Source organism: Oryx dammah, unplaced genomic scaffold (genome assembly GCF_014754425.2).
Source record: "Oryx dammah isolate SB20612 unplaced genomic scaffold, SCBI_Odam_1.1 HiC_scaffold_2, whole genome shotgun sequence".
Lineage (NCBI taxonomy): Eukaryota > Metazoa > Chordata > Mammalia > Artiodactyla > Bovidae > Oryx > Oryx dammah.
Genome location: NW_024070186.1, coordinates 161,503,753 through 161,575,841, shown reverse-complemented (window position 1 = coordinate 161,575,841; position 72,089 = coordinate 161,503,753). Strand labels below are relative to the sequence as shown.

Sequence of the window (72,089 nt, the reverse complement as noted above, 5' to 3'; positions counted from 1 at the left end):
CAAGCCTCAACTCTCTCATCTGTGCAACGGGGTTCATTATAGCACTCCTGCCTCCTTAGATACTCAGAGCTAATGCCTGGAGGGCACATATTTATCCCGGTGCCTCATGAGCCATGCGACCTCAACAAAGGGTTGTTGCTGTTTAGCTGCTCAGTTGTGTCCAGCTCTTTTGCGGCCTCACAGACTGTAGCCACCAGGCTCCTCTGTCCATGGGATGAGGTTTCCCTGGCGTGAATACTAGAGTGGGTTGTCATTTCTTTCTCCAGGGGAAACTTCCCAACCCAGGGATCGAACCCACATCTCCTACACTGGCAGGTAGATTCTTTATCACTGAGCCACCTGGGAAGCCCAGCAAAGGGTAGCTGTTATTATCTTCACACAGATTGCAAGTACAGAACTATGCAAAGGTGTAGATAAATTAGGAAGGAAGATGTAAAAAGCCTCTGGGTGGCCCACGTGCTTCCACATATTTCCAGCTCCGTGTTAGACTGTGTAAGGAGCACAGAGCACACCTGCCCAGATCCTGACTCTCTCCACTCTGTCCCTGTGGATCCTGGGCAAGTTACTTAACCTCTCTAAGCCTCACAGAGTTTAGGGTCTAGTGTGAGAGAAAGGTAGACAAATAATGATGCAAGTAAACGTGTAAGGAGAAAGTGAGATGGGTGCTACTGTGGGAAAGGGAAGGAAGGCAAAATGATTGTGAGTGTGCAAGATAACTGAGCGACCTGGGGGTAGACTGCCTGCCCGAGTGAGGGGCAGCAATGCCGGAGACTTCTCTGAGGAAGCTGGGGTGAGTCAGAGACAGTCAGGTAAAGAGGCTCAAGGGAGCATTTCAGGCAGAGGAAAGTCCCGTGCAAAGGCCCTGTGGTGGGAAGGAAGATGGCCTGGATGCAAGTTCCAAGCTGAAATTGGAGGGGCAGACAGCAGGCAGACCCTGCCGGCTTCAGGAATGAATGTCTGAAAGGGCAGCACTTGATTTAGCTTTTAGCTCTTGATTTAGCCCAGGTGCCTAGAGCCATGCCAGGCACATCCATGGAGCTCAAACAATATTTGCTGAACCTAAATGTCCATCAACAGAGGAATGGATAAAGAAGGTGTGGTACATATATACAATGGAATATTACTGAGCCATAAAAAGGAATGGGACTGGATCATTTGCAGAGACGTGGATGGACGTAGAGACTGTCACACAGAGTGAAACAAGTCAGAAGGAGAAAAACAAATAGTGTACATTAACACATATATGTGGAATCTAGAAAAATGGTACAGATGATCTTACTTTCAAAGCAGAAACAGAGACACAGACACAGGGAACAAACATAGATGCCAATGGGAGAAGGGTGTGGTGGAGGAACTGGGGGATTGGGACTGACATATATATACTACTGATGCGTGCCTGCAGGCATCCAGCTCTTTGAGACCCTACGGACTGTAGCCCACCAGGCTCCTCTGTCCATGGGGTTCTCCAGGCAAGAACTCTGGAGTGGGTTGCTGTGCCCTCCTCCAAGGGATCTTCCCAACTCAGGGAACGAACCAGCATCTGCGTCTCCTCCTTTGGCAGGTGGGTTCTTTACTACTAGTGTCACCTGGGAAGCCCATACGATTGATGCCATGTATGAAATAGGTAACAGTGAGAACCCACTGCATAGCTCAGTGCTCTGCGGTGACCTAAATGGGAAGGAAATCCAAAAAGGAAGGGACGTATGTATACATACAGCTGATTCACTTTGCTGTGCCGGAGAAACTAACACAGCACTGTAAAGCAACTGTACTCCATTAAAATTTAATTTAAAATAAACAAAAAATTAAAATGAAACATCAAAATTGTATTTGCTGGACTTACAAAGTATGAGCTCATATAGTTTATTTTTAGCAAGTCAGCCACCTAGGGGTGGATGCACCTTGCATCCCTTTGACCCGTGGTGGGTGGGCAATGCCAGAGGGGGGTCAGGGCATCTAGACTTTCACCAGTCATGAGGAGCCACTGCCCAGGGGCTTTAATCCAGCCTCCTGCTGGGCCAGAGGCACAGCAAACACAGGTATGCCATGGCAGGCCTTGGAAAATGAGAAGCTTTCTTTGTGAGGTGATTTAAGGAAATTCTACACTTAACAGCCACATAAGAGAGATGTTTCTTTCCCAGCTGTTCATTATATTTCAATGAATAGCCTCATTTTGTGGTAAAATGTCCCCAAAACGTCTAACTTGGGTTTTTTGCCTCTGGAACACAACATGGCATTTCCCTTCTTAGACTCGGTTAAGAGTGTGGGATCGGGGAATGACTTTGTAGTAGGTGGCCCTGAGACCTTAAATTGGGTCTGCTGGTGGTGGAGACACAGTGTCTGTATCTAATATAATATCCCGCAGAGCTGAAGAAATGGAGGTGTCCTTCTCAGAATCTCAGAAGACTAGGCTGTTCCTTCTGACAACCTGAACACCTCCTAACTTAGGAACCTGAGGTCAAAGGGCAGCTGCAGTCCACAGTTTAGGAACTGAATTCCGTCACACATCACTTCCCATGGCTGCCATGGGAAGACCTCATAAGACCCCATAAGACCTCACCACCAGCCTCAACTCACTGCACAAAGGCTGAGACCTGACCCAAAGGGAACAAGTCCATTGGATGGCAGGCAACCAAGCAGAGTCACTCTGTGCAGAATGAGCGGGAAGAGGCCATAGTCTGAGTGGACGGCCGATGAACTGAAAAGCCGCCGCAGCAAAGGGTGGTGGCTGCCACTTTGGCCCTGTGCGTCCATGCACTGGACACAAGAGAGTCAACAGTGAGCAAGGCCAGATGGCCACTGGCTGCAGAGAAGGGTTCAGGGGCAGGGGGATAGATACATTCTGAGAGAAACCGACGGCAGACTGCACAACCCAGAGAGAGAAAGGGGCACAGAGAGGGCAAGTCACAGACCTAAGGCCACACAGCTGTGCCTCAGCCAGGATTTAAGCCCAGGCCTAACCCCAGTCTACTGAGTTCTTGCAAATGCACACACTGTTCTCTGCAGGAGGATGGCAGGATAAAACTGCTATTTTCGTTGTTCTGTCACTAAGTCATGTCTGACTCTTTGCACCCCGTGGACTGCAGCATGCCAGGCTTTCCTGTCCTTCACTATCTTCTGGAGTTTGATCAAAATTGTGTTCATCAGGTCAGAGATCAGCCAAGAGGTATCTGCTGTACTTGCAGCATCATCCTTGTCGCTAATGACGGTATGTTTTCTTTGGGATTTCGCCTTGACTGACTGCACAGATGTGCCAGGAAATGTACCAAAGGCTCGCCCCCCTTATCCCAGTGATCCCCCCATTAGAAGTCTATGTGGGAGTCATTATTAAGCTACATTACAGATGATACAGCCACTCCCTCGTGGAGCCAGGGTGTGTGCCCAGGGCTGTATGCTGCCCAAGACCACACAGCTGCCTGGGAGACGTGACTTTCCCACTGGACTGAGCCCAGCAAGAGGTCAGCAAGGCTGCAGGAAGGGAGAGAAGGGACCCCCAAGGACGTTTCAGGAGATGAAGTGTCAGCTCAGCCAGGGGACTATTTGGGGAGACGACCAGGGATGCTCAACAGGCTAATGAGGTGGAACCTTCCAAAATTCTTAGAGACAGGTGAGGACAAAAAAAGGAAGTAACACGTCTAGTTTCTGCTTCTGAGTCTTGAGAACTCCTGGAGTTTTCTATAACTGCTAACACCCTCCATCCTTCTGGCCACATCCCTGTTTGGATTTTCTGAGTGTTTCAAGGCCACCACACTCTCTGATGCTTTGCCAACGGAAGCCAGAAACCAGATCATCGTCCCTTTTACCTGACAAATGTCTCCACTTGAGTGTCAGGTACTCAACTTCTATTGTCCCCTTGATGTAAATCATCAGTTGCAATTGTTACATTTGTGGCAAAATTTGTCTTCCTTCATTCACCATTAATGTCTTATAAGGGCACAGTACAAGCCTAGACCAAGTGGGTCCTGCCCAGGGTAAAAATTCATGTTCAGAACCCTTTACATCCATCAGCAAAAATCAATGTGATTGTCAATGGGTCTTTCACTTGTTTGGGCAATAAAGATTCGCTAAATGTTTTTACTCCTCACATTTTCATTAAAAAAAAAAACTGTAGGAAAGATATTTTATTCTGCAGATGACAGAACTTCCCTTGTTTAAAAGCAATTTAGCATATAGTAATGGTCAGAGTGTTCCTCATTAAATAGTCCAGAAACATTTCATGGAAATGATCCAAACTAGCTGAGTTAAATGGATAAAGACATAGCACCCTGTAAACATGAGTGTTGAATAATCGGTTGGTGAGTTCAAGAGACCCACCAGGGTTACTGAGACAATACTGCAGAAATTGAAGGATGAGTGCAGGGTGGGTCATGAATATTTTTCTCCTCTTTTGACTGTCTCCATGTCAGGAAATTCAAAATTTTGTGAAACATATTCACTGATGAAGGGAGGATTCAAGACATTTGTAACTGAATGCTTGTTCTGAAATCTTGCATCTATCCAACGAATTTTGACTGCCTCCTAAGTAGTAGACACTATGATGGTTCTAGAATGCCTGCGCGCTAAGTCGCTTCAGTCGTGTCCGATGCTTTGCGACCCCATGGACTGCAGCCCGCCAGGTTCCTCTGTCCATGGGATTCTCCAGGCAAGAATACTGCAGTGGGTTGCCATGCCCTCCTCCAAGGATCTTCCGGGCCCAGGGATCAAACACTTGTCTCTTATGTCTCTTGCACTGGCAGCCAAGTTCATTATCACTAGCACCACCTGGGTAGCCCATATGATGGTCCTAGGGATACCGTTAAAGGAGAGACATGACTCCCACCCTTAGAGAGCTCGCAGCTATTGGAGGCACGTATAGCAAAGAGAAAATGGCAAATTTTATGAGCATGCATCACACAGAGACACAGGAGAGAGGGAAGGAGAAGTCGAGGATGAAGTCCTTCCATCAAACACCATGTCCTGTCAATTCTCACTTCTAAATATTTCCCAAGTGAGTCCTCTTCTTGACACCTCCCCTGATGTCACTCTAGTCTCAGCCACCGAGTCACTCTACTCGGACTACCATAACAACTTCTTAAAGAGTTTTCAGGCTTCCCTGGCGGCTCAGTAGGTAAAGAACCTGTCTGCTCATATGGGAGAAACAAAAGATGTGGGTTCGATCCTTGGGTCAGGAAGATCCCCCTGCAGAAGGAAATGGCAATTCACTCCAGTATTCTTGCCAGGAAAACTTTATGAGTTGCCAAGAGTCAGACATGACTGAGCGTGCATGCACAAAGAGCTTTCTGGAATCCATTCTGGTTCGCCACATACACCCCCACAGTGCTACCAGCATAACCCAGAAAGGCCTTCAAAGTGTACATCTGATCATCCACCACCATCAACCTCTGCCAATAAAAAGGAGAGGAGGGCAAAAGAGGAGAAAGAGGAGCCGGAGAGGGGAGGAGGTAGGGTGCTTTCCCAGAGGCAGCCCTGAATTGCTGGGAACTTTCTAGCATGTGATTCTAGCCAAGTGCCTTCAGCCCTCCTTTCCTTAGCTACAAACTAAGGCTAAACATACCAGAGGTTGGGCTAAACAAAAATCGCCAATATTCAGCTCTTCCTGACATACAACAGTGACATTTTCACTCTGGATGCCTCCATCACAGAGCTGCTGTGAGATGAAAGGAGATGAGCACGGCACCTGGCACACAGGGATGCCCCTCAAACACTGGCTGTCATTCACTTCCTGATTCCTCCCTCTGCTCAGTCCTACCTTCTTGCTTTGCAAAACCCCCTCTGGCCATTTTGTGAAGCCAGGCTGCCAGCTCCATGGGCATCTGGGTTGGAGGGGCGCCCGGTGGCCTCCTTCTCCTCTTGTTACAGCCCATCAGTGGAGCGATCTTTATTTCTAGCCGCTTCTGCAGAGCTGACATCTGCCTAGCACAGAGGAAAATTGTTTCTGCCACATCCTCCAATAAGAATGATTTTCTTCATGCTCCGTTTGTCTACAACTGTCTTTCCGATCATTCTCACTGTTAGCACATGGTCTACATGCTTGAAATTCAGCCAGAGGAACTGGGTGAAATTTATGATCTACTGACTACTGAAGCTCCAGGCCATCAGATTTGAATATAAATGTTGGAATGAGGTCATCAGAAGCAACAGGTAGCAAGACAGCCAATCTGCAGATTTGCATGGCGCAAATCCATACTTTAATCCGCTGCCAATTAAAAATATCGATCTGACAACTATGTTAATTAATAGAACACAGAAATTGTCCCAGCCTTTTATTTTGAGATTATAATTTTTGATGGAGTTTCAAATGCCTCGATGTCACTATTAACGTCAGCATTTCCCCAATAATGCTCTGCTCAAACAGAACAATTCATTAGTGCTAAAACCAATTTACTGGAATGGGCTGAGAATCGCCTTGGTTTTCTCTATTAATGTAGTACAAGATGATATATTTCAAGAACCGCTGGTTGACATGCTTGACACTTCCTCTCATACCGCTTAGCTCACTCAAGGTGGAAAGTCTCCATTCGGAAAATGAGATGCAAGGGACAAAAAAAAAAAAAAGAAAAAGAAACAGGACTTTAAAAATGGTGTACTGCCCTTCAAAATTGAGACAGTACCCATCGATATTTTCTAATGAACTTATCTCTTGCAAGGTAATCCTCAAGATACGTGAAATCTTTGAAGCAAAAGGCTTAAGATGGTGCCTGACTCGGAGTCATTGTTAAATAAATATTAGCTATTAATTGGGGGAGGCAGGAAGATTAGAGAGGTTGAGATCATAGACCACAAGTCACATGATGAAGTCAAAACTCATCTCTGCCATGTCTTAGGAGATTTAGAGAAAACTCTCCATGCGTGAGGTTTTCTCCTAACTCTGAAACGGGCATTATTCTATCCTATTATTTTATTAGTTTCCCGAGGCTGCCATAACAGGTAATCACAGACTCGGTGGCTTACAACAATAGAAGTTTACTCTTGCACAGTTCTTTCTGGAGGCCAGAGGGTCCTCTGAAAGCTCTAGGGGAGAATCCTCCCTGGCCGCTTCCAGCTTTTGGGGCTCCTTGTGTCCTTGGCTGGGGGCCACATCACTCCAGTCTCTGCCTCTGTCTATCTCCTCAGAAGGACACTGGATTTAGGGTCCACTCTAAATCCAGGATGATTTCATCTCTAAATTATTAAATAATTATATCTACAAAGAGTTTTATTTCCAAATAAGGTCATACCCCAAGGTTCCAGGTAGATTTGAATAGGGGAGGGAAGGGGGACACTATTCAACCCACTACAGAAGGAATGATATAATATGCTTTGTGGAATGGCAAGGAGGATTAAATTAGAAAATTGTACATAAGGTGCTTGGCCAGGAGTTCACATACAATGTGTATGTGTTAGTCACTCAGTCATGTCCAACTCCTTATGACCCTATGGACTGTAGCCCACCAAGCTCCTCTGTCCATGAGATTTCCCAGGCAAGAATACTGGAGTGGGTAGCCATTCCTTCTCCAGGGCTCGAACCCAGGTCTCCCACATTACAGGTAGATTCCATACTGTCTGAGCCACCAGGGAACCAGGGTGCAGTAAAAAGAGCTAGACTTGGGACTTCCCTGGTGGTCCAGTGGCTAAGACTCCATGCTCCCAACACAGGGAGCCCAGGTTCAATAACTGGTCAGGGAACGAAACCTCACACGCCACAGCTAAGACCTGGCACAGCCAAATAAATTTTTTTAAGAAAAAGAAGAAGCTAGTAATAGAAACAACTATTCTAATGTACACTTCCCAAGCCCACTTGGCTTTAAAGAGTTGCACACCCTCTAGGAAGCACAGCCATCCTCGCTTCCCTTGGTTATCTGGTTTTTCTCTCCCTACTTTCATGCCCAGTTTGGGTCATTATCATCACATCAGTAGTTTACCTTTGCCATCTCTCCTCTAAATGCCCTGCAATGCTTCCCAGAGACACCAGAGGGGGCTGTCCTACAGGCAGGTAAGTTTGAGTGCTCATGGGCCCTTCCTGTGGTAATGTCCATCCCTTCTCGGCTTCCCAGAGCCCCCAGGACAGAGCCTAAGCTCTCTTGACCTCATGATCCGACCCTGCCTCCCCCACCAGCTCTGGCTCCACCTCCAGTCTCCTTCTTGAATGTGTCCCCACTAAGTCATGCTCTACTTTGCACTCTCAGATAAGGTGTCACCTCCTTCAGGAAGCCTTCCTGGTTTGAGCCTCCAGGTCTGAGCTGAGTGCCTTGTTGTGTATTCCCTGTCTACTTCTATCAAAAACCTCTGTGTGTGTGTGTGTGTGTGTGTGTGTGTGTGTGTGTGTGTAGTGTAGTGTAATTGCTTGATTACATGCCTAGCTCCTTGGCCACAGGAAGAGTTTGTTACGGTCAAGAATGGTGTCTTACCATTGTGTATTCCCAACACCAAAACTAGAGCCAGGCTCAGTGTGGAAAACTCAGTGAACAAAAGAATCAACAAAAGAGTTCTCACAGCTCTACCTACAAGAATCTGACAAATATGAGATTGAAATTGTGGGTGTCATTTAATTAGGGACCCACTACCTGGTTTTCTTGTGGCTCAGGGCATAGCCAGAAGAGTCCAAACAACATGATCAGAATGATGGCCCAAATCAAGGCATCAGGATCCTGGAAAAGACTTGAATTTTCACATTCAATTTGTTCATGGAAAGCTATATCTATACTTGCATATACACATACACAAGGAGCAAAGAGGAGTTTGCTGCTTGGGAGGAGTATGACAAAGTGAGTTGGGAAAATGTGGTCTTAACCAGGACTGAGGCTGAAGCTGAAGCTCCAATGCTTTAGTCACCTGATGTGAAGAGCCAACTCATTGGAAAAGATCCTGATGCTGGGAAAGATTGAGGGCAAGAGGTGAAGGGGGCAACAGAAGATGAGATGGTTGGATGGCATCATTGACTCGATGGACATGAGTTTGAGCAAACTCTGTGCAAAGCATACAGGGAAGGACAGGGAAGCCTGGCGTGCTACAGTCCTTGGGGTCACAAAGAATCAGACATGACTGAGCAACTGAACAATAACAACAACAAACCAGCCTTGTGACCTCTGAAAAATCACTGAACCTCTCTAGGCTTCCGAAGCCTCAACTATTAAACAGGTGGGTCAGTCTAGAAGACTGACTCAGAAGCATCTCATTCTGTGCCTTTGAAATTCATGTAAGTGCCTTTGAATTCATCCCCACCACCCACACCAACAACTAAATTTTTTAAAAAACATATGCTCAGCTTCCTGAAAAAGAGATCCATTTGTCATGTGGTCCCTGGCCAGGTAGAGCATGGCCCCCAGCCAATCCTGCTGCTAAACCATAACCTCCAGAACTTCGCAGGGATAAAATATTGACTGTTTACCCAGAGCCATGGAGAGTTCCAATTTGGCCTCAGCCAAAAATCTCCTGGAGAAAAATGAACATTGCACATTCACTGAACTCCCCTGCAAGTCAGAAAAAAAACACCCAGAGACCCTGGTTCTTTTAGATTAAGGCTAAAATAACTCAACTGAAATTTTTTTCAACTGAACACACGTCATCTTTGTCTCTGAAGCCTTATCTGTGTTCTCCAATATTCTGATACTTGGTAAGAATTCTTTCTAAAGCATTGGGCTACATTGACAGGCAGGTGCCCTCTAAGGAACCTGAAGGGGAGTATCTGATGGGGAGGGATTTTGTGCCTGAGATCAAAGCTCAGGCCAGAGAACCAAAGGTCCCAGGATTACAGGGTTGTAGGAGGACCAAACACGACGGTGGTGTGAACAGATACTGCGTCTGCCAAGCGTTGCACAGTTTCCAAGTGGTCTTATTACACATTTTTTCCAGTGATATAGTCAAACTTATATCTAACATGACATTCACTCGAGGAGGATAAATCATTCTGAATTTTTTATCATTTCCCCATATTATTGAACCAATTTAAATACTATCAAATGGTGGTAATGGCCAAACTAATATCTTCAGCTCTGGCATTTATCCTGAGCTACATAATACGATTCCCAGCTGCCAGCTTGACATTGCTGCTTGCATACCTGCTCAGATAGTGCAAAGCCTAAACCAAACTCCCCATTTCCATCTCAGCCCCCACCTCAAATGCATGCTCTTCCCGGCTTTCTCATTTGAGCGAATGGCACCACTCTCCCCCCAGCCGCCCAAGCCGAAAACCTCGAGGACATCCTTTTCTGTGTCTCCTCATCCCTGGTGTCCAGTTCATCAGCAAGTCTCACTGGTTCTGCCTCTAAGACATATAAGTTGGGTATGTTCTCCTGATTCAAACCACTATGGTCCGTGGTACACAGAAATAATGGAATATTACTCAGCCATAGAAAAGAACAAAATAATGCCATTTGTAGCAACATGGATGGATTCATACTGAATGAAGTACGTTAGACAGAGAAAGACAAATACCATATGATCCCACTTATATGTGGAACCTAATAGAAGGTTACAAATGAGCTTCTTTATAAAGTTTATAGAGTTTATTGACTTATTTATAAAGTTCAAAGAAATGGAGTCACAGATGTAGAAAATAAACTTGTGCATACCAAGGGACGGCAGGGGGTGCAAACTGGGAGATTGGGATTGACATATACACACACTATACAAATATACAATAGATAACTAAGAAAGACCTACTATATAGCATAGGGAATTCTACTCAATACTCTGTAATGGTCTGTATGGGGAAAGAATCTTTAAAAAGAGTGGATATATATGTATATGTGTAACTGATTCACTTTGCTGTGTGGCAGACACTAACACAACATTGTAAGAAGCTATACTCCAATAAAAACTTTAAAAAAGAACTGCTGCAGGAGCCTCCTAACTCAACTATTTCCCCCTTCCCTTCTCCATCATCCATCTTCTACCCTAGAACCAAAATAATCTTTTATAAATATGAACCATGTCATGTTATGTGCCTTCCTGGCTTAAAGGTCTTCAGCACAGGATTCCCCATTACATGTAAAATCCAGTCCAGCCTCTGCACTGTGGCCTCTAAAGCAAGATGGGTTTGGTCCCTGACTACCTGTCCAGGATCCTGCTGGCTCCTCCTCCTGACTCTGAGGGCCTGGCCACACTGGTCCAGCCCTAGCTCACCCAGCTCACTGCTGCCCAGCCTTCCCCAAGGCTGGCTCCTTCCCAACCTGCCAGTTGGGCTCAATGTTATCTTCTCAAAAAGCCTCCCCTCATCACCTACCCACAGCAGAATTACGTGTCCTCATTGCTCTTGATCACATCATTCTGTTTCCTCCACAATATTTAATATCATTGGAACTTAGCATAATTATTTGTCGGACTTCCCTGGTGGCTCAGCAGTAAAGAATCCACCTGTAATGCAGGAGACTCGGGTTCAATCCCTGGGTCGGGAAGATCCCCTGGAGGAGGAAATGGCAACCCACTCCAGTGTTCTTGCCTGGAGAATCCCATGGACAGAGGAGCCTGGCGGGCCACAGTCCACGGAGTCAGACCCGACTGAAGCAACTGATCATGCACACACACATGCTTATTTATTACTTCCTTCCCACCTTCCCACCCGCACTCCTACTAAATCACTAGCTCTAAAACAACCCGTCCTGATATTCTGATCACCTCCCATTGCTGAGGGAGGGACCCTCATCCTCAATGATACGGGACACCTGGCCCTGGGCAGGGGAGAGCCACACACGTGCTCACCGCTGGAGGAGGAAACCTGTGTAGTAACAGAGGGTGGGGTGCCCCCTGGTTCCTGCAGAGGATGTGATGGGCTGGTTGGAATAATTTTACAGGCTGGCAGGGAACTGAAGACTCTCAGGTGGAGGATGGGTGGTCTGGCTGGTGGGGTGGGGGGCATTCCCTGCTGGTCAGGGGCATATCCGACAAGAGCAGGGGAATCCAGGGGGAGCCTGGGTGGCTCGGAGATGTCCAGGAAGCACTTGAAACTTTAAGCTTTACCGTACACCTGTCCACTGGTTTATGTCCATTGCCTGCAACACTGCCTTTATAAACACTGGACTGATGAAGGAACGAACCCCAAGCGATAGGCCCTCCCTCTCCCCCACCTCTGGCTTGACTGCGTGGACACTTCACGACTCAGAAGGTGGCTGAGGTGGCTGGGTGGGGACTACGACTCTGCTTCCCTGGGCTGCCCCTCCTGTGAACGGTCTTCCTTCAGTTTTATCACCTAACCAGCTTTGTTTCTTTTGGATTCCCTGTGGATCGGAAGCGTAAAATCCATAAAAGAAAAGATCAATGCAATCTTTTATTTAAACTACAAATGTACGAGTGTTATGGCTGAAGCATGAGTCTTCTATCCAAGAACCTGTTCAACGTTTCCATTTATTTTTCATCTGAACCATTTCATTCCCGGTACTTTTACAACATGGAGACTTGGTCAGACTTTCTGTCTGAATATTCACCCATTAGCACTAGAAGGAGGAAAAATGTACACGCGAATATAATGTTCAAAAGCCAATGAACAATGCCCTGTCTTCATTAGTGCTTCTAATGTATATTTCAGTGGTTCTTCTAATACTTATTTTTAATATGAAAGACGGGCATGCTCGTTAGAGAAGACTTGAAAAACACAGAGCATAAGAAAGAACAGAATAATTGCTCGCAGCCCCACCATCCAAATTCAGCCATTGGGGGATATAGTTTCCTCTGATTTTTTTTCTAGGCATAATTATCTTTAACAGAGCTAGATTTTTACAACATTGTGTCTTACTTTTAACTGATATCAGAGTACCACTATTTTATATTAGACTCCTTAACATCAGCATTTTTAACGACAGTAAGAGTGCATACACTAGATGGACCTGACTTCCTAGCGATCCACCTGCGGTTGCATGTTTGTGTTGTTTGCAATTCAGGTTGTTGGCAATGTGAAACCAGCACTGAGCACATTTTTATTTGTAAAGCTTTTATATTTAGAATGATTTTCTTCTGAGAAATTCTCAGACTCTCTGGACTAATGATACAGATATCTTTAAGGCGTTTGATCTGTATTATCAAGTTGTTTCCCAAAGGAGATGTGGAAAATTACCCTTAAAAAAAAAAAAAAGAACAAAAGGGGTTTGCTTTTAAGCAGAGTGACATTGACTTTGGTTCTCTCTTCTGTTCCTAAGGATTTTTTGACATAATTCAAAAGAATCTTTCGATGCCTTACCTCCCATTTCTTTCCTATGAAATTCTCACCCATGAATTTCCATTTATCACCACAGAATCCTGAGTCAATGCATTTTCCTGCTACAGTGTGTAAAAGTTCACAATCCAGCCCTGCAATGTAGGCAATAGCTCAGACCACAATCCCAGATGCCAGGTTTAACCAATCAGAATGCCTGTCTCTTGCAGTCTTCTAAGCATGACACTACAGCCGTTCCTGCCAGCAACAGGGGTACATACATATCCAGGGCAGAAAACTCAACATGGAAGAAATGACTCTTGAGATTGACTTGGCCTGCAATGAAATTAAAAATTCAGTTCAAAGAGTTTAAGTGATCCAAAAGAACTATTTTATTCTGGTATTTCAAATATAGCTCTGTCTTAGATGCAAAAAAAAAAAAAAAAAGATGAGTTCTGAGGATTCCTTTATCTTTTCAAAAAAAGCACTTCTTAATAATGGAGGCTGAAAGCAAAGAGCTTAGAGGAGAGAAGCCCAGGCTTTTGTACAAGTCTGAATCACTCAGCTAGGCAAAGTGATGGGAATTTCTGACCCTGAGTCTTCTGCAGCCCGGGACCCATCCACCAAAACCAGTGCCTACACCTTGAAACCAGGGGTACTGAACTACCAAATGGCCTCATTTTTCCTGACATTGTTGAAGAAAAGCAACACAGGGCAGCCTAAGTCACAAGCCACTGTTTGAGTGATCCCGGGTGGAGATCAGAGCACAAGCCCCTTCCCAGACAAAGGAGGGAGGAAAGTATTGGGCCCTCTCACACTGCATTCCCCCCACTTGCCCTCTTTCCCACCCTCCCAAACCCAACCTCCACCCTCTTCAACCCCCCTCCCCCCACCAAGACTGATCCTGCAAAGGAGATTTTTTAGTTTGTTCTCTACTTAGATCAGTTCAGTTCAGTTCAGTCACTCAGTTGTGTCCGACTCTTTGCGACCCCATGAATTGCAGCACGCCAGGCCTCCCTGTCCATCACCAACTCCCAGAGTTCACTCAAATTCACGTCCATCAAGTCGGTGATGCCATCCAGCCATCTCATCCTCTGTATGAACCTTTAAAACATTCCCTGTGAAGGGCAGTCTAGAACCATGTGCCAAAAGCCTTCAAAGAGCTTCAAACTTCTAAGGAAATAACCTAAGGTATGTACCCAGGTTGAGGCACCAGGGTTAGCCACTGCAATTCTTGCAATTTTTGTCAATTCCCAGTTGACAAAAACAGAAACAACCAGAAATAGATAGCTGGCTGAATAAATTGTGTACCTGTGTCCATAAAGTGGAGTGCTAAGTTATCTCTAAAAATTAAGTGACAAAACACTTAGTGGTTAAAAAAAAGAAAAGAAAAAAGAGGCCCTGGGTGTTGCCTGTTGGGGGGCACCCAGAAAAGGAGCCTGAGGGGCCCAATTTCTGACCCCAGTGGTGGCGGGGGCTTTGTCAGCCTGCCTAAGAGAAAGTCGCTCAATCGTGTCTGACTCTTTGTGACCCCATGGATTGCAGCCCGCCAGGTTCCTCTGTCCACAGGATTCTCCAAGCACTGGGGTGGGTAGCCTTTCCCTCCTCCAGGGGATCTTCCCGACCCAGGGACCAAACCCTGGTCACCCAACATTGCAGGCGGATTCTTTATCAGCTGAATCACCATGGAAGCATATCAGCCTGCTTACTCTGGCCAAAAAACAGCTGTACCTCTGAAGACTGCTAGAGTTGGCAGGGGTGAAAAAGGGCCAGCTTTCCACAGGCTCGGGCACAGGGAGCACCTCTTGAGCCCAAGTGACCCTTCCAGCCTCACACTGGCAGGGAGAAGTGACCTGCTCCTTGGTGGATAGGAGTTCCAGCCCCGCCTTCCCAGCTATGAGTCCCACTTGTCCCAGACGTCCTAATCTGGAATTTCCTTAATTGGAATCAGTGTAAAGTTACTTTAACAGAATACTGCTACTTTGGAAAATGTTTTAAAGCCCAACGCACACTGTATCTGCCTTACTTAGTCACCTGGTAATTGCTGCAGTAGGAAGATTTACTGATTGGGAATTGTCAAATGGTGTTTGCTACTAGTGGTCAAGAATCTGCCTCCCAATGCTGGAGACACAAGGTTTGGTCCCTGAGTCAGAAAGATCCCCTGGAGTAGGAAATGGCAACCCTCTGCAGTATTCTTGTCTGGAAAAATCCCATGGACAGAAGAACCTGGAGGACTACAGTCCAAGGGTTCACAAAGAGTCAGACACGATTTTGCAACTGAGCACAGCTATCTAAGAGCCCTCAGTTCACTGTGCAGCCACCTGCCACACGAGACAAGTTCATTTAATAAAGATTAAATATTATTGTTTTTAAAAGCAGGAAAAAAGAAATTATGTAATTGCTTTGGCCTTAGGAAAAGACTGGCTATTTCAATACGGTAGCTTGAAGACACATGTTTACCTTCTCTTACTTCCAAATCTCATGAAAACAAGAACAAATGAGAAGTCTATGATGGTGCTGGGCCTCCCTGGTGGCTCAGATGGTAAAGAATCCACTTGCAATACAGGAGACCTGGGTTCGATTCCTGGGTTGGGAAGATCCCCTGGAAAAGGCCATGGAAACCCACTCCAGTATTCTTGCCTGGAGAATCCCCATGGACAGAGGAGACTGGTGGGTTACAGTCCATGGGTTCACAAAGAGTCAGACACAACTGAGCGACTAAGCACATGATTGTGCTAAGGACTGGAAAGAGGAAGGTGGCTTTGCTGGATCCTACCTGTGTCCCAACTGGTAGTGATGGAGTTTACTGAATACTACTGGAATGACATTTGATTAAAGAAATTGAGCCCTCTCCATAAGGGAGATCCAGTCTTCCTTTCCCTCATGGGAGCCCTGTTCATGCTGGCATTGGGGAAAGGTTGACCAGACTGCCTCCAGTTCCACTCTTACACATCCTAAATCAAAGCCTGTCAGACACACACACACACACACACCACGATCAGCTCTCAAACCATGGATGAGGTCTAATGGGGAAACAGACTCACACTCAACATAGGAAACCCACCTTGGTGTCTGTAGAGAGACAATCCCTTCTCTCGAGGCCAGTTGGATCATTTGTTCTACAGTAAGTATCCTTAACTGTTTTTAAGTTTCCTTAAATCAATCTACAGGCAAAGTTTGGATGACAAGGCCAGTTACAGGAGGAACAAAATGTTGTAAACTCTGACAATGTAAAATTAATGAAAAAAAGTATTAGGGCCCTAACCATTTGTTCATTTTACTTAGTGGGTGATCAAGAGTTACAGTGCAACAGAGATTTAAAAAAAAAAAAAAAACAGAGGCTGAGGATTGTTATTCAAAGGTATGTGTGTGTCTTAGTCATTCAGTTGTGTCCAACTCTTTGCGACCCCGTGGACTGTAGCCCGCCAGGCTCTTCTGCCCATGGAATTCTCCAGGCAAGAATACTGGAGTGGGTTGCCATGCCCTCCTCCAGGGGATCTTCCTGACCCAGGAAGCGAATCCACGTCTCTGCAGCTTCTGCATTGCAGGCAGATTTCTGACCATCTGAGCCATCAAGGGAAGCCCCATTTAAAGGCACAGAGGTAACCAATAGGATGTCTGATATTAATGACAGAAGGACCAAAAATGAGGCTAAGGAGACAAGAAGGGGATGTGCAAGGTATTACAAATGAGCTGAAGTCCTCATTTGTCAATAGACAGATATTTGTCTGGTAGAGTCAATATTGATAGAGTCAATGGATATGGCATTTTAAATTGGGAAGGAGAAATAAGGGTATTGGTGCACAATTCAGAGGAACAGAGGTGGCCATCAGAACTTAATACAGAGTGCTCCAAACCGTTACCTCCAGTGTGTGGGTCAAGGGTGGGGGTGCGTAGGAAAGTTTTTCTTCTAAAGCAATACACTCGTGCACTTCTTGACTTGCATAGCACAGACATGTTATATAAAGTGAAAAGTGAAAGTGTTAATCGCTCAGTCACGTCAGACTCTTTGTGACCCCGTGGACTGTAGCCTGCCAGGCTCCTCTGTCCATGGGATTCTCAGGCAAGAGTACTGGAGTGGGTTGCCATGCCCTCCTCCAGGGGATCTTCCCAACCCAGGGATGGAGTCCAGGTCTCCCTCACTGCAGACAGATTCTTAACCATCTGAGCCACATCCAGTGTGGGGTCGAGGGTGGGGGCTCATAGGGAAGTTTTGCTTCTAAAGCAACATACTAGTGCACTCCTTGACTTCCATAGCACAGACAAGTTATATAACAACAACACAATTTTAAAATGAAGCTTTGACACACAGGACATACATCAGATTTTCTGCCTGTCTGCAGATGGGAGTCAGCTGGGGCCAAACTCTGATGCCTGAGCACCACACGCCCCCCAGCTCAGATTTCAGATCGGATGGGTCTGGGGTGGGCCCAGGAATGGCTCAATTTGAAAGCTCTCCTGGGGGACTCCAATGTGCTGCCAGAGCTGAGAACCACTGCCTGCTAAGAGCAGTATTATCTTCCTCCTAATGTCTTCCATCTCCTAAATATCCCATCCATTCATGCAACAGCTATCTATTGAGTACCTCCTGTCCAGACACTGGGGGTCAGGTGGTGGACAAGAGCTTTACCAAGGGACTCATTGTGCAGAGTCATTCAGCAAATGACTCACTCATTCATTCATTTTTTAAATTTAAATTTATTTATTTTAATTGGAGGCTAATTACTTTACAATATTGTATTGGTCCTGCCACACATCAACATGAATCCGCCACAGGCGTACACATGTTCCCCATCCTGAACCCCCCTCCCACCTCCCTCCCCATACCATCTCTCCGGGTCATCCCAGTGCAGCAGCCCCAAGCATCCTGTATCAAACCTGGACTGGCGATTAGTTTCTTATATGATATTATACATGTTTCATTCATTCATTTTAATCATGGCAAATGCTACACAAAGAAGAAAAGGTATGAGAAAACAATGCGTTATTTTTGTACATCTGGAGGAAATGGATGATATTTTTAAATCCATCTTTTTTTTTTTAATCCCTTAATGACTCTGCCCCTCCCTTTCCCAGAGACTGGAGGTCAACAGCTCCGTCCTTCCTGAAGACGCCATCAGGAGCTATAATTCCATCTCCAAGCAAGGGCTGGAATCCTGCCCCTTAAGCCATCATGAGCTACAGCCATAAAATCCGTGTCCTGCCACCCTGGCAACTGGCCAGAGTGACTGCATGCTGCATGCATGTGGCTTAAATTCTCACCCTGGCAAGGAGTGGAAAGAGCGGACAGCAAGCGTGAACGAGGACCTCTCTCCCCCCAAAAAACATGCCTGCCTCTAGTGAGGTTCTGATATGACACCCGCTTGCAGTCAGGGTTTCTTTTTGAAATTTCCACGGATTCCTCCCCGGCCATAACAACCATCCTAGAGAGCCAAGGAAGCAATGAAAAATATGGATCTCATTAATCCAGCAATAGCTAAAGGGGGCCGTCCATAAAATCGGGGCTCTGGACATCCACAGTCACCACCCCCTGACCCGCCGTGTTCTCACTTTGAAAAAAGCAAAGTGATTCTTTTTGTTTTGCCAGTTTATTTTTGCTGGAGGAGGGGAAAAAAACAGTGAAAACTAAGAAAAATCTCCCTGGTTGTAAAGTACAAGTATAAAATGGGAAATCAGAGAAAATCAGCACCCTTAACTTAATCCAGAACCAATAAAGAGCAATAGAGAAGGCTAATGACCAACAGTAAACAAAGGCACGTCCTACAGTTGACTCGCAGGGGCCGGACAGAGACCGAGGCGGCCGGGAGCTTGCCGCCAGGGCTATTACAGGCTAATTTGGTTAGCAGCAACGACAGGCTCCTTGTAGCGAGCACCTGCCTCTTCCCATTTCATCTCATTTTTATCGTAACCATATTTTTATTTTCACAGGCCAATTCTTTTCTGCCCCACGCTTGCAGAATTGAGTTTTTCAGATTTATGACACGAAAGCTTTCAAGTGGTCGTGATGTCCAGGCTTCCTCATGCAGATCCCCACAGCCCTTCTCTAGATCTGAGACCGCACGGTCCTACAAGGGGCTCCCTTTCCCGGAACCCCAAGGTCTCAGAGCCACAGAGGCTCCAAAAGAAACATCTCTATTCCCTTCATGAGAAAACCATCTGTGGTCATAACTTCCCTCCTTTTCTCCCCCCTCTCCCCATGCCAATCGGCTGTATCTGTAGACACTTCCTGTCCCCAAACTCCCTTTATTATTATAATTCATCCAGGACTTGAGTCCTAAGAGAATTGTGGCCCTGGGTGGGAGAAGGTGCTGCCCCCTAGAGGGAGCTCTGGGAATTTGTGGTGTTGATTTTGGTCGTCAAGGTGATTCTGGGGACCCATCTGACCTTTAGGGAGCAGAGAAGCTAGGGACAGACCCACACACATTGTCCCGTACAACTCTGGATCGGCCACCAGACAGCCTCAGTGGAAAATGAGAATAATAAAGAAGGCTGTTTAAAACTATCTTCACTTATAGGACTTCCCTGGAGGCCCAGTGGCTAAAAGTCCACGCTCCCAAAGCAGGGGGCCTGGGTCCAATCTTCAGTCAGGGAACTAGATCCCACATGTGGCAACTAAGAGTTCCCCACATGCCACAACTAAGACCCAAATAAATAGTAAATACATAAATTTTTTAAAAATGATCTTCACCTAGAACCTAACTCTATTTCACGCATAGATGCAAAGTATGTTTGCACGGTTGAAATACACACTGTTCAGACACGACAATAAAATATTGTACTTTATGCCATTTAGAACTTGACCAACGGCTGTTCAGCATTTTGGGGAGTCAAGTCACCAAGAAAAATATAACCCATGTTTCCAAGTTACAGGACAACAGGTCAGCATTGGTAGATGTCACAGTCAGAGTAGCTCAGAGTACCTATGCTTTCTTATATGCTTACAGCATTCTGATGTGGCGCCCGTCCCAAAACATCATTTAAAGAAAGGGCATAACTACTACTCATTTGGACGTTGTCATCTTAAATCCCAATATCCATTAGAAGTAGATTTGAGAGCAGTTATTCATCATGTCTCCACCATAATTGATCATTTACATATTGAAGTACCTCCTTATTATAAATCACTTTCTTTCATTTCTCCTTTATATTAGGGCAAGATTTCTTTCGATGCTGTGTGTAAAGCTGAGTTTACACACCTTACACACCTTTATATTCTTCAAGATAGGAAAGGGTTGAGGCAGTATTTGTTCTAAAACAAGGGCCTCACAAACAGCATGCATTGCTTGCATGCAGACACTTTGGCCAGGTAAGGCTGGCCCTGGGCTCTGACCACAAGGTGCCTGGAGTCACCCTACCTGAAAGTCCAGATTTCACAACCAAAGCTGGGCTTGCCCTTTGAGCCCAGGACAGGGTCTTGAAATCCCTTTCCACTCTTGCATGCGCTGCCTCCCCTGGCCTACGCCCAGCCCACCCGTCCATCCTCACCTTGCCTCCCCGGCTCACCACACCCTAGGCACCTCTCCCTCTGACTGTTTCTCAAACACTATGCTCCTTCCGACTCAGAACCTCTCCATAAGTAATTTCCCCCTCCTGGACTGTTCCTAGATGAGTGAGTGAGTTAAAGTCGCTCGGTCATGTCTGACTCTTTGCAATCCCATGGACTATAACCTGCCAGTCTCCTTTGTCCATTGAATTCCCCAGGCAAGAATACTGGAGTAGGTAGCTGTTCCCTTCTCCGGGGAATCTTCTCAACCCAGGGATAGAACCCAGGTTTCCTGCATGACAAGTGGCTTCTTTACCACCTGAGCCACCAGGGAAGCCCATTCCTGGCTAGCTCCCATTTTCCCTCAGCTATCACCCTCTTTGACAGGCTTCCCCTGACTCTCAAACCCAGTTCAGGTCCTACCACCTGCCTGCATTTCTTGCAGAGCAGTGACCACGACTGTAATATGATTATCTGCATGACATCTGCCTTCCTCCACAGCTCGGTGCCCCATGAAAGGGACTTCCTCCTACTTTCTTTCTCACTGTGTGTGGAAAGTGTTGAAAGTCACTCAGTTGTGTCCGACTCTCTGCAGCCCCATGGACTGCAGCCTGCCAGGCTCCTCTGTCCTGGATTCTCCAGGCAAGAATACTGGAGTGGGTGGCCTTTCCCTTCTCCAGGGGATCTTCCTGGGAGATCCCTGGGAGGGGATCCCTGGGAGACCCAGGGATCAAACCCGGGTCTCCAGCATTACAGGCGGATTCTTTACCATCTGACCCACCAGGGAAGCCCCTCCTTCCTCAGTGCATCTCCCTAAATGGATGGTGACCAATCTATAGTTGATGCTCAATAAATACTTCCTCATGTGTGAAACCCAAACTCACTATGCAAAGTTCCTAAGATAATAACAGCCTTCTACCTCCCTGTGTGGTCGGTGCAATGGAAAGCTGCCCCAGATGCCCACTGGATGGGGAAATCTTCACAGGGACATTGGCCTCCTGAGCAGGGACCTGGGTCTGCTCCCGTCACTGATGTAACCCCGGCAGCTGACACAGTGTGTGGCCCAAGAGAAACCCAATAGATACTCATCCAACCAACTGATCACCCAGGCTAGATGCTGGCACTGGTTTCTTATCGATAGCACCAAAATTACAGTGCAGTGGGGCATTTGAGATGGTTTCCACTGCCCATCCCAGGCAGGGCTGAAACTTCCAGGCCTTTGTGGCTGCCCATACCTCGTTGCCATGGGCTCCATGCAGGACCACGGACTGCCGACATGATCACCCCACCCTCGTCAGAGATAACACCTGCTGAAGTCCCCAAGAACCCCCATGCCCCCCCAAATTCTCCTGAAACCCCCAGATGACTGAGTCTAAGGATCCTTGCCACTTTGGAGTTATCCTTCAATAAATGCCCAGAGCCTGAGCATCTGACCAGGACAGGAATTCACGGGGCAGACTGACCCCAGTGCAAGCAAATCCTAACACAAAGGACCAGGAGCCACAGAGAGCTCGATACACACCCCACCTCCTGCCTACTTCCCAGAGCCACTGCCTTAAGCAAAGAGATTACTGTGGGTAAATCATTATGAAAAGGCTCCTGCTGGAGACGATGAAAGGAGAACAGAGAGAAAGCAGTGCTTCGGCGATCAGACAGGGGCAGGAGGCTGATTTTCCTGGCCCCTTCCCACCCAGAGAGCCAGAAGTGCCTAACTCCTTCATTGCTAAGCAGATCCTCCTCAAGGCTTCCCATTAAAAAAAAAAAAAAAAAAAAAAACCTCACACTGACAGTGGTCCTGAAGCAGAGGACACCTCCTGCTTCTCTCTCATAGGGACAAGCCAAAAAACAACCTTGTCAAACAAACAAAACACTGAGGGTCCAGAAGAGATGCTTCCGTGTAACTGTGTCTGGGCATATGCTTCTCAACTTGGCTACCCTCCCAAAAAGTCATACATCACTACAAATTGTTATATGCACGTGTGCTAAGTCATTTCAGTTGTGTCTGACTCTGCGACCCTATGGACTGTGGACTCCCCTGTCCATGGGATTCTCCAGGCAAGAATACTGGAGTGGGTTGCCATGCCCTCCTCCAGGGGATCTTCCCAACCCAGGGATCAAACCCAAGTCTCTCACATCTCACTGCATTGGCAAGAGGGTTCTGTATCACTAGGGCCACCTGGGAAGCCCACAAATTGTTATACATTGAATTCTATTCAATAGAATAGCAGAGACATCACTTTGCCAACAAAGGTCCGTATAGTCAAAGCTATGGTTTTTCCGGTAGTCATGTACAGATGTGAGAGATGGACCATAAACAAGGCTGAGCACTGAAGAATTGATGCTTTCAAATTGTGGTGCTGGATAAGACACTGGAGAGTCCCTTGGACAGCAAGGAGAACAAACCAGTCAACCCTAATGGAAATCAACCCCGAATATTCACTGGAAGGACTGATACTGAAGCTGAAGCTCAAATACTTTGGCCACCTTTGAAGAGCTAACTCATTGGAAAAGACTTTGATGCTGGGAAAGATTGAAGGCAAAAGGATGAGACGGTTAGACAGCATCACCAGCTCAATGGATGTGCATTTGAGCACACTCTAGATAGTGAAGGACAGGAAAGCCTGGTGTGCTGCAGTCCACGGGGTCGCAGAGAGTCAGACATGACTTAGTGACTGAACAAAAGCAACAGAATTCAACTTCTCTTGATCCCACCAAGCTCTCGGCTTCCTCTCCACCTGGTGCCCCATCTCCCTAGAGAAATCTTCCCAGCTCCTCGTCTCCCATCAAGTTTCAGCTTAAATATCACCTCCTCCCAGAAGCCCTCCCAGACCTCCCTCTCCTGGTCCCTCTATCTCAGCAGGCTGTCTGCTTCCTTCATGGCTCTCAGGATAATCTGAAAGCTTTTAATTGAACTGCTTGACAACTGTCTTGCCGCAACTTCCCTATTAGAATGCAGCCAGCAGGGGGGCAGGGACCGTGTCTCTCAGTCACCCTGGAATGCTGCTGGCTCGGCTCAGTGTCTGGCACTTCACAGGCACCCACTCAGCTGTGAATGAGTAGAGGACTGAAGCTCTGTTGGGGACACTTGCTACTTAATCCAGCCACGTAGTCATCCACGTATTCACCCTTAGAGGGGTAACCACGCTGCGCAGGGGCGGTGCTGGGTGCTCGAGCCACATTGTGAGTCATTCCCTGAAGCCAGAAGAGACAAGTCCACATCTGTTTGGCTCAGGAAGTGTGCCCAAGGTTGTTTCTGAAATAGGGACAGTGCAGGTAAGGCGTCCCACCATGTACACACACACACACACACACACTCAGGAAGCCTATTGCAGCCCCCAGGGCTCCCCTGCTTCTACTCCCCAGGAGACAGCACCCTCAGGCAAAACTGCCTCTGCAGCCTCACAACATTGCAAAGCCCTGAGTCCCACAGTGTCTGTGTGGAGGGCAGCAGCTTCTAGTCAATGGTTTCCACTCCGGGTTGACTCTACTTGCGCTTGTTAATTTTAAGTGTTAACTTGGCTGGACCATGCTGTCTAGATATGTGGTCAGATGTTATTCTGGATGTTTCTTCTATGAGGATGTTTTGTAGATGGGATCAATGTTTACATCAATGAACTTTGAGTAAAGCAGACTGCCCTCCATAACGTGGGTGGGCCTTGTGCAATCAGCTGAAGATCTAAGTAGAACAAAAGAATGGCCTTCCCAGAGCAAGCATTCTGCGGCAGATGGCTCTTGAACTCAGACCGCACCATCAGCCCTTCCGGGGCTGCAGCCTGACAGTCCACCCTGCACACTGGGGGCTTCTCATCCTCCGTCAGCATGTGGGCCGCGTCCTTAAGACAAGTCTGTTTACACACACATATATAGGGAGAGAAAGACGGGCACACCCTGCTGGTTCTCTGGAAACCCTAATACCTCTCAAGGGCTCCAACCTTCCCTCCAGGTCACAACTGGCCCCGGACACATCAGGAAGATCAGGAATGCAGAGAGGGGACGGCTGGCCCCGGGCCTGCACATGACACGCTCCCGGGGAGAGACAAGAAAATAGGGAAGCGCCCATGAGCGGAGGCAGGGTGCTGAGGGGCCCTGGGACTGGCCCCAGCTGGATACCTACGTGGATTTGAATACAGGCATTAACCACTCACTCAGGCGTTAGCTTGGGCCAGTTTCCTCATCTGTAAAAAGGGATTATTTCAGCTTCTGGGCCCTTGAGTTGCTTGTTGCCCACCTGTCCTGGCCCCTATCCCCAGAACTGTCTGATGGTAATGGGGTCTGAGAGGGCACCTCCTCGCAAATGCAGAGCCCTTGGCTGGTGAGTAGCCGCTCCCCTGGGGTCAATCAGGAGAAGTTTCTCTGCCCTCCTCCCTGGAGCAAGAACAGAAAAGGCTGCTGGGTAGCTCTCTGCTCTCCAGAGAGCCCACATTAGTAGCAAACAACCCGGTAAAAAGCCATCTCAGGACTCAACGCCGAGCAGGTAACAGCCGCTTCCTCCAGCAAAGAATGAAAAGAGAGAAGCGTGTTTCTGTATCATCTGCAGCCCGGAGCGCCTTGCTGACCCAAGGAGCTCCTCCCACAGACCTTCCGTTACTCACAGCTGCCCTGGCAGCTGCTGCAAACACTGGGTCCAATTTGAGTCTTTTAGGTTCAGTGTAATTGCTTCTTTTATCTGATGGTTTTAAATTAGTTATTCCTTTCCAAAGAAACATGCAGCAATTCTCTTCTTTACAGACGTCCTAATCAGATCAGGAATTCGGGGATACTCCACACACCCCTATGAAGGTGTGGGTCCCTATAAGTTCCCTCAGACACACAGCAAACCAATTCCTCGGGTGGGACCACAAAGTAAGTTCTCCTGTGTGTGTGCGTGCTAAGTCACTTCAGTCATGGCCCTCTGGACTGTAGCCTCCCAGGCTCCTCTGTCCATAGGATTCTCCAGGCAAGAATACTGGAGTGGGTTGTCATGCCCTCCTCCAGGGGATCTTCCCGACCCAGGGATCGAACCAGCATTTCTTTACATCTCCTGCACTGGCAGGCAGGTTCTTTACCACTAGCGCCTCCTGGGAAGCCCCTAAGCCACAAGGGAAGCGCCAAGTCAGTCTACATGTGTCCTAAATGGAAGTGGGTGGGTTTGGAGTCATTATAACTTCATCTGTTAAGAAGGGACTCACTTCAGGGAAAAAGAATCTTTGAATTTCACTTGAACATTAAATCAGTTTTAAAGAAGTGAGGAGGCACAAAGGATTTCACTTTGGCGCTTTAAGCCTCACTGCCTTCTGCCAGCACCACTCCAGTCCTCACACCCACCCTCTGCCCTCTTCTCCCACAGGTGAAATGAATTCAGTTTGCATTAAGGCCCAGGAAGGCATGCACTGCTGCACCCAGGGGAGATTTGGGTTTGGGATTCCTCAAGGAGCAAAAAGCATATCATTAAGAGCTGGAGTGAGCTGACTCAAGTCTTACCAAACCCTCTTCCAGGAATGAGGCAAGGAGTTTCAAGACCAGCTGCCAGGGGTGGATAGCGGAAACACGAGTATGTGGTTTCACTCCACGTAGGCACAAATGTTCCACGGAAGCCCTTTCGTGTCTCTCTGCTACTCCTGCGCAGACCCCTGCTCTCCACAAACACTGCTCTGCTTAACCAAATACATTTGCCATATTCAAAAAGAAGAGACATAGTCTCTGCTTCTTGCATGTGGGGACCACGATGAAGCAGGGGAATCCCACGGCTGACTTTGCACCAGGGTCCGCTTTGATAAGGAGCACCACCGCATCCTCTTTTCCTGGGAGCGTCGTCAATGCAACAAGCGATTTGGCAGCTGCAGCAGGGAAGGGACCCCACCATGCAGCAGGTCAGCGGCCCAGACAACACTGACTGTAGACCCTGGACCCACTTTCCTCTCCAAACCCAGATTCTGGCATGGCATGCATCTTCCCACTTGGTGCAATTATGGTCCTTGAGAGTATCAACTCTGCCCCAGTAAAGCTAACTGAAAGTGCTCCATAGTAAGAGTGTGCCTGCGTGCTAAGTCACTGCAGTCGTGTCTGACTCTTTGCGACCTCATGGACTGTAGCCCACTAGGCTACAGCCCTGGGATTCTCCAGGCAAGAATATTGGAGTGGGTTGCCATGCTCTCCTCCGGGGGATCTTCTCGACCCAGGAAATGAACCCCATCTTCCACATCTCCTGCACTGGCAAGCGAGTTCCTTACCACTAGCTCCACCCAGGAAGCCCAACAGTAAGAGCACGGCGAGAGAACACTTTACACAAAATTCCAAGGGACAACTCTATAAAATTCAACCATCTCCTCTTCTCAAAGACTCAGACAGCCCTTTACACACACACACACACACACACACACACACACACACACACACACACACACACACCCCAGTGACTGCAGGAGAAAGCATTCAAAATAGAAAACTAGTTTCACTTGGCTAGCAAAGAGGTGTTTAGTTTCTTTACCCATCTGACCGTAATTTGCAGAGTGTCCACTGTGGGCAAGCCATTGTGTGAGAAATCCAGATGGATCAGAACCTGATCCTCATGGAAACGATGCTCCATCAGCAGGGGGGAAAGGGGGGGGGGCATGAGCAAAGAATTTCAAGCCATCATCCAGTAGGAGATGAGGTTGCTAAGATGGAGATAGAGATGTTTACTGCCAGCATCTCCTGGGAGAAAAAGGCAAAACCAGACCTGAGGAACGTCCGTCAGAATTCTAACCTGCCTGATGCAAGCACCAGCAGCCCCAAAAGGCATTCTGAACCTCCATGAAATGGGATTTTGCACAGTCGGTATTTTTAGAAATTTCTCATTCCTTTTTGCAGTCCTGATTTGGCACAGAGAGATGCACACCTTTTACTCTCCAGATGAAAGAAACACAGGGCTTCCCAGGTGGCACTATTGGTAAAGAATCCACCTGCAATGCAGGACACACAGAAGATGTGGGTTCAGTCCCTGGGTCGGGAAGATCCCCTGGAGGAGGGCATGGCAACCCACTCCAGTATTCTTGCCTGGACAATCCCATGGACAGAAGAGCCTGGCGGGCTACACTCTATGAGGTCAAAAAGAACTGGGCACGACTGAAGTGACTTAGCACAGCACAAAGAAACGCAAGTGGATCTTCAAGTTATACGGTAGAAAACCCAGAAGGAAAAGTCGCGAGCACATGACTTCAGGTGACCCTGTTCCTTAAGTGCAGAATGGACACATAGCAGGGGAAGAGAAAGGTGATCTGGTGTGGCCATTCCCTCACTCCCCAAAGAGCCAGCCAGGGGGTCCTGAGCATATACCTGGGGATAAGGCTGGCCCATGCTGAGTCCAGGCTGCTGCTGGACAAAGGCATATTGTCACTGCAGGTCAGTTTTTGAGGGCTTTCTCCATCATTTTTCAGCTCTGTTCCTAGGGAGCTGGTATTAGCAAGAGTTATCACCCCTACTTTATAGACGTGGGAACAAACATACCCTTATTTCCTACATGGAAGGCAGCACAGTGCACTGATTGGGACAGTGGACTCTGGCCCAAGACTGCCTGGGTTCAATAACCAGCTCCACTGCTTCCTAGCTCTGGAGTCTTGGAAAGAGGCTTAACCTCTCTGTGCCCCTGTCCCCCCCATCCGGACCCACAGAATTGCCAAAAATGTCAAGCACTGAAATTATCATCTGGCAATGTAAAACCTCTCCATAAATGGGAGCTATTGCATGCAAGCTAATTCATTTCAGTCGTGTCCCGCTCTTTGAGACTCTATGGACTGTAGCCCGGCAGCTTCCTCCGTCCCTGGGATTCCCCAGGCAAGAATACAGGAGAGGGTTGACATTTCTTCCTCCAGGGGATCTTCCCAACCCAGGGACCAAACATGCGCCTCTTATGTCTATTGCATTTTTTAAGCAGGTTCTTTATCACTAGTGCCACCTGCGAAGCCCAAATGTGATCTATTATTTTACCCACCTCCAAATAGGTTATGCTGCTTTCCAAAATCACATTAGGTAGCGGCGGACTTAGAAAACAGTCCAAGTTTCATATTGCCCAACTCACTGGATTTTTTAAACTGAATTCTGCTGCTTCCTTTCAGTCCTCCTTTAAAGGAAAATGTGAACCCCCTCTCCCATGCACAGGCTCAGCCACGCTTGTACAACATAGAGGCACTTTCCGACCACAGATGTTTGGTCACCCGACTAAAACTGAGCCAATCTGATTCCCTAGGAATTTGGAGTTGAAACAAGAGTCCGGTCTTTCTGGCTGCTGTCTTGAACGGGGGCCACGAGAACTTGAGAGCTGTTGATGGCAGCTGTTTCCTGTCATATAGACAGGAAAATGATAAGTCAGCCTTCGCCAAGAGCGGAAAATGTGCTCAGTGCACAGAGAGCGGCAGTGATGCAGGATGGAGGGAAAGAGGGGCAACCTGGGTCCCCAGGAGCTCTGGTGCTGGCTCCTCAGACCCAGCTGGCGCCCTGACTTCAGGGTTCCCAACACAATCCCTGTAGTGACAACAATGCCTGTTCTTTCCTTAGGCTACCACAGTCTGGTTTCCATAGTTGCAACCAGAGTCCTAGGGCATACCGGAGACGCCCAATTACCTACTATGTGTGCACAGCTCAAGAGTCGCAAGGATCAGGAGATGACAGTCTGAGCACTGAACAGGAACAGATGCCTGGGGACCTCTCTGGACATCAGTCTCTTTTTCCCCTGCCTGTGGCATCATTAGAAACAGCCTAAAAGTCCTGGAAAGAACATTAATGTGGTGAAAGAGTGTGAAACTAAAGTCTTGGAGTCCCTGAGGAGGCAGTTTGACCTCGAAGAAAGGGTATAAGCACTAAAATAAAAATATCCACTGTGTGACCTCAAGAAAGTTACTTAGTCTCTCTGGGCTTCAGTTCAGTTCAGTTGCTCAGTCATGCCCAACTCCAGAGAAGGCAATGGCAACCCACTCCGGTACTCTTGCCTGGAAAATCCCATGGGCAGAGGAGCCTGGAAGGCTGCAGTCCATGGGGTCACTAAAAGTCGGACACGACTGAGCAACTTCACTTTCCCTTTTCACTTTCATGCATTGGAGAAGGAAATGGCAACCCACTCCAGTGTTCTTGCCTGGAGAATCCCAGGGATGGCAGAGCCTGGTGGGCTGCCATCTGTGGGGTCGCACAGAGTTGAAACAACTGAAGCAACTTAGCAGCAGCAGCATGTCCAGCTCTTTGCAACCCCATGGACTGCAGCATGCCAGGCCTCCCTGTCCATCACCAACTCCCAGAGATGACTCAAACTCAAGTCCATCAAGTCAGTGAGGCCATTCAACCATCTCATCCTCTTTCATCCCCTTCTCCTCCCACCTTCAATCTTTCCCAGCATCAGGGTTTTTTCCAATGAGTCAATTCTTTGCATTAGGTGGCCAAAGTATTGGAGTTTCAGCTTCAGCATCAGCCCTTCCAATAAATATTTAGGAATGATTTCCTTTAGGACGGACTGGTTGGATCTCCTTGCAGTCCAAGGGACTCTCAAGAGCTTTCTCCAACACCACAGTTCAAAAACATCAATTCTTCAGTGCTCAGCTTTCTTTATAGTCCAACTCACATCCACACATGACTACTGGGAAAATGATAGCTTTGACTAGACCAACCTTTGCTGGCAAAGTAACGTCTCTGCTTTTGAATATACTGTCTAGGTTAGTCATAGCTTTTCTTCCAAGGAGCAAGCATCCTTTAATTTCATGGCTGCAGTCACCATCTGCAGTGATTTTGGAGCCCCCAAAAATAAAGTCTCTCACTGTTTCCACTGTTTCCCCATCTATTTGCCATGAAGTGATGGGACCAGATGCCATGATCTTAGTTTTCTGAATGTTGAGTTTTAAGCCACATTTTTCACTCTCCTCTTTCACTTTCATCAAGAGGCTCTTTAGTTCTTCGCTTTTTTGCCATAAGGGTGGTATCATCTGCATACCTGAGGTTTCTGATATTTCTCCCGGCAATCTTGATTCCAGTTTGTGCTTCATCCAGCCTGCCATTCCGTATGATGTACTCTGCATAGAAGTTAAATAAGCAGGGTGACAATATACAGCCTTGAGGTACTCCTTCCCCAATTTGGAGCCAGTCTGTTGTTCCATGTCCAGTTCTAACTGTTGCTTCTTGACCTGCATACAGATTTCTCAGGAGGCAGGGAAGTTGGTCTGGTATTCCCATATCTTTAAGAATTTTCCACAGTCTGTTGTGATAAACACAGTCAAAGGCTTTGGCATAGTCAATAAAGCAGGAGTAAATGTTTTTCTGGAACTCTCTTGCTTTTTCAGTGATCCTGCAGATGTTGGCAATTTGATCTCTGGTTCCTCTGCCTTTTCTAAAACCAGTTTGAACATCTGGAAGTTCATGGTTCATGTACTGTTGAAGCCTGGCTTGGAGAATATTTAGCATTATTTTGCTAGCATGTGAGATGAGTGCAATTGTGCAGTAGTCTGAACAATCTTTGGCATTGCCTTTCTTTGGGATCGGAATGAAAACTGAACTTTTCCAGTCCTGTGGCCACTGCTGAGTTTTCCAAATTTGCTGGCATATTGAGTGCACCACTTCAATAGCATCATCGTTTGGGATTTGAAATAACTCAACTGGAATTCCATCACAACCACTAGTTTTGTTTGTAGTGAGGCTTCCTAAGGCCCAAGCCCACTTGACTTCACTTTCCAGGATGTCTTGTTCTAGGTGAGCGATCACACCATTGTGGGTATCTGGGTCATTAAGATCTTTTTTGTACAGTTCTTCTGTGTATTGTTGCCACCTCTTCCTTATATCTTCTGTTTCTGGGCCTCAGCTTCTCAGTAAATGAGGATATGGTGTCTATGAAGTCATATGGGGGTTAAGGAATGTAAACTGCCTACATATACTAGGCATGCTTTAAGTACTAATTATTGTTATTATAGGCTATAACCATTTATTATGTTAATATAAATAAAATTGACATACCCAAATGTTATTTTATTACATATAAACATGTCCATACATAATAAATCATTGGTCTTAATATGGTGTGGAACACCCAACTAACAGGAAAAGCAAAAACATTGCTCAGGGAATATTTTGACCAAATCTGTTTTTTTAAAAAAAGTCCAGCAGCAGGGCACCAACAGCCTCAGCAGATACCACATGCTGTTAGGCCTCCCTGAATGCCATTCAAAGATGCCTGGATCCTTGGACAGAGAGGAGGGGAGGGAATAGATGGGGAAGCATGGAACTCTCGCCACCAGCAGCTTTCTCTCATGCTGGCTTGTGCATGACTGTGGACAGCAGCCCGCCAGGCTCCTCTGTCCATGGAATTTTCCCTGCGAGAATGCTAGAGTGGGTAACCATTCCCTGCTCCAGGGGATCTACCAAACCCAGGGATCAAACCTGGGTCTCCTGCATTGCGGGCAGATTCTTTATCATCTGAGCCACCAAGGAAGTCTGATAAACCACACAGCCCTTCATCAAATTCTGGGTAATTGGGGCTTGCATGGACAGGTTATAACATGTGTAATTTGGCCACAATTAGGTGGTGTTAACTTTCAGTGCAATTCAGCAGATATTCACTGAGCACTTAGCACTGTGCTGAGTCACTCCCGAACTCCTTAGTTCCTCAGCGATTAGTGAATATTGAACACCTTCTAAGTTAGAGGCACACAGTGGGCAAGTGAGACTAGAGGACAAGCAAATGCATGTAGCTGAAGGTGGCTGGTGGGCCAGAGCAGGACCAGAAGGACAAAGAGAGGCACAGGGCGCCCCCAGACAGTCAGGATTAGCTGAATTGCCTAAGAAATGGGAATTGTAGAGCCCCTGAGCTTTGGGTAAGAGCACCCAGAAGACTTCTCAGGGTTGTCAAAAAAATTCATTTTCTTTCATAAACTACTGTGATATGCTTGAAAAAAAAAGAGGACGCCCAGTCCGAGTGAGTCAGGGCACTGTAGATCCACAGGATAACAAGAGCCCTTCCTGCCCAAACCAGGCCGGATACAGGAACCTGAGACAGAACGACTGGCAAGACTGATGAATGACCAGGCCCAGTTTCAGAAGATGAGTCCAGGAGCTGCTCAGAACCACAGCCATCAAGGGAAGTGGGACAGAACAACATCACAACAGATTTGCAAGGCCAGGATGAGCTGACCCTGGGCATGGGGAGGGGTGGGGAGGGACTCGGAGCAACAGCAGGCCTGGCGTCTGCAGAACCCTTACCAGGACACAGCGGGGAGCTGAGGTTTCTGCTCCCATGATGCTTCTTATGGGACGATAATGGGAGGGTCCTTTATAGGAATGGGCCAGTCTGTATCAGAATGGTGGTGGTTACACAGATCTACACACGGGAGGAAACGGCATGGAACTACAAACACACACACGAGTGCGTGTAAAACTGGAGACAACTGAAGAGGGTCTGTAGGGCAGTTCACAGATTGCATCAGTGTCAGTTTCCTGGTTGTGACACTGCTACAAGCTGTCACTCCTGGGGTACGCTGGGGGAAGGGGCCCCTGAACTCCACTTACTGTTGTTGCCTTCCTGAGTGTCTACAGCTGCTTCAAAATAAAAAGCTTTTTAAAATATGCTCCTCATTGCCCTCACCTCTTCCTCTCCTTCTCCTCCTCTTTCCCCTCCCCCTCCTACCCTCTCCCTCCTCATCTTCTTCCTCTTTCTCTCCCCCCCTCCGTGTGCTCAGTCCCTCAGTCGTGTCCGACTCTTTGCGACCCCATGGACTGTAGCCCACTAGCCTCCTCTGTCCATGGGATTTCCCAGGCAAGAATACTGGAGTGGGTTGCCATTTCCTACTCCAGGCACTCTTCCCAATCCAGGGATCAAACCTACATCTCTTATGTCTCCTGCCCTGGCAAGTGGATTCTTTGCCACCTGGAAAGCCCGCTCACTACTGAGGATGTCTGACAATGCCACCAGGATAAAAAGGCCTCAGTAGATAGAACAATTACCCTGTTCAGTGGGCTTCCCCAGTGGCTCAGACGGTAAAGCGTCTGCCTGCAATGCAGGAGACCCAGGTTCGATCCCTGGGTTGGGAAGATCCCCTGGAGAAGGAAATGGCAACTCACTCCTCTAGTACTCTTGACTGGAAAATTCCATGGGCAGAGGAGCCTGATGGGCTACAGTCCATGGGATCGCAAAGAGTCGGATACAACTGAGCAACTTTCACTTCTTCTTCACCCTGTTCAGCACTGGGCTGTGCCCACCTACATTGTGTTACAGGTATGAATGGTTATTACGCTGGGCTGCACTTTATAAGTGGAATTCGCTCCGTCATGTCTGACTCTTGGCAACCCCATGGACTGTCCATGGAATTCCCCAAGCCAGAATACTGCAGTGGGTGAGTTGTTCCCTTCTCCAAGGGATCTTCCCAACCCAGGGATTGAACCCAGGTCTCCTGCATTGCAGGCGTATTCTTTACCAGCTGAGCCACCAGGAAAACAACAAGGGAAGCACTTTATAAGAATTTAATATATATTCCTTCACGCTTTAATCGCTTCCATATTATTTGCAGGACTCGTCAGAACCTTGTTGCATTGCCAGATGGATTTCCGTTGTAACTTTCTTTATACAACATCAACACAAATTTACCTACGGGGTTAAATGTAATCACATCACATGTACCAAGTTTATCTTTTACATGCCATCTTTTCTTTTGCCTTTTTATGGGTGAATTCCCCCTCCAGGTGGTCTGCGAACCCCCTAGTAGTACATGTGACAACCTAGAATGCCTTGTTTCAAATTTTGCTCTATTCGCAAATAAGCATGCATAACAAGTCATAGGCGTACATACATGGTTGCTTTTATGTGCATTAGAGAAAGGATGTTATAAGGTGGCGCTAGTGATAAAGAATCTGCCTGCCAAGGCAGGAGCCACAAGAAACACATATTCAATCCCTGGGTCGGGAAGATTCCCTGGGGAAGAAAATGGCAACCCACTCCAGTATTCTTGCCTAGAAAATTCCACAGACAGAGGAGCCTGGCGGGCTACAGTCCATGGGGTCACAAAGAGTCGGATAGGGCTGACACGCACACATCGGCGGGATGACTTATTCCTTTGTGGTAATATGTGTCTGAGCTTCATGTAATAACATTCCTGCACCTTTCGGCATTCTTTACTCACTCAACAGTACTTCAGAAATATCCCATCAACATAACTGGAATTTTCTTGATACATTCTTTTCAGTGACAGAAAAGGTTCCCTAATTCATTCATTAATTTAACCGTTTCTCCAAAGTGATCTTTCACGGTCTTTCCCTCCCTTTCTGCCTCTGCAAACAATGCCATATTAAACATCCTTGGACATATATTCTTGGTTATGTTTATGCCTTCAGTTACGTGGGCTGGATTTCCAGGAGTAAGAGAGCTCAGTGGAAAGGTTCGAGCATTTTCATTTTAACTAAAAGCTACAGCCTGCTTTTCAAGGAAACCCTTCACCTCCTGGCAGCAAGGTATGGACATCCTTTCCCCGAATTTCCACCTGCAGCAGGCAGTCGCTTTATATTTTGGACTTTCCGAAGGACATAAACTGATGCTGGGTTTTGGTTCCTGCATCACTAACTGAGTGTGCTTCTGAGTTGTCTGTTGGCCATTTGAATTTGCTCATCTGTCAGCTGCCTCCTCCTGCCCATTTTTCTAGTCAGCTTCTTAAGCTTGTCTGGATGACTTCTAAGATTCCCTTGCATATCCTTGGCATAATATTTTCCAAGTCTATGATTCATCTGTTGACTTTATTTATGATATGTTTTGCCATTCAAATGTCTTTTTGAAGCATTAAGAACTGAATCTGCCTGACTCTTCTGTATGTCTGTGTGTTCCCAGGTTCTGACAGACGGGGCAGCGTGTATCTTTCTTAGGCTCACTGGGGCAAGAAGCTGATCTCCACTCCCCCTCCGGAGCTTCACTTCTCTCCTTGGGACCGTGATCTACCCAGGGCCGATGGCATACTGAGCTTGCGTTGTTCTCCCTGCTGGGACTCCGAAAGCCAAAGACCACGCCTGCATCCAGCCACCCGCAGGGCCCTGCAGCCATGTGACTCAGGATGGATTAGTGTTGATAGCACAGGAGAAAGAAGTCAAATTGGACCTCCATCTGTACAGCACCCCATCTTTTAAATTTAAGGAAAAGGCAGATGCAAAGTCTATATGAGGGTTGCGTATGTGTGTGTGTGATAAATTCAGCAGAAATTCACCAACACATCTTCCCTGAGTTTTTAAATGGCTTCCAATAGAATGGAAGTGTGTATATTGAAGGGTTTCTATTTTCCTTACTATTCCCTGTTTACCTAAGGCAACCAAGCCATGTTAACCAGAGGTAAAACATAAACTTTGGTGGCACAGTGGTAAAGAATCTGCCTGCCAATGCAGGAGATGTGGGTTTGATCTCTGTGTCGGGAAGATCCCCTGAAAGAGGAAATGGTGACCTGCTCCAGTATTCTTGCCTAGGAAATTCCATAGACAGAGGAACCTGGCAGGCTGTAGTCCATGGGCTCAGAGTCAGACACGACTGAGCGCCTGAGCACAAACATGCACAAAACATAAACTTACCTCGTTTATTTAAATCTACCTCAGTGCCTCGATCTACATGTGCATTATGCAAATTTAGGTATGAATCTGGCCAAATCAGTCCCAGTATGTTAGTCTGCTGTGGCTGCATAGCAAATTCTGGTAACTTTGGCATTTTAAAACCATACCCAGTGATCACCTCACAGGTGGGGAGTCCAGTGGCCTCCACTAAGCCCTCTGCTCAGGGTCCCCCAGGTCTAAGTCACAGTATTGGCTGCCCTGAGCTTGTATCTGTGGAGAACTGGGGATGATTCTGCCACCCAGCTCACGCAGGCTGACGTTCCTATGGCCATAGGACTGAGGTCCCTCTCTGCTCCGAGATGCCGCCCGCACTCTTTCTGGCCCTGCGGCATCTCCAGCCTGACTCTGACTTCAGCCAGCTGTGCTCCTGGCTGCCTGGGGCTAATCCTTCCCACATTGTTTGCTTGCAACACTGTACAACTGGCACTTTGTGCAGGTCTTCCATAGCATGCAAAGTCGCCTCAGTCGTGTCCAACTCTGTGCAATCCTACAGACTGTAGCCCACCAGGCTCCTCTGTCCATGGGGTTCTCCAGTCAAGAATACTGCAATGGGATGCCATGCCCTCCTCCAGGGGATCTTCCTGACCAGAGAGCAAACCCACATCTTTTATGTCTCCTTCACTGGCAGGCGGGTTCTTTACCACTAGCGCCACCTCTTCCATAGACGGGGTTCTATTTTGCTAAGAGACACAGCACTACTGTAAGTTCTCCATAAATAGTGAGGGAGAAAGGAATAAAAGGAGAGGGAATCATAGGAGAAGAGGTGGAAAGAAGGGCAAAAGGGAGGGGAGTAAGGAGGTATAGGAGGTCGAGCAGGACCTTCTCCTTGGCTTGTAGAACCTAACTGGTTCACCTTCCCTCATGCAGGCAAAGCCCAAGCATTCTCTGATGGCCTCTCTTTCTCTCTCTGTACATTTTGTTTTTTTTTAACTTACTTTTATTTATGTATTTTTGGCCACAATGGGTCTTCGTTGCTGCACTGAAGCTTTCTCTACTTGCCGCGAGCTGGGGCTACTCTTCACTGTGGTGTGTGGGCTTCTCATTACGCTGGCCTCTCATGCAGAGCACGGGCTCTGGGGCACACGAGCTTTGGTAGTCACAGCTCCTGGGCTCTAAAGCACAGGCTCGGTAGTTGTGAAAAGGCTTAGTTGTTTCACCATATATGGAGGCTTCCCCTGTATAGTGTACAGAGGGATCCAACTTTTGTCCCCTACATTGGCAAGTGGATTCTTATCCACTGTATGCCACCAGGGAAGTCCTCTCTGTACATTTTAACACCTGCAGAAATCTCTCCAGAATTCATCTCCTGGCCTCTGGGCTTTGGTCTTACCCAGCCTCACCTAGTCATTAACTGTGGCTTGATCACGTCGGACCTGATGCCTCACACTGTGCCCCGGCTCCACCAGCTTCTCCTGGGAAGCCTCCTGAGCTCCCTCCCTTGCACCCAACTGATACCTGTGGGCCCACCCCACCTCACTCCCTGACACTACCCAGGGCCAGACCCCAGCCCACCCACACCCTCCCACCCCCTGCCTTGCCACAGTTTCCCAACAGCGGCATCATAAACAGATAATATCTGCTGCGTTTGCCACTAAGCTACTGACCATTTACTATTCCTGCATTTTTAACTGGGCCTAGAAGGCTTCGGTACAGTGACATCATGTGGGATATTCGAGGACATTTCTGCATATTTTATTGATCTTAGTGGGGAACACCTGGCGCTCTCTGAAGACACATTCACATCTATGCACCTGTCCATTATTTATTAAGTGCCTGCTTCATTCCAACCAGGCAGGCCTCCTGCAAATGGCAGTCCTCACCAGATACGACCTGAAAACACCTTGCAAATAAGATCCCTCCTGTCCAATCCATGCTTGCCCACCTGCACTCTGTTAGGGTTCCTTCTTCATCTCAAGCCAAGAGGGCAAACTCCATGATTGATGAGACTTGTCCAGAAGCCACACACAAGGTAGGGAATGGGCACTTCATTAACCCTGTTCTTGATTCTCACCATGCTCCTTCACCACCAAAATCTTAATTCATTGTCAGAAATGTGCTTTCTATCCCTTGGTGGAAGAAATAATGTCTTTGTCAATCACTCCTCTTTTTGCTGGACTTAACTGAATTACCTAAAATGTCAAGATAATGTCTCCCCAGCCTGTTTTCACTATGGTACCAGTTTCTTCTCATTAAATTATGTTCAGATACATTGATTTCCTTCAACAGGGAGTAATGGAACCCTGCCAGAAATTAACACTAATCTTCTAATTCAGTAAGAATAAAATATGTGACTGATTTAATCTTAATTAACAGTTCACAAAAGGCTGCTTAATGTCAGGTGGCATATGCATCTTAATTATACAGCAGTGCTATCGCTGTTTGCAAGATAAGGTAGGGGTCTTTCAGGATTCTGTACGGTTGGTTGTGTGTGCTTTTTCTCTTTTGTTCCACAGAATCTTCCTCCTCACTACCCCTCCATCATTGTGGTTGTTAGTGGGTTAGGTTTACATGCAAAAACTTCTATTACTGGGCTTTCTCCCACAAGTCATTCCTTTGTTTCATCTGAAGCAAAGTGATAGAGTCTATTAGACAGGGTAGGCTAGGTTGTGCTACAATAACAAACATCCCTCAAATCTTAATAGCCACAAAATTTATTTACTGCATGCTACATGCTCATGATGAGTCAGCTGGAGTCATTGGTCCACCCTGTCCTCACAACAGAACCTGGATCTACAGAGTATCTTAAATGTTGTTGCCACTTTCCATGGGCAGTGGGAGAGAGAATATGGGGAAGTCTGTAATATCTCTTGAGCCTTTTGTTCATGTTCCACTGGCCAAAGCAAAGTTTCTTGGTCCTGCCTAGACTCACATGCCAGGAAGGAAGTTCAGTCCAACCATGACCCCCAAAAGAGGAGTTCAAGACAAAATCCTGAAGACAACCAAAGAAAAAAGACACATCCAGGGAACCAAAGATAAATATTTTTTAATTTATTTATTTGGCTGTGCTGGGTAGTTGTGGTATGTGGAATGTAGTTCCCTGACCAGGGATAGAACCCAGACCCCTTGCACTGGGGACTTGAAGTCTTAGCCACTGGACCACCAGGGAAGTCCCAAAGATAAGTATTATTAGAGACCTCTAATTAGAAAGCACACAATCCAGAGGAACATGTAGAGATAATTTAAGGTGCTCAAAGAAAACAAACAAAAGAAAGGAACTGTCAACTCAGAATTCTATACCCCATGAAAATATCTTTCAAAAATGAAGGCTTCCAGTCCAGCATGGAAGGAGCTTGAAAGTCATCACTCTCATCCAGACAACAAGGGGAGAAAAAAGAAGAGAAAATCCACAATTCTTCTTAGATGCATCAGAGAACTGAGGTCAAAAGAAGAGAAAGAGAATATGTATAAGCAGCTCCAAGGATTAACTATAATGTAGATGCTAACAGCGAAGAAGGCAATGGCACCCCACTCCAGCACTCTTGCCTGGAGAATCCCATGGATGGAGGAGCCTGGTGGGCTGCAGTCCATGGGGTTGCTAAGAGTCAGACACGACTGAGTGACTTCACTTTCACTTTTCACTTTCATGCATTGGAGAAGGAAATGGCAACCCACTCCAGTGTTCTTGCCTGGAGAATCTCAGGGACGGGGGAGCCTGGTGGGCTGCTGTCTATGGGGTCACACAGAGTTGGACATGACTGAAGCGACTTAGTAGATGCTAAGAGCAGGGTCTCTGGGGTCATGCTTCCTGCATGTACACCCTGCTCCACTGCACATAAATGCGTGGCTTAGTCAGATAACATCCTTCCAGAGCTTCAGTGTCCTCATCTGTAAAGTGGGAACCACCATGTCCAGGGGGATGTTATCAGGATTCAATGAGATGCTGAATACCAGTGGCTGGAACAGAGCAAAGACCACATGTCAACTCTTATTTAAGGAGATGTACAGGTGTTTTCCAGGGAGAGTTAAAATTTGGTCCTGCCCTGCATGGCCACAATTGAGCCTCCAGTTTCTAAGACTTTCTAGAGAAATCCCCCATCTGCAACATCAATGCATTCCAACTCTCAATTTCGCCACAGTGGTCCCTAAGCACACACACACGCACAAATACACACATGGGAGGGCTCAGCATTTCACCTTCTGAATGCCCGGAAGCCCCTCCTATGATGCCCTGAAAGTGAAAGTGTTAGTCATTCAGTCATGTCTGCCTTTTTGTGATCTCATGGACTATAGCTTGCCAGGCTCCTCTGTCCACAGGATTCTCCAGGCAAGAATACTGGAGTAGGTATCTATTCCATTCTCCAGGGGGTTGTCCCAAACCAGGGACTGAACCCATGTCTCCCACATTACAGGCAGATTCTTTACTGTCTGAGCCACCAGGAAAGCCCTTTGCCCTAGGAACCAACAAATAAATGGCCCTGTGCCTCAGCCTTCCCGGGAGGTGTGGGCATTCTCATGCCACCGTCACTCTCTTTGCCACATCCACACCACATTTAAATGACTCTCTTCATATTTTTATTTAAGTAGAACCACTTTTTAAACATAGAATACCTTGACTTTTAGAGGAAACTTTTATCACTACTGTAAATTGGAAAGCCAGTATCATTTCAAGTGAAAACAAAAGCAATGAAAACAAACAGTGATATTGACTTCTGGCAGGGCACTATTTGCCTGCCAAGCCTCATCTCCTAAGTGTTTTCTGTTAAAGGCATACCCACCCCACTGAGGAGAATCGGTTCTGGATCTGGGCTCCAACACGGCAATCTTCGTCTACGGCTCAATCACCCTGTGACTAGACATTATCTCAAACGTCTGACCTTCAGCTTGCTCGCTTGTAACATGGGCAAGATGAATGGGGCCAAATGTACAGCATTGTTACAACGACTGAAACATACAACCTGGAGGATGAGACATATGGCCTAACACATGGTAAACAAACACCAAATAAAAGCTATGAGACAGAGAGAATGAAAGTCTCCACCAAGGGTAAAGAACAGGCACGAATTATTTCCCCAGATCCCATACTCCTTACATAAATCATAATCACAGCCTCCACTGGCTCCATAATTCCCTCCAGGAATGCCACCCAGGACTTTGATTGCAACAAGATACCCCAACCTTTTTTGCCACATTGTATCCTGTCAGTTGCCCAACTTCATCCATGATTTTCAAGCAGTAATTCTCTGCTCTGACTGATGATGAATAAACAGCCAGAGGTCATTTCAAATTTCAGTGTTCTAAGTCGGAAGACATGATATCATTGACTCCATTGTGGATATTGGAGGAAGCTATGGGGTCTACCTGTCACCACCAGCTAAGTTCTTTGTAATTCAATACTAGCTGGAAGCAATGATTTAAGACAGAATGCCCCGAGTGGCCCCCAACCATTGACCAACCCTCATCCAGGACCCTACCACCCTAGGCAGAAGCAGACAGATGTCCACTGCAACCCTTCATTCTGTTGGTGGGAGGTAATAAGTCTCCTCTCATCAGTGACAAGTCGCTTTGTTGCTTTAGGCAAGTCCTTCATGGTTTTAGGTACTATGTCATGCTTCATTGTTTTGTGACCCTCATGGACTGTAGCCCACCAGACTCCTCTGTCTGTGAGGTTTCCCAGGCAAGAAAACTTGAGTGGGTTGCCATTTCCTCCTCCAGGAGATCTTCCAGACCCAGGAATGAAACCCGAGTCTCCTGAATTGGCAAAAGTGTTCTTTACCACTGAGCCACCTGAGAAGCCCAAGCAAATCCTTTATAAAGAGGAAAATGTCAATCCATGGTGTTGGGGGGTGGAAGAAGGTCCACTGTAATATAAAGCTAGACTCTAATTCCTTAGCAATTAAGTGGTAACTGGGAAAGCCTGTGCTTTAGAGCAGAGACCACACCCACCGCGTGACAACATTCTTTCTTCCCCTCCAGGGAAAGACCCGACACCCTGCCTTCACCAGCCTCTCAAGAGGTGATACACAAGCCCGCAGAGAGGAGAGCTCACCATTCCAGGGACAAACCTGTTCATTCCCTGAAACCTGAGCAAGCACATCTGGACCAAACAGTGGGGAAGTCAAGAGCTTGGGGACACGGGTCAGCACTCACCTTGTGCTTGCTCTCCCCAACCATAGCTATGACCGCCACTCACCATCGCTCTGCATTTCCGCACCCTTGCTGGCTTCCTCGGGGCTCTTTTCGTATTCTGCAATGACTTTTCTGTTGATTGTCTCACTCACCATGGAGGTCACTCCATAAGGGAAGAGATTTGCTTTTCCTTTTTTTTTTTCTTTTTGTTTGGCCATGCCGCATGGCATGTGGGATGGCAGTTCCCTGACCAGGGATCAAACCCAGACCCCCTGCATAAAAAGTTCAGAGTCTTAATCACTGGACCACCATGAAAGTCCCGAGATTTGCTTTTCTTGTTTGACCATTTACTTCCCAAAACCTGGAACAGGGTCTGCCACAGAGCAGGTATTCAGTTAAGTAAGGGCTGAATGAGCCAATGAATGAATGCCCCAGACCAGCACTGTCCAATAGAACTTTCTTCAGTGATGGAAATACTCTATGTCTGTGGGGTCCAGTGTGGCAGCCACAGCTGTTGGTCACATGGCTAGCCCAGTGGTAAATGATCATTGAGGATATGGCTCCTGCAACTGAGAAGCTGAGTTTCTCTTTTAGTTTAACCAATTTAAATTTCAAAAGCCACAAGGACATTTCAGATACTGTACTGAATGCTGCAGTGGCAGACCAAGGTGAAGACAGAGTCCCTTCAATAGCAAGAAAGAGGGAAGAAAGAACAAAGGAAAAAGAAAGAGAGAGAAAGCTGCATGGTGCTCTCTGGGGAGTGCTGTGGACACCATGTCAATGTTATAAGAAGCTCTAACAGTTGGGGCTCTTGGTAGAAAACGCCAGTATTTTCTTCTTCTTAGTTAAGAGGCACCCCACTTTCTGGAGCATGAAGCAATTTGGCGGCTGCACTAAGGACTCCTGAGGCTCAGGGACCAGAAATAAAGAAACTGTAAGCGTCGTGATGGGAAACATCAATAGCACAGCCTTTCTTCCACACACCCTCCTGGGGCAGCCTCGCTTCAAAACACATACCCCGGTGGCGCTATCCAGAGCTGTCGCCAGGAAGGCTCTGCCAGCTCCACGCCTCCTCCTTCCACGGGGAGCACGGGGGCTGCGCTGTTTCAAGGGGAAAGCGGTGGTCCTGAGTGGGCTGCATCTCTTCCCGGGGGCATTCCAGCAACTGTGCTGCTGGGCACTCCTGGACCCTCCCCCAGGAATGTGAAGTCCTGGAGGCAGCAAGGCCGGTAGGCTCTGAGTGCATTCAGGTGCGAGACCTGAGGCGAGCTGCTTGACCTCCTTGACCTCTGGGGATGATAATTCCCACTCTGCAGAGGGCTGTTAGGGACCATGAGTCAGCAAATGCATGCAAAGCCCTTAGCACTGGGGAGAGTGAGGGCTTGGTGTTACTCATTGTATCAGACAGCCTCACTGCCCTGCCCAAAACTCTCTTGAGGGACCGCCTTGCCCATCCCTCTGTACTCCACTCCTCTCTATATATGTGTGGAAAGTGCTAGTGGCTCAGTCATGCCTGACTCTTGGTGTGACCCCATGGACTGCAGTCTGCCAGGCTCCTCTGTCCATACATAGGATTTCTCAGGCAAGAATAGTGGAGTGGGTTGCCATTCCCTTCTCCAAGGGATCTTCCCAGCCCCTTCCCAGTCTCCTGCACTGCATGCAGATTCTTTACTGCTGGAAGCACCAGGGAAGCCCCTACATATGTGTAACAAATCGTCCATGTGTGTGCTGTGTGGAGCATCAAGCAATAATATTTGGGATTTCTTAGGACGACAGCATCTACAATCTTTGAAAACACAAATTACCCTAAAATAGTCACAAGCCTGTGATCACATCAGATAAAAAAATAACAATTAAGGATAATAATAACAACCACTAATAGGTACTGAGTACTTGCTATGGAGAAGGAAGTGACAATCCCCTCCAGTGTTCTCACCTGGAGAATCCCGGTGACGGGGGAGCCTGGTGGGCTGCCATCTGTGGGGTCATACTGAAGCGACTCAGCAGCAGCAGCTACGCACCAGGCATGGCACTGAGAGCTGCATACAGTGTTTCCTAGACTCTCTAAAACCACCCTGAAGTAGTGTTGTTCCTAATTTACAGATGATGCGAAACTGGAGGCGGGTAGTCACTTCCCCAAGTCCTCACAGCAATTTAGGGGCCTCCCAGGATTCAAACCCAGGTCTGTGTGGGTTCAGGGCTCAGGCCTTTGACCTCTGGACTCTGTCAGGCACTGTCAGGCTGTGTCACCTCTACAACGCAGACTTCCTCAGATGTAAGCAAGGCAAGAAATTCCTGTGCATCTAAGTGGAAAGTGCCCCACAGCTTTCACGCTAACTAGAAATACTGACTAGATAGTAATAACCTCCGTGCAATCTTCCTGGTTTACCAAAGAGCAGGAATCTCTGAAGAGGGTTGAGTATTAGTTATCTATTGCTGCAGTAACAAATTATCACAAACTTGCTCTCTTAACACAAGTTTGTTATCTTTTGTTGTTGTTGTTCAGGCGCTAAGTCCCGTCTGACTCTTTGTGACCCCATGGACTACAGCACACCCGACCTCCCTGTCCCTCACTCTCTCCTGGAGTTTGTCCAAGTTCACGTCTGTTGAGTCAATGATGCTATTCAAGCGTCAGCCTCTGCCACCCTCTTCTACAGTCCTGTAAATCAGAAGTCTGCAATGAGTTTCACCAGGCAAAAATCAAGGTATCAGCCAGGCTGCGTGCCTCTGGAGGCCCCAGGGGAGAAACTGTTTCTTTGATTTTCCCAGCTTCTAGAAGATGCCTGCTTTCCTTGGCTCATGATCGTTCCTCCATCTGAAGCCAGCAGAGCCTCATCTTCCAACCAGTCCCTGACTTCAACCTTCCTGCCTCCCTCTTATGAAGACTCAGTAACTTCATTAAACCCACCCAGATAATCCAGGATATCTCCCCATCTGAAGATCATTAACCACATCTGCAAAGTCCCTTTTGCCAGGTAAGACAATGTATTTACATTTTCTAGAGATTAAGAAGCTGATGTCTTTGTGGGCCTTTTTTTTTTTTTTTTTTTTTTCCTACCACAAGCTACCCTTGGGCCCCAGAAGCCTCATATACATCAACATGCAAAATACTTTCACCCCATCCCAACATCCCCAAAGTGTCAGCTCATTACAGGGGGAAGTGACCACGGCTCACTCTTAATGACCGCTTGCTATGTGTTACCCCATTAACCTTCATACCAACCCAGTACACAGATAAGAAATCAAAGGCTCAAAGTGGCCAAGTGATTGGACCAAACTGAGGCAGGCTTTGAAATCAGGTATAATTGATTCACTCTGAACTGAGTTCAAATACTGTCAGTACTTAAACAGTTGGAGTTGGGTTTTTGTTTGTTTTCATTTAGCATCTTCAGGTCTTTGTTGAGGTATGCGGGATCTAGTTCCCTGACCAGGGATCAAATCTGGGCTCCCTGCATTGGGAGAACTGAGTCTTAGCCCCTGGATCACCAGAGAAGTCCCTGAAGTTGGGTTTCAAAAGTAGACTGAATTCATAAAGTCAGAAAGGAGAGGAGAGGGCACTCCAAACAGGAGGAAGAGCTGGCTAGAGCAAAGGCTTGGAGGCAGGAAAGCACACTCCAGGTGCAGGCGTCCACATATCGGCTTGGTTTGACAGGGACAGGGAGCTTGTGAAGGGAAGGAGCAGGGACAAGACTTAAACATGCACGTGGAAGGCACAGTGAGGACCTTGAGTGATGAGTGGGAGGGACGGAGCTTCTCCTGCATGAACGTACAAGAACCAAATCTCAGACTGTGCCACTCTGGTTGCTTTTCAAGAGCTGCTTCATGAGGATGAGACAAGACAAAATTTTGAACTAGTCATTCTGTGCCTTTCTGTTTTACATCTCCCACTGGTCAAGGAGTCACATACTTTTTACCTCTCCAGATTGGAATATGAGTTTCGTGAGGGCATGGACGTCTGTTTTATTCTCTGCTATACTCCCAGCACTCCGAACATCTTGCACATAATAAGTTCTTGATAAATACTTGCTGGGCGAGTACAGAGAAGAAAAAAAAATGTTCCTTTTTTTTTAAAAAAAAAAACTTTAAAGAGGGCTCTTGATGCTACCTGAAAATCCATCATTTGGAAGTTCTAAACTTTTGATTTGCAACACGATAGCTTGTGGGAAAAGAAAGAGCCTCTTAGGACTTAGAAGTCCATAAAAGCAAATTTGGAAGAGAGTAGAGAAGGGGAGGAGATGCTACCTAAGGGGCTTAGTGGGGTCTCTGAGGGGACCAGACCTGGGGGTAGGGGGGTACCTGGGGAGGAGTCAGTGTGGCGAGGCGGCTGAACTCTGTCCACCGGCTCCAAGGATACACAGGGAGGCCAGCCGATGCATCCTGTCCATCCCTGGCCATTTTTGAAAATTAATTATTTTAATAGGAGGCTAATTACTTTACAATATTGTGATAGTTTTTGCTGTACATCAACATGAATCAGCCACGTGTGTGTCCCCATCCTGAACCCCTCTCCCATCTCCCTCCCCACCCTATCCCTCTGGGTTGTCCCACACTGAAACATCTATCCTACCACATGTAATGTAGATGACCAGTGCAAGTTCGACGCATGAAGCAGGGCATCCCTGGCCATTTAAACAGACTTGTCACATGTCCCCTGCCCTGAAGACCTTGTGACGATGGCCTGCGCCATCTGTTGAAGGCATCCTTCCTGCTTCCTCCTTCCTTCTGCCATGAATGGTCCAGAAGTCACATCCACTCCACCGAGACCCTTTGCACAACCCCATCCAAATGCCAACAGTGCGGGATATCCACAGGTCTTAGCTACCCACCCAAAGCTAGGAGGACTTTCCCTGATATGTGGAGGACTGTCCATGAGGAAGAGATATTCCTGGGAAACCAGGCTTGAGTGAGACAGGAGAGGAGCAAAACCCACTCCCACCACAGAGCACAGGCTGCAGCTTAAGGCCCTGAACAGTTCAGATGCCCTCCACACCCCAGGGGCCTCCCGTTCTGCCCACAGCCTGCCTTGCTTTTTTAGAACATGCATTTGAACACCGGGAGCGGCAGAAAATACACCACCATTCTCCGCAAACAGAAGCCGTAGCGGAAAATAAAGGAGAGAAACAGAAATCTGCCAAATCAAAGATAATTCGCTGCATCAAAATAAGCAACTGCATTAAACACATTAGCACAAGAGTTCCCATCGGGGCCACATGGGGAGGCAGAAAGGGGCCCACAGCCCTGCCGCGATTTCAGAACAGTCATTGTACCGCAGGATCATGCTACAGCTTTTCAACCTACATGGTGGTTCTGTGCGGTGATCTTCCAGAAATGTGTGTCTGATCCCATCAGACCACTGCTTCAGTGACTACCAGGGGTCTTGGGACAAAGTCCAGAGTGCTTGGTATGACACCCACGGCTCCATGTGGGCCAGCCCTTCCTGGCTTCCCTCCTCTGTCTGCACATGATGGTTAAATTTTACGTGTAAACTTGACTGGTCTAAGTCATGCTTAGTAAAACACTTCTGGGTGTGTCTATGAAGATATTGCTGGAAGAACTGGCATCTGAGTCCACAGACTGAGCAAAGAAGATCACCCTCACCCACCAGTGAGGGCAGATGGGCACCAACCAATCCATCTAGGCAGGAAGAGAGCAAACGGCACTGAAATGGTGAATTTGCTTTCTTGCTTCAGCTGGGACATCCTCCTACCCTCGGACTTCAGTTAGCCTGGTTCTTGGGCCTTCAGTCTCAGACTGGGACTTACACCACTGGCCCCCCTGGTAATCTGCTACACAGCCATAAAAAACTAGCATATCATTTGTTGTGCTTTTCCTTTGTTTAAGCAACACATACATGCATACATGCAGACTCCCTGATCCTACAAGAGAAGCCTGCACCCCTGTCCAGCCTCATCTCACCTTGGTTCCATCTCCAGCCCCCATGTCCTTCCCCCTACCCCCCAAGACTCGGGCAAGACAAGCTTGCCTCCATCTGCTCTTTCCTCTATGTGGACCTTTCTTCCCACCCACCCCATGCACTGCCCTAATCTATACACAGTTGGGTGTTCTTGTCATTAGACGTCCTTCCTCAGAGGCATCTTCCCAGTGCACCTGACTAGAGTCATGACCAGGTTACTCTCTTTCATGCTGCTCCTTGGCACAGTACATTACACTGACTCGCCCGTCCTGCAACTGCACATGAGGACCCAGGAACCAGGCATGGAATCATTTGAGTGAAAGCAACCGATAGGGTTTTCTCTTTTCTCTCTCTCTCTTTCTTTTTTTTTTTTTTGTTAATTTTTATTAAAGTATAGTTGCTTTACAATGTTGTGTTCATTTCTGTTGTACAGTGAAATGAATCAGCTCTGTGTATACATATATCTCCTTTAGGACTTACGTCTCTTTCAGGTCACCACAGTGTGTTAAGGAAAGTTCCCTGTGATAGAGTATTTTCTCATTAGTTACCTATTTTATATATAGTATCAATAGTGTATATGTGTCAATTCCAATCTCCCAATTTCTCCCACCCACCACCTTCCCACTTGGTATCCATATATTTGTTCTCTATGTCTGTGTCTCTATTTCTGCTTTGCAAATAAGATCATGTATACCATTTTTATAAATATAGTGAATTAGAATAGAAAATATCAGAGCACTTTTCATGCACTGCTGTCCACATAATGAAAATTTAATAAAACTTTTGTTTCCATGTGTCTGTGTATGTGGAGACACAATATCAAATTCATTTCTTAGCGTGGGATGAGTTCACAAAGTTTGAGAAATACTGCTCTGATATTTTTGTTGTTCTTTTTTGCTTGTTTGCTAACGGCCTCTCTTGTTTGCCACTGAATTGCCCAGTGCTTGAGGGTGGTTGGCACTTAATATATGTATATTTGATTGACGGTTGAGGGGAGGGAGGGGAAGAAAGAAGGACAGAAGGAAGAGGAGAGACTAAGCCATAGCTTGCTCATGATGCTCAGAGCTGAAATTAAGTCTCTTAAAAGGGCCTGTTTAAAACCATATATGACTTTATGGCAGCTCAGCTCCTACACTAGAAACAGGAAGTAAAATACACAACCATTGGAAGCAGGAAGACAAAACCATTACTTGTAGCTCATATAACTACACAGTGGGAATACCCAAGGGAACCAACTAGAAAATTCTTAGAATTGGCAAGAGAGCAAGAATTTAGAAAAACATTTGGGTAGTAGAATGAAGATAGAAACATCAATTGCTCCTGGACACATACGGATGGTATAGATGGTGGAGGAAGAACACGGGCTGGGGGAAGGTTGCTAGGTGGCTATCTTTCATCTGTCTCCATGTCTCCTCTCCTCTCCTCTCCATCCGTTCCGAAAGCTGGTCCATGTGGACTGCATCGACGGGCCCCTGGATCTCTAGCTTCCAGTCGGGTTTAGCCAAAGGAGAACATCAGCAGAATGTCAAAGGGAGGGAAGCCAGCTTGCAGTATTCACTCCCCAAGTCCCTTCTCTCCCAGTGATAGGCCAGGTACTGTGCTGTGTGCTTAGTCGCTCAGGCGTGCCCGACTCTTTACGAGGACTGTAGTCCACCAGGCTGCTCTGCCCATGGGATTCTCCAGGCAAGAATACTGGAGTGGATTGCCATGCCCTCCTGCAGGGCATCTTCCCAACCCAGGGATCGAACCCAGGTCTCCTGCATTGAAGGTGGATTCTTTAGCATCTGAGTCACTAGGGAAGCCCAGATAGGCTAGGTATCCCAACATAAGGTTCCAGTTCCTGTGAAGGGGGCCCTCTCCACAGGACTCGCCCTTCCATGTTCTCATCTTTGCTGCCTCTTCTTGCCTCTTCAAGTTGGGGTGCAAACTGCCCCCTATTAAAGGATTATCGAATGCCTTATGATTTTCCTATAGTCTCCCTACTCCAAATCTTGGTAAATAGTCCATGTATAAACTCCCTTTGAGTTACCCACCTTGAGTGTCTTTTGTCTCCAGCCAGAACATTAACCTATATTGGGTGTGAGGGTTCCATTCCCAATAGCAATAAAAATCGATGAAACAGAAAGAGAGAGTGAGAGAGAAGCGAAATAATAGTCAAAAATGAATTGGACCTGCACAAGCTTACCTGGGTGGGAAGACTAAAGATGTAAAGAAAAATATCAATTCTTCCCAAATTAATGTAAACGCTTAAAACAGTCCCAATCAAAATTTCAATTGCTCTTATGGGAAGACTGACAAAACTACTCTGAAATAAAGAATCATGCCAACAATGCTTAAGAAATAAGCAAGAATGGTTAAGAACCACAATACAAAGGAGGACAAATGCAAAGGAGATATTTTCTATCATAAGCCTTGACATAAATACACTAAAATATGTGTAAAATAGATAGCTAGTGAGAACCTGCTACATATCACAGGGAGCTCAAGCCGGTGTTGTGTGATGACCTGAATGGGTAGGATGGTGGGGTGAGGTCTAAGACAGAGCTGATTCGCTTCACTGTAAGCAGAAATGAGTGCGACATTGTAAAGCAACAATAAAAGTTAAAATAAACAAACAAAAATAAACTAAAATATTATTTTAAGTAAAATAATAAAAGTAAAAAAAAATAAGGCTCCAGCCATGGGATCATGTGAGAGGTGGAAGAGTTGATGGGATAAAGTATAGACATGCCTGAACCACACCACAGCACAAACAGAAACATCTATCAGATGTTAAAGGAGGCCTCATAAGCCAGTGGGATAAGGAAAACTACTCACAAATCAGTCTCTAGAAAATTGGTTGTTTGTGGGAATATAACCCAGTTAGATCCTCAAACATACATCAAAACAAACCCTAAATGTATATAGGATTTAAAATGTAAAAACTGACCCGTAAACACTTAAAGAAAATCTAGATAAATTTTTAGCTGATGTTAAGAATGGAAAGGCTTTTCAAAGCATAAAATCAATGGGTAAAAAAAATCACCAATAAACTGATTACCTAAAAATAAAAAAATGTCTCTATTTCAAAACCATAATAAACTCAATTGAAAAGCAAATGACAAGCCTGGAAAAAATCCAAAACAACTATGACAGATTAGGAGTATCTTCTTTAATATACAAAGACTTCTTCCAAATCAATAAGAACATTAATGCCCCAAAAGAAAAAATGAGCTATGGACATGAATGGAGAATTCACAGGAAAAAATATATATAAACAGCCAATAACACATGAAAATATGTGTTTTTTAAAAATAAGTTTAATAGCACTTTTCCTGTATCAAGTTGGCAACATTTTTAAAAAGACTTGTTGGGAGTGAGGGACACAGTGGGAGGCAGAGAGTGATATTTTTTGCAACCTTCCTTAAAAGCAATTCAGCAAAATACACTGAGAATCCTTCAGAAGTTTATATGGCATTATTTGCAATGGAAAAGAAATCAATTGGGAGTTTAGGATTAGCAGATGCAAAATATTATATATAGGATGAATAAACAACAAGGCCTTACTGCACAGCCCAGGGAGCTATATTCAATATCCTGTGATAAACCATAATGGAAAGGAATATGAGAAAGAATATATATGTATAACTGAATCAGTTTGCTGTACAGCAGAAATTAACACAACATTATAAATCAACTATACTTCAATAATTTTTTTAAATAAAAATGTTTAAAAAGGGGGAAAAATCAATCAAAAATGCCCAAGTAGAAGGGGAAATTACAAATAAATGATGGTCCAGGCCACAATATGGAATATTATGCAAGTATTACATTTTCTATTCCCAGAGACTTTTTAATGAGAAAGGGATTTATTCAGGAGGTAATGCTTTTTAATCAGGACCAAAAACCTACCTTACAGTATGATATCAATTTTGTTTTAAAAGAGAATTGTATGAACACTGGAAAAAGGAAATATCATGCTTTGCAGAAATACATATAGATGCAAAAAAAAGAAAAGCAAGCAGTACATGCTGGTTCCAGGTGATGGGTATCATCTGGTGGGGAGGGAGGCATGAAGGGCGGGAGTCACGAAGGGCAGTTGGACGGAAGTCCTTGTCGAGGACTTAGCTCTTGTTTGGGGTGGGAGGTCTTATCACACTTCAAAAATGAAATAACTATTAAGATAAACCATATGAGATTGCTAACAATCAACTGCTTTTGATCTTCAAAAGTGGCAGAGTGAATATGCAGATGACAGACAGACAAAGCTGGCCACAACTGAACCAACACTGAGATTATGTCATGACTAAGGGCTGTGATTAGTTCAATTTTAAGAAGAGAAAGATTCGGGAGGCAATTCAGTAAAAATGTTAGTGGTACTCATCTCCCAGTGGGATGATTAAAAGTAATTATTCTCTTCTCCTTTATTTTCTACTTCTCAAATTTTCTGCCAGGAAAATGGAATATTTTACAGTCTTCGAAATACATGTCAGTTTCCTCGCCCTTCTATCCTGCTCTAATATCCAGCCCTGGCCCAAGAAGACAAAAATCACGGTTTGAGCCCTCGACCCCACCTATGGTTAAGGTACAGATCCTGGAGTTGTATAATGATTATTAATAATTAAGTAAAATTGGCAATAATATCATGATTATTGGCCATGCGTGTGCTCTATTTAACTCACCGACTCCTAATCACCTGTGAAGGAAGGACTATAATTGTCCTCTTATTACAGATGAAGAAACTGAGGCTCTGAACAGTCAGGTAGCCTGTCCAAGGTCACAGAGTGAGTGAATGGCAGAGCTGGGAGGTGGACCCAAGACTCCAGAGACCCCTGTCTCTCCTGGCACGCAGACCTGCTAGTCTCCTAAGGATAAATAAAAAGCCAAAAGCGTTTATTCTTATCAAAGAGCAAGTCAGAGAGGCTCTGAGGAAGGGGCTAATCCCCCAGAGAGCAGCTGTCACCGAAGCAGGGCCAGGAACATGGGCTGAGAAGGAGAGCGCCCCGAGCAGAGAGCAGAGTGCCATGTCAAACACCAACTGCGGCCGCCTTTCTGGTTCAGGGCCTCGCCTGTGCAATGAAGCATCTAATAGGGTCCCTGGACACTGTGAGTCATGCCCGAAACATTTAACTTGAATCAGACTCAAATTTGATTCCTCAGAAATGAGCCCAGGGCTCTCAGGGTGCTGCTGCTCTCCAGAGTTGTCTTGAATATATATCCTCCCGTGAACCCCTGGCATCATCGCTCACTCCAATCAGGAGACCAGAGTCCCCAGCCTCCTCCCCTCCACCCTCTCTACTCACTCCCCTTCCGCTGGCTGCCCCTCAACACTGAATGTGCTTCCTATTTTTGCACAGCTGTTACTCTGTCCCCTGGTTCCTTCCCAACACATGCAAACACACACACACACCCATGTGCAAACACATGCACACTCGTATGTGTACATGCACAAACATGCATACTTTTGTCCAAGCTACCATTCTTCAAGTCTCAGCCTGCATATCAGGAAAACAGGAAAGCCTCTGTGATACTCTTTATCTGAGTCTGGGTCAGATCTCCCTACAACAATCTCTTACAGCACTGTGTGGTTTTCCTTTGCAGCTCTAACCACAGTTTAAGTTAAATGTTTCCCTGGGAAAATGTCTATTTAACATCTGTCTCTCCCACCAGGCATGAGTTCCATGGGGGCAGAGACCCTCTGCCTTGCTCACTAAGCACACAGTACATATAGATATGGTGCCTGGAAGCCACTGAAGCATACAAGGAGAAAAGGAGGTGTTGCACCCATCTGAAAGGTGGAGACACTGATCCCAGCATGAATCAGCAGTCACCAGGACTCAGCCTCCTAAACCCTGGGAGGTGACAGACATTTAATTCATTCACATTTGTTAAGGACATTTTCAAACACACACAGAAGAGTGAGCACCACCAGACTTCATGTGGCCATGGGTCAACTGCAAGCCATTTTCTGCAGTTCTTCTCTCATCTGCCCATCCTTCCCACTTTGGTTGGTTGGCTAGTTTTCTTAGGATATTTCAAAGCAAACCCCAAACATTATGTCATTTACCTGTAAATACTTCATTGGTTATTCCTAACAAGGAAGAGCCCATAACCATGACATCATTGTCACCCTCAACTTAATTGACAATGATTCTTTAATAAAATCAAATAAGTTCAGGTCTCAGAAATACCTTTTTTTAAAAAAAAAAAAATTGGTTTGATTTATAAATGGATTAAAGACCTAAATGTAAGACCAGAAACTATAAAACTCCTAGAGGAAAACATGGGCAGAACACTCAATGACATAAATCAAAGCAAGATCCTCTATGATCCACCTACTAGAGTAATGGAAATAAAAATGAAAGTAAACAAGTGGGACCTGATTAAACTTAAAAGCTTTTGCGTAGCAAAGGAAACCATAAGCAAGGTGAAAAGACAGCCCTTAGAATGGGAGAAAATAATAGCAAATGAAACAACTGACAAAGGATTAATTTCCATAATATACAAGCAGCTCACACAACTCAATACCAGAAAAACAAACAACCCAATCAAAAAGTGAAAAAAAGACCTAAACAGACATTTCTCCAAAGAAGACATACAGTTGGCTAACAAACACATGAAAAGATGTTCAACATCACTCATTAGAGAAATGCAAATCAAAACTACAATGAGATATCACCTCATACCAGTCAGAATGGCCTCCATCAAAAAGTCTACAAACAATAAATGCTGGAGAGGGTGTGGAGAAAAGGGAACACCCTTGCACTGTTGGTGAGAATGTAAATTAATATAGCCACTATGGAAGACCGTACGGAGATACCTTAAAAATCTAGGAATAAAACCACCATATGACCCAGCAACACCATTCCTAGGCATATACCCTGAGGAAACCAAAATTGAAAGAGACACATGTATCCCATTGTTCATTGCAGCACTATTTACAATAGCTAGAACATGGAGGCAACCTAGATGTCCACCGATAGATGAATGGATAAAGAAGTTGTGGTACATACACATGATGGAATATTACTCAATCATAAAAAGGAACGCATTTGACTCAGTTCTAATAAGGTGGATGAATCTAGAACCTATTATACACAGTGAAGTAAGTCAGAAAGAGAAAAATAAATATGGTACTCTAACCCATATATACAGAATCTAGAAAAATGGTACTGAATTTATTTACAGGGAAGCAGTGGAGAAACAGACATATAGAATAGACTTATAGACATGGGGAGATGGGAAGAGAGGGTGAGATGTATGGACAGAGTAACATGGAAACTTATATTACCAAATGCAAAACAGATAGCCAACAGGAATTTGCTGTATGGCTCTGGAAACTCAAACAGGGGCTCTGTATCAACCTAGAGGGGTGGGATGGGGAGGGAGATGGGAGGAAGGTTCAAAAGGGAGGGGATCTATGTACATCTATGGCTGACTCATGTTGAGGTTTGACAGAAAACAGCCAAATTCTGTAAAGCAATTATCCTTCAATTAAAAGATAAATAAATTTTTTAAAAACTGGTTTGATTTCTGCCATATATCAACATGAGTTAGCCATAGGTGTATATCTTCCAGTGGTTTTGTGTGTGTGTGAATCAGGGTCCTAAGAAGGCCCACACATCACATTTCAGTGATGAATCTCTTATATCTCTTTTCATCCATAACAGTTCTTCTCCTGTTCTTCATGCCTTTCATCCTTTGATGAAACTGGTTCATTTGTCCTCCTACATTTTATTTCCAGGAAGAACTTCCCTATCTTGAATCGATGCCTTTAGCAGGGACCTACGGTGGGAGATTGCTGACACAGCATCTTCCCCCTGCCAGGACTCCCGGGGCAGTGTCCTGCCCTCTAGACTCTACACGTATCACCCTTCTTACATCCAGCCTTTGTTTCAGGTCAGCTCAAGGCAGAGAACAGCCATCTGATCCTGTTCTGACAAAGTGAATCCCAACACTGCATCCGGGAACCGTCCACAGTTGGGACCCAGAGGCCCAACAGCTCCAGAAGGTATTGAGCTCCCAGGTATTGAGCACCTGGATTAGAGAGGACACGGTGGAACCAGAGGAGGTACACGGTTTCAAGAAGATGCCCTTGAGAACCCTCCTCTTTTCTCTGCAGATTGGAGAGTTAATCCAGGGGTGGGTCTAAGTGACCAGACGTCTGCAGTCTGACTTTGCTCCTACTCTGGCTACTGATCCCCTACATGTTCTTACCTAGGTGGCCCAGAAAACCTAGACACCTTGGTCCTTACAGGCAAGAAGCTGGTATGAGCTACAGAGGGGCTGGGAGGTGGAAACATGTCCAGAGCTCTTGACAGGACTCTGGCCAGGGAGGCTGCAGACTCCCTTCCAGCTGAGGAGCTCTATAAATCATGGTGGAAGTTTACCTCTTTGAGACAAGTGAGTCCAAGAAATCAATCTACTCTCTCTGCTGGAGTCTCCAGACTTCAAGGAGATAATAAAATGTTCCAACTAAATACAAATCACATTTATCTTTGGTTTTCCTAGGTGAAGCTGAGATCCAGATGAGCCCATGACTGCAGGGACACTGAGTGAAGGAGTTTCACTCGTTAATTCATCCGTTCGGCCACCTACAAACCATCCTGATTGTCTGTTACAAGGTCAGGTCTAGTGGACGTAGGGATGATGACAGTTGCGATGACATCTAACCGCGTTCACATTTTACCAAGTGGTATCACGCTAGATTCTTTAGAGGCTTCATTTCATGTACCCATCACGATGAGGACTGCCCGCTTAGGGTAGATGCTGACACACTCATTGTATAAGTTCTCTCTGCCTCGTCACAGATTCCCATAAATTTAAAATGACCGTATTAGGATTTCCGTGGCAGTCCAGTGGTTAAGAGTTTGCCTTCCATTGTAGGGGGTGCAGGTTCAATCCCTGATCAGGGAGCTGACGTCCCACATACGTCATGGCCAAAAATACCCAAAAAACATAAAATAGCAATATTGTAACAAATTCAATAAAGAATTTTTCTTTAAATGCTCCACATTAAAAAAAATTTTTTTTTAATAATCTGCCTCATAAAACAAAAGAATTGATAAATGACTCACCAATGGCAGGAAGCCGAAATAGTCTGGAGAGAATCAGGATTCAAACCTTAGTTCTTTTGATTCCACATATTGTGATCTCTTACTGAGCACAAACTTCTCCCCACACTCTTCCCTTTGTGGCTCGGCCAGTAAAGAATCTGCCTGTAATGCGGGAGACCCAGATTCAATCCCTGGGTCAGGAAGATCCCCTGGAGAATGGAATGGCAACCCACTCCAGTATTCTTGTCTGGAGAATCCCATGGACAGAGGAGCCTGGTGGGCTACAGTCCATGGGGTCACAAAGAGTCAGACATGAGTGACTAACACTTTAACTATCTTTCAAAATGAAAATAACAGGTATTGTATTTATTTTTTTAAGCAGCATATAAATGGACCTAAGCAATTCAAAAAAATTAAAAATTAAATAAAACAATAGCATTTAATATCTCACAGTCCCTGTAGGTCTGTAAGTCTGAGCACAACTTAGCTGGACCTCTACATCTGGGTCTCACCAGGCTGTGGCTCAGATGTCAGTGGGGATGTGGCCTCATCAGAGACTCAACTAAGGAAAGACCTGCTCCCTCACCCCCTCAGGCTGTGGGCAGGATGTACTTCCTTGTGGCTACAGGACAGAGGGCTTCAGCTTCTTGCTTCAGAGCAGCTTGCTTCTTCCAAGGCAGCAAGTCTGCTGGCAAACGGAGCTTTGTACAACATAATATAATCATGGGTGCGGCATCCCACCTGTGAGTTAGAGGCAGGTCATGGGTACCACCCGCACGCAAGGGGAGGGCACCCCACAAAGTCAGGAACATGAGGAGACCGAGATCATAAGGGCCACCTGAAAGTCTGTCCACTATGTGTATTACACAGACCAGGAAAGAGAAAAAAAAAAAAAAGGCTCAGAGGGTACATAACACTTCCCTTCTGTCACAGAGCCACATGGAGGACCTGGAATTGGAAGCCAAGTTTAAAGCACTTCAAGGCCCATGATCTCATCCATAAGTGCATTATTCAAAGAAGCATCACTGCCCTTAAGGAGTCATGGTCTGCCTCACCTACAGTAGAGACAGCAACAGATCCTGCTGATCCAATTTGGCAAGAATCTAACAGATGAATAAACAAAGAGCTTGGTCTGGGAGGGAGATCAGCTCTGCCGGGGACCCTTTGTGTCTGGTCTTAAGATGAATTAGATCAATTGAGAAGAGATGTGAGAGAACACCAAGTGGATTTAACGAAAAATACGAAAATGAAGCAGTCTGAGATGCTGGCATGTTCCAACGCCTCCAGAAAGTTTTGTGCGATTGAGATCTTAATAAAATGAAAGAGGCTGGACAGGACCCGACAGGGAAAGGGCAGGTTGGAGACAGGTTGCAAAGAGTGTGGACCTGTTCCACCTGGAGTGCAGAGGGCCCTTACATCTCTGACACCACAGTAGCAGCAGTGGTACCCATCACATGACGGATGTTTAAAATCTGTAGTCACACCATGCAGGATGTGAAATCTTAGTTCCCCAACCAGGGATTGAATCCCTCCCACCCCCTGCAGTGGAAGCATGAAGTCTTAACCACTGGACCTCGAGGGGAGCCCCTCACGTGATGGACTTTTAAACTTTAAAAACCAAGAGGTTTGACCAACAACTTGAGAGTGTTCTCTCTGGGCAAAGGTACTCTTTGCTGATCTAATAGTTCTCCAGAGATCTTGAGAAACGTGCTCCTACCATGGCCAGGCTACTTAACTCTTGGTTAGCAGGGATGTAAAACCATGCAGCAGGCTCAGGAAGTGAAGGGAACAAGGCCTGTGACAGTCCCGGAAGTAACAACCTTCAGAGCAGCCCACCTTGGCCACCAACGCCAGTAGCACTGCCCACTAGCTTTGTGTTCCAACAGCTAAGCGCCTAAGCAGGCAATTGATACTCAGATTTTGGTTGGAAGGACTGACTCTGCTGCTGCTGCTGCTGCTGCTGCTAAGTCACTTCAGTCGTGTCTGACTGTGTGACCCCATAGACGGCAGCCTACAAGGCTCCTCTGTCCCTGGGATTCTCCAGGCAAGAACACTGGAGTGGGTTGCCATTTCCTTCTCCATTGCATGAAAGTGAAAAGTGAAAGTGAAGTCGTTCAGTCGTGTCCTACTCTTCGAAACCCCATGGACTGCAGCCCACCAAGCTCCTCCGTCCATGGGATTTTCCAGGCAAGAGTACTGGAGTGGGTCGCCATTGCCTTCTCCTGACTCCACTGAGAACCAAGTCAAAGAAAGGTACACGTCAACTCCATCTGGACTTTCTTTCGTCTCCTCTTTGCCGGGAACAATAGTGTAATTAATCTATCATTGGTTTGGATGGTGTTATTCCTCTATTGGCTTATTAAGAGATGTTATCCCATATGTTATTGGTTAGTGAAATATTATTATTATAAATCATAATTCCTACAGAGAACCTGTGTCAAATAAATTACTGGCAAAGACAGCCTCAGTCTCTGAGCGTAATTTGCCCTGAACAGAACATGGGGGCACAGTGCCTCCTGCTGTGCCAAGGAATCCAGGGAAGGCAGAGAATGGAGAAACATGGGCTCCCTGGAAATTGTTTAAAAGACATTGTTAAACTCCCTGTGCTAAGGGAAAAAGCAAGACCCAAAAAGATTTGCTGGTGGCTCGGATGGTAAAGAATGCCTGGATTGGGAAGATCCCCTGGAGAAGGGAATGGCTGTCCACTGTAGTATTCTTGCCTGGAGAATTCCATGGACAGAGGAGCCTGACAGTCTATAATCCATGGGGTTGCAAAGGGTCAGAAACAACTGAGTGACTAGCATTTTCACTTTCAAAAAGATTCCATTTACATGAGGTACCTAGAATAGGCAGATTCATAGAGATAGACAGTAGAATGGTGGTAACAAGGGCCTGAGTGGGGGAGGGGCAGTGGGTAGCATTTAATTAGTGCGGGGTTTCTGTCTGGAAGTTGAGAAAGTTCTGGAAATGGACAGTAGTGACACAACATTGTAAATGAACTTAATGCCACTGAATCATACACTTAAAATGGTTAAAATGATCATTTTGTGTTGTGTGTATTTTATCCCAGCTATAAACCGGGGAAAGGCCCTTTCCTTTTGGGAAAGGCGACAGGCAGGCGTTGGAAGGAAAAGCACAATTGAGTGTTCTCCAAATGCCAGCGCCCTGTCTGCTCCCCTCCAAGGGGAGCCACGGTCACAGGACAAAACCCCCAGGTGCCAGCTTTCAGAAAGAGCCATTTATCAAAAGTGACAGTCTAATGGATATCCCTGGTTGTCAGCTCCCTACCCACTCTCTTCCAACTTTGTCAAAATCAGAAACTAGATGTACTTGGTTAATAACTTAAGGGGCAGGAATAAAAGCAGAGAAGGGGAGGGTTATCTCCTTGCAAACCCTTCCCACAGCGCTGCCCTGCTTCCCTTAGACATATCCAGGCAGACAAGTATCGGCCACACTCTTTGAGGAAGCCAGACCCAACCCCCAAGCACTCATTCATTTGACTGACTGAGTGAATAGCTGTGGGGCTTCTAGGTTCTTTCCGTGCCAACGCTCAGGGCCAGAGACTCAGAACAGCCACAGCCTGGAGCTCAGAGTCCAGGGGCTGGGGAGACAGGAAGAAAGCAGAGGCCATTCCCATGCAGAGACCGCAGATCCAGAGCCCTGCCCTGATGACTCTCCTGGATCCTGGGCTCTCTCTCCAGCTGACTTTGTACCATTTGTCCCTGAAGCCCTCACCTGCCCCTCAGGGCTACAGTGTCCTGCTCGACAACTCTTCAGTGCTCCATTATATTTGCATGAAAGAATGAGATCAGCCTGGCCCATGTGTTGCAAAATGAGTACATAAAGGCAAGGTTATAAAGGCTGTGGACACGTGAACTGGTGGGCAGAGGAGCGTGCAGGGTCTGTGAAGTGTTCCGCTGTCCACACAGGCTCCAGGGGTGATTCCCCAGCCAACAGGCTGAGGATGAGCTATATTTGTTCACATGGATTCATTTGTTTCTGCACCTGCATTTGTTTCTCTCCCAAAAATATAAAAAATGAGGATTGAGGGAGCTTCAGAAACATCTTGAGACAACATAGAGAGCAGACTTATGGATCCAACAGGGCAAGGAGATGGTGGGAAGAACTGAGAGAGCACCACTGAAATATAGAGATTATCATGTGTAAAACAGAAGCTAATGGGAGGCTTCTGCACAGTGCAGGGAGCTCAGCCTGGTGCTCTGTGACAACGTAGAGGGGTGGGATGGGGTGGGAGGTGGGAAGTGGGAGGGAGTTTCAAGAGGGAGAGGATATCTGTATACCTATGGCAGATTCATGTTGATGTACAGCAGAAACCAACAAAACATTGTAAAGCAACTATCCTCCAGTTAACAAGAAATTTAAACTGAAAAAAAAAAAAGCAAATATTGAACCAATTAAACATTTAAAAGATCAAATAAAACAAAACATCCTGAGACAAACTCCATCCCAACTGCACTAGACAGAACAATAACCCTCAAAGATACTGCTATGGTTTGAACCGTGTCCCTCAAAAGATGTCCAAGTCCTAACCCCCATACTTTTGAACATGATTTTATCTGGAAACAAGGTGTTTGCAGATGACCAAATCAAAGTGGGGTCCTTAGGGTGAATCCTAAGCTAATATGCCTGTGCCCTTATAAAGACGAGAAATCTGGAAAAGGAGACAGATGTGTATAGAAGAAAGATGATGTGAAGGTGAACGGAGACCATCACCCACAAGCCGAGGAACCCTGGAGACTAGCAGAAGCTGGAGGAGAGTCATGGAACATATTCCTCCTCGGCCCTCACAAGGAAACAAATACCTGCTGACACCTTCATTTTCAGCCTTCAGAACTGCGAGAAATAAATTCCTGTTGTTCATAAGGCTCCCAGTTTGTGGTATTTTGCTAGAGCAAGCAAATTAGTACTGAAAAGTGGGGTGCCACAGTAACAAATACATAAAAATGTGGAAGTGGCTTTGGATGTGGGAGATCAAACCATTCAATCCCAAAGGAAATCAACTCTGACTATTCATTGGAAGAACTGATGCTGAAGCTCCAGTACTCTGGCCACCTGATGCAAAGAGCTGACTCTTTGGAAAGGACCCTTATGCTGGGAAAGATTGAGGGCAAGAGGAGAAGAGGGTGACAGAGGATGAGATGGTTGGATGGCATCACTGACTGCATGGACGTGAGTTTGGGCAGAATTTGAAAGACAGCGGACGACAGAGAAGCCTGGTGTGCTGCAGTTCATGGGGTCGCAGAGCCGGACATGACTGAGTGACTGAACAACAAGTAGAGACTAGCAGAGTTGAAAGGCAGGTGTACATGTCTGTGAACAGAGCATTGAGGGCATTTTGGTTGGAGCTCAGAAAGAAAAGAGGAGAGTTTTATAGAGACCCTTCACCTTCACAGAGAATAACTAAGGACTCCTGACAGAATGTTGGTAGAAACATGGATGGTTAAGGCCATTCTGATGAGGCCTCAGACAGAAATGAGGAACACATGACTGGAAAAGAGGAAACTAACTGAGAATTTATTTTCTTAACCCTTCCCAGCTTCTAGAAGCTGGCTGCATTCTTTAGCTTGTGGCCCCTTACTCCATCATCAACTCTGGCAGTGACTGGTAGAGTCCTTCTCACATCACACCACTGTGACTCTGATTCTCCTGCTTCCCTCTTCCCTGTTTAAGACCTCAATGATTTGGGCCCACTTGGATAATCCAGGATAATCTCCTCATCTCCAAAATCAGACAATTAGTAACCTTAATTTCTTCTGTTACCTTAATGTCCTTTGCTGTGTAACATAGCATATTCATAGGTTGCAGAAATTAGGGTATAGACACCTTCAAGGGTTATTATTCTGCCAACTATATCAGACCTCTACTCCTCTACCCCTCTGAAAGAACTTCAGCCTCCCTTGAAGCTAGATGTGTGCAGGATATTATGTATCCTGTGGTGTTTTTTTGTTTGTTTGTTTTTTGTTTTTTGCAATTTCCAGTAAGCCTTCTTAAAAGGAGAGGATACTCCCTTCATTGTACCACTTCAATTCTACTATCCAAAATCAGATGTGATGGCTGGAGCTGCAGCAGCCATACTGGGCCAGGACAATAGCACCTCATAGGCATGACAGAATAGATAGCGGAAAGGAGCCTGCGTCTGTGATGACTTTATGGAGTCACCACATCAACCTAGAGGGTCTGCCTTGCACCTGTTTATATGTGGTAAAATAAAAGTTTGTGCTTAAACCTCTATGGGGGTGGGAGGGGCAGTTTCTCTCACAACAAAAAGAACATCCTCAACATTGTAAATCAACTATGTGTGTTAGTCACACTCAGTCGTGTCTGACTCTTTGCAACCCCATGGACTCTAGCCCACCAGGTTGCTCTGTCCATGGAATTCTCCAGGCAAGAATCCTGGAGTGGGTTGCCATTTCCACAAAAATTAAAAAAAGAAAAGATGGGGATGGTGAGAAACCAAGAGAGGGTTTTGAATGGAGATTCAAATGAAACAGATAAAAAATAAAAATGAACTTCCTTACAGATTCTGAGGATGAAAACATTAATTTATTCATTTATTTTTCGACATGTATAAAGGGCCTACTGAGTGCAAGGGGAGTGCTAGATGATGGATATACAAACAGAAACCTGCCATGGGCGGGTCCTTGGACCCCATGGGTTTATGGCTTCACGGAGAGAAAGTTTAAACATAAGTTGCCACACAGTGTGGTACTTGCTCCTTAGAAATAGGACAGGTGGGTTGGGGAGGCTTCAGCTCTGTCTGGGAAAAGAAGGAAGGTGTAGGAGCTGCAGCTGGTAAAGGGGAGAGAGCCATCCGAGCAGCAGGAACATCGTGGACAAAGGTCCGGTGGGGGAGACAATGACACATCAGTGGGTCAACAGCCAAGTGGGCAGAGTGGGGAGGACAGGACCAGCAATTTCCGGGGAAAGTAGCAGAGTTTAGATGTGTGATGCTGAAGAGCTTGGCTTGTATGCTGGGGCCACTAGGAAGGATCAGCTGGGAGGCTGAGCAGCGAGGGGACAGGTATTAAGTATCTGAGCCCATTTTCCTGTTCCTGTGAGCACCCCGTGACCCAAGTGCTCTCAGGACCCTTCCCCACTCCCACCCTCCCCAACCCCCACCCCACCCCCCATAGGTCATTCAGTGAAAGAGGAAGACGCCCTCACCCCCTCAGGCTTCCAGAACCTAGTTCTTGTCACTAAACCTTCCACATCACAGCTGCTGATTTTAGTTCCTATTTAAGTTTCCCGTTGGTAGCTTTGACCTCTCAGTTGGTGATTATTAATAAACCTAGATAAGGCAAACAACTTTTGACCCCCACCCCCGCCCCCCCCCGCAAAAAACCTGCAGATTTTCAAAGTTCAAAATAGGATCTATAAATGATTCGTCTTGGCAAACACAGTCCCTCCCCTAGGCAACGTGAACTGTTGGCAGCAGCTTAAAAAGAGGCATTCATTTCCTCCTCTCTTTGCATCTGTGGTTTAGATGTGCAAAAATATGGTTCAGCATTTTTACTCTAACGCGGATCTCACCACACTCCTGCCCCCACTTGTCTCGCTGGCAGAGGACGAGGCCAATCAATCAGGCATTATATCAGTCGGGCTCGCCTGACAATTTCAATAGTGGTGCTGATTGAAAGATTCACAAAAAACAGACAAGGTCATTGCTGAAGTGCAGGGTCAAGGGTGGCCATAACAAATAGCCCATTAAATGGGATGGTACTCACCTCTCTTCCCTGAGCAAAAAAAAAAAAAGTAATGGAGAGAAGCTACAACCATACAGATAATGGGATGGAGTGGTGAGGAGCCTTCCAGCAAATTGTCATGTACATGTCATTTTGGCTTGTAAAGGACACTGGCAGCCCATTAGGCAGCTGATCCAGGTAATTTAAGCGGGAAAAGCAGCATGGCTCTTTGAGGACAGTGTTCTCTGATTCACTTTCTCTGTGTCACTTTATGGATGAAGACCTCCTCACTACCTAGTGTCACTGTTGGTAGTGTTTAAGCATGCTCTGCTCAAAGGCTGGTTTTCATAACCCATAAAATGCACCAGGGGTCAAGGGAGGCTTTGATTCAGTATCTTTAGTATCTTTGGGAAATACCGTATATTCTCTTTACCTGCAAGTTGGACATTTCCAGGTTGAGAGAGTATACAATATTTATATGAGCACATGTGACTATAAAGGCTCTGAGAAGGCCTTCAGAAAAGCATCATCGTAGCCTTAGAAGTAACAGCTAGGTATCCAGAGTGACTGCATCCATGAAAATAAAAGACACTTGCCCCTTGGAGGGAAAGCTATGACAAACCTAGATAGCATATTAAAAAGCAGAGACATTACTTTGCCAACAAAGGTCCATATATTCAAAGCTATGGTCTTTTCAGTAGCCATGTATGGATGGCAGAGTTGGACCATAAAAAAGGCTGAACACCAAAGAATTGATGCTTTTGAATTGTGGTGCTGGAGAAGACTCTTGAGAGAGTCCCTTGGACTTCAAGGAGATCAAACCAATCAATCATAAAGAAAGTCAACCCTGAATATTCATTGGAAGGACTGAAGCTGAAGCTGAAGCTCCAGTACTTTGGCCACCTGATGTAAAGAGCCAACTCACTGGAAAAGATCCTGATGCTGGGAAAGACTGAGGGCAGGAGGAGAAGGGTGTGGCAGAGGATGAGATTGTTAGATAGCATCACCAACTCAATGGACATGATTTTGAGCAGACTCGAGGAGATGGTGAAGGATGGAGGAGAAAGGCGTGCTGCAGTCTATGGGGTCGTAAAGAGTTGGACACAACTGAGCAACTGCACAACAATAACAACAATCCAGTGGCCTTGCCACTTTATACCGTGTAACCCTGCAGGTTGTAAGAATTAAGTTAGACAGGAAAAACATGTAAAGCACACTGCCTAGTATATGGTAAGTATATAACACATATGTACTATAACAATAATTATTAATACTGAATCCAGTGTTTAATACAATTGACTATCCTATCCATTTCTCAGGCAACACCTTCTGTCGCCTATGAAACTGGTTTTCCTCAAAACACTATTTGGGAAAGACTAGAACAATCTCTAAACCTTAATTGAGGTCTCTGAAAATTAACCCTGTGTAACTCATCTTCCCAGTGCCTGAGGCCCAGTCTAAAATATCCTGCAAACATATGTTGAAATCAATTTGGAAATTTCAACATGTTTCCTTGAGCACCAGCTCAGCTGATCCTGGGAACTTAGTGTGAAGTCTTAACCCATTTCACAGATGGGGAAAGTTAAGGCCCAGAAAGTTTAAGAAACTTGCTCCACATAATCATAGTGCCCATCTGTGCTTTGTCTTCAATAATTCGCCTACTGTTTTTCAGTGTGTACACAGTTGGTGCTTCATCGGGGCCAGCTGCTCCCGCACTGGCATTCTGCTGTCCTGGTTCAGCAGAGACTGACAGTTCTGGCAAGCGAGGCGCTGCCGGCTCAGATCTAAATGGCTGTCATCTTTCAGGCCAAGCACCTTTTCCTTCCACCCCACCTTCCTGGAGGGCCTAGAGCCTGAATGAATGAACACAGTCTACTTTTTGCCTCAAACCACCGCCACCGCCCCCTGCTCCTGAGCCCACTTGAGGAAGACTCACATCCATGTACTCTGGCATCACATATCTACTCATGGATTTCAGATTCCACCAGGCCCTCAAGGTTGCATGAAATCCTTCTGTTTCCCTAAGAATGAATGAAGACATGTTGGCTGTATCTCTGTGGCTTTGGAAATCCAGCTATTTCTCAGCAGTTGGAGTGTGAAATTAGGCAGATGGAACATCCAGATAACGGACGGTGCTGCATCTGGAAACCGTGGCATCAAACAGACAGTCGGAGCTGGTTGCTTTAGTGCGTGGGCAGAGAAGGCATTAATTCCAACCCATTCCTGACTGCTAAATGCAGGCGTGCAAAGCAGAAAAGAGCATGAACCCTGCAATCTTTGGGCTCAGATCCCACCCCTATCACTTATCCTCTGTGTGATCATAAATGGAGACTTAAGATTTGGGTTTTGCCCATAAAATAGGCATAAAATACCTCCAAGAAATGTTTGGAGGATTCAGAGAAATAAACCACCATGGCACATTGCAAGCACTCAATAAATTATCTGATGTTTGCTCTTTAATATTCTTAAACATAAAAAGACACCCAAACCCTTGCCAACTGCATCAGAACATGGGTTTTACAAATAATTAAATGAGGTCAGCGTGATTTCATTGAAAGCTCTCAGGCAGCTTCCGTGATAAATAAGGCAAATTTTTACAGGCACATCTATTAGACCCTTAAATTAGTCAAACATAAGGAAGCACACTAGAAAAACAGAGACTAGGAGGTGAATCCTGCTTGCAAATCAGAACAGTATAGAAATGGCCACAGATTGCAAATCATAAATTCCATTTTCCAGAAGTTCTATTATATGTAGATACCAGAAGGCAAATAAAAGCATACTTAAAGATGGTGTTGGCAACATCTGTTTTTTTTTTAAGACAAAAATGGCATGATTTCACAGCACCAAACTCAAACAAGCGGTAATATATAATATCAGACCCCAAATTTTTCAATGCACGCTGAATAATGATTGAATAACCGCTGAATTAGACCCATTCAAGCATTTAAAAAGAAAAAGCTGTGACTCCTGCGGTCACTGCATTAGAGATGATTCTTTCAAATACCACATGTCTCCGTTAACCCTTAGATGGCCTGAGTGTCAATATGACATCTCCAAGATGCCCTGGAAAAAAGCCTGAACCTTTGGGGTCGGGGGAGACACAACCCAGGCTAGAGATGATGTTCCCAGTTGTGGGGCGGGGGGTAATCTTGCCATCCCAGGGGCATTTGGCAACATCTGGGAACAGTTTTGATCATCACAACTGGGGAAAATGGGAACGCTACTGGCATCTATTGAGTAGAGACCAACAGAGTAGAGACTGGATGCTGCAAAATGTCCTAGGATACAAGGTATTGTTGTTGTTGTTGCTACTGTTTTAGTCACTAAATCATGTCCGACTCTTTTGCAGCCCCACAGACTGCAGCCCACCAGGCTTCTCTGTCCATGAGGATTTCCCAGACAAGAATACTGGAATGGGTTGCTGTTTCCTCTTCCGGGGATCTTTCCAGCCCAGGGATCAAACCAGGGATCTCCCACATTGGCAGGCAGGTTCTTTACCAACTGAGCCACCTGAGAAGCCAGGGACACAGGATGGCCTCTGTAAAGAATGATCAGCCCCAAATGTCAGCAATGCTGAGAGGGGGAAGCCCTGCTCTGGAGTTAGCCAGAATGCTTTTTTTTTCTTCAGTTCAGTTGCTCAGTCGTGTCCAACTCTTTGCAACCCCATGCACTGCAGAACACCAGACTTCCCTGTCCATCACCAACTCCCAGAGCTTGCTCAAACTCATGCTCATCGAGTCAGTGATGCCATTCAACCATCTCATCCTCTGTCATCCCCTCTCCTCCCGCCTTCAATCTTTCCCAGCATCAGAGCCTTTCCAATGAGTCAGTTCTTCGTATCAGGTGGCCACAATATTGGAGTTTCAGCTTCAGCATCAGTCCTTCCAGTGAATACTCAGGACTGATTTCCTTTAGGATTGTCTGGTTTGATCTCCTTGCAGTCCAAGGAACTCTCAAGAGTCTTCTCCAACACCACAGTTCAAAAGCATCACTTCTTCAGTGCTCAGCTTTCTTTATAGTCCAACTCTCACATCCATACATGACCACTGGAAAAACCATAGCCTTGACTAGGCAGACCTTTATTGACAAAGTAATGTCTCTGCTTTTTAATATGTTGTCTAGGTTGGTCTCATCTCACATGCTAGTAAAGTAAAGCTCAAAATTCTCCAAGCCAGGCTGCAGCAATACATGAACCGTGAACTTCCAGATGTTCAGGCTGGTTTTAGAAAAGGGAGAAGAACCAGAGATCAAATTGCCAACATCCACTGGATCACTGAAAAAGCAAGAGAGTTCCAGAAAAACATCTATTTCTGCTTTATTGACTATGCCAAAGCCTTTGACTGTGTAGATCACAATAAACTGGAAAATTCTGAAAGAGATGGGAATACCAGACCACTTGACCTGCCTCTTGAGAAACCTGTACACAGGTCAGGAGGCAACACTTAGAACTGGACATGGAACAACAGACTGGTTCCAAATTGGAAAAGGAGTATGTCAAGGCTGTATATTGTCACCCTGCTTCTTTAACTTATATGCAGAGTACATCATGAGAAATGCTGGGCTGGATGAAGCACAAGCTGGAATCAAGATTGCTGGAAGAAATATCAATAACCTCAGATATGCAGATGACACCACCCTTATGGGAGAAAGTGAAGAACTAAAGAGCCTCTTGATGAAAGTGAAAGAGGAGAGTGGAAAAGTTGGCTTAAAACTTAACATTGAGAAAACTAAGATCATGGCATCTGGTCCCACCACTTCATGGCAAATAGATGGGGAAACAGTGGAAACAGTGGCAGACTTTATCTTGGGGGGCTCCAAAATCACTGCAGATGGTGACTGCAGCCATGAAATTAAAAGACACTTACTCCTTGGAAGGAAAGTTATAACCAACCTAGACAGCATATTAAAAAGCAGAGACATTACTTTGTCAACAAAGGTCCATCTAGTCAAGGCTATGGTTTTTCCAGTAGTCACATATGAATGTGAGAGTTGAACTATAAAGAAAGCTGTGTGCCGAAGAATTGATGCTTTTGAACTGTGGTGTTGGAGAAGACTCTTGAGAGTCCCTTGGACTACAAGGAGATCCAACCAGTCCCTCCTAAAGGAGGTCAGTCCTGGGTGTTCACTGGAATGACTGATGTTGAAGCTGAAACTCCAGTACTTTGGCCACCTCATGAGAAGAGCTGACTCACTGGAAAAGACTCTGATGCTGGGAGGGACTGGGGGCAGGAGGAGAAGGGGATGACAGAGGATGAGATGGTTGGATGGCATCACCGACTCAATGGACATGGGTTTGGGTAAACTCCGGGAGATGGTGATGGACAGGGAGGCCTGGCATGCTGTGGTTCATGGGGTCGCAAAGAGTCAGACATGACTGAGTGACTGAACTGAGCTGAACTGAACTAGGTTGGTCATAGCTTTTCTTCCAAGGAGCAAGCGTCTTTTAACTTCGTGGCTGCAGTCACCCTCAGCAGTGATTATGGAGCCCAAGAAAATAAAGTCTCTCACTATTTCCATTATTTCCCCATCTATTTGCCATGAAGTGGTGGGACTGGATGCCATGATCTTCATTTTTTTAATGCTGAGTTTTAAGTCAACTTTTCCACTCTCCTCTTTCACTTTCATTAAGAGGCTCTTTAGTTCTTCTTTTTCTGCCATAAGAAAACTTCTGCCATAAATTTTCTTAAGATTTTTTTTAACGTATTTATTCATTTATTTCTGGCTGTTCTGTGTCTTTGTTGCTGGGCACAGGCTTTCTCTAGTTGCTGTGAGCGGGGGCCTCTCTCTGCTGTGCCGTGGACGCTTCTCACTATGGGGGCTTCTCTTCTAGCAAAGCGTGGGTTCTAGGCATGCGGGCTTCAGTAGCTGTGGCACATGGGCTTAGTTACTCCAAGGCATGTGAGATCTTCCAGCACCAGGGATCGAACCCATGTCCTCTGCCTTGGCAGGCGGATTCCTCACCACCACACCACCAGGGAAGCCTACCAGGATGCTTTTCAGTGGCGTGAGACTAATGGCCCATTTAACCTTTCCAAGCCTCACTTTCCTCATTTGTGAAATGATGGGAACTTCATAGAACCCTCCTCTTAAGGTTGCAGAAGGTTTTGATGAGATATTAATAATAATAATCGCTCCCATTCAGCAACCTCTCACTGGGCACCAGGCACTGAGCCAAGAGCCTATAGGTGACTTATTTGATTCAATATGTATGACAACTCTATAAAGTAAATAACATGGCTAAGATTTCGCTGCTGGGGGAGGGGGCAGGCTTCAAACCTCGGCAGTATATGTCTTAACCTGTTCATTCATCGTGCGGTCCACAGACTAGAGACCTTGCCTGAGAAGTAGAATCTAAGGCCCCACCCAGACCAACAGAGTCTGAATCTGCGTTTTGGGCAGATTTTGAGGTGATTCATGTGCATGTCAGAGTTTGAGAAGCAATATGCTAAGGACAGTGCCTGGCTCCTTAGTAAACACTAAACAAATGTTCATCATTTGCTCTGTCATCGCTGTTCGTGGCCTACAGAGAAATCTGCTCAAGTCAGACTCTGAGTCATAACAGATATGAGTGTGGCAAAAGATCTCATGGAGGAACCTTGTCAACACCAGGCACCCCCAAGGGCATCGGGTCTGCCCTGCCCTTTAGGAAGTCTCTCTCGATATGGATGAAGTCTGGCTGTCACAAGAGGGAAGAGTAGCCCTTCTGATTCCTCAGCCATCATTCTTCCCTCCATGCCTCTCTCCTTGGCTTATCTATTTCACACTATGGTGTGAGTGATTCACAGCTGCCTCTCCCAGGGATACTTGCAAAACTCAAATCAAGAACCCAGAGGTCTGGCAGCAAACCTCAAGCACTGAGCTGTGCCCTTCTCACATTAGCCGCCTCAGGGGCGTTAGAGGGTGACATCAAAAGGCACACTCCGTCTCTCTAGCTTTGTCTACTTTCAAAATTATATAAACAATGCATGTGCAGCCTCAGTGTAAAATAGTCAAATTATACACAACTGTATATAGTACAAAGCAAAAGTCCTTTTCATCAGAGAAGCCATCAAGGGATCAAAGTAGAGACTCTGGACCCAGACTGCTTGGATTTGAATTCCAGCTCCACTCCTTAATAGCTGTGTATCTTTGGACAACTTACTTAACCTTTCTGTGACTCAGTTTTCTCATGTGAGCCTCAAAGATCGGTTCAAGGATTAAATGTGACAATGCCCAAGAG

General features: G+C 46.1%; 1 non-coding gene across 1 annotated transcript; it reads left to right on the top strand.

Annotated features, from left to right (window-relative positions):
- The first annotated feature begins 33,530 nt into the window (after positions 1-33,530).
- On the top strand, positions 33,531-33,603 carry TRNAC-GCA. The gene has a single exon. It is a non-coding gene; the product is annotated as a tRNA-Cys (tRNA).
- The last annotated feature ends 38,486 nt before the right edge of the window (positions 33,604-72,089 follow it).